Genomic DNA, 72,089 nt, shown 5'->3' on the forward strand with positions numbered 1-72,089 from the left:
ACCAGGCAATGTCGGGCGCAATCAGGCGGTTGTCGATAGGCTTCTCTCCGCTGTCACGTGGGCTCTGGGGCATCTGCGACGTCCAGGAGCAGGTCACGATCTGTCCCACGTAGGCTCTCGCCGTCAGCACCGTCGGCTTGAAGATTGTAGCAAACAGCACTTGGCAAAAGCAATCCACGCGGAACCGGGAGATTGCTTATCACTCGAACCAGGAGGGTCAGAGTCGGTGCTCCTTTTCACAGGAGCTGGTGCAGATCTGGAGCAACCAGAAAAGCAAGTCGGATTTCAAGTTTCGTCGGCACAGGGGCCACAAGCCAGCTGGCAAGTGACCGGGCCAACGCGTCGAGCACACACAGGCAGAAGGGCCCCACGCAGCACTCGTCGAGTGTGGAGGGGTGAGCTTTGGTGCAAGTGGAGCTCGGGGCTGGGGCTTCTCAAACCCCGGTGTACAGCTTCGAGGGTCACTCGTGGGCTGCACGGTCAGCGTCTCGTGGCCTTTTCAAGATGGCGTGCCCCACGCTTCCGGTCGCCTCCACGGGTCTCAGCTCTGCAGGGACTGTGGATCGGGCAGGTAGAAGGCAGGCAAGCTTGATCTCGTCGATCTCTGTCGCTCGAGTTCCGGCGGGAACTGCAACAAAGCAAGGGTCGAGGGCTGGATGGTGCCTGTTTGCACAGGGTGGTCACTCCTTGACCACAAGGGAGATTCTTCAGTCTTCTCACGTCGTGTAGAAAGTCGAAGGGTCCAGATTTCGTTTCTTATGTTTCTTCAGGATGATCTGAAGTCCGTTGGGACTGCTCCCCCTCTTATTCGAATCTAGGGGGTTGGGCATCCTGCTAGGTCCCCTCCTATGGGTGGGACCCAGGAAGGGGGTGGTTACACCCCTCTCCTTTGATCCTGGCCGCACTGGGACAGGGGCTGGGAGGCCCCAGAACCGGTTTGGCCGGATCCTGCAAGGGGCAGCCTTGTGCTCCCCAGGCAGTGTCTGGTTTCTTTGAAACCTCCCTACTCCAATCCACTATCTCCTGTCTGGGGTGGTTTGACACCGCCCTGTGACAGGAAACTCTTTGTCCAGGCCTCCTCTGCCGGGTTTCGGTCAGCAGCAGGAGGCCAGACCCGTGTCTGTGGCAGGGGCATCCATTTTGTGGATCTGAGGCTCATTTTAAATCAACCGCGTTTCAGTAAAGTAACATGTCTTCTCCCTCTAGAAGGGTGGAATGCTATCCCCGTCGCCAGAACTGGCGAGGGGATAGTATTCCAATTCGTATGACACCTTACACGACATGTTTTGATAAAGCCAAACCAAAGTTGCTATATAACCGCGAGGATTATAATGCGCTTAAGAGTATATGGTATGGCATTATCCCGGATCAGCTTAGGGAGTTGTTCCCGACAGCTGCAGACAGGCTCAGCTCATGCCAGAGCACCATCTCACATAAAACCACGCACTCTGCCTCCAGGATTGATGAGGCCTTCCATAGGAGTGGCTCACAGGTTATATATGTGTCCAGATATAGGTTTAGATATAGGTATACTATATCTAAGCAAGGGGTGATTACACCCACTTGCCCCAGCTGAGTGATCAGCCAGTTGTGTCAATTTAAGAACCAGCCAGGGGTGGCAAAAGCTATGCTTCAGCCCCTGGTAGGCCTTGGTGGCACCTATGCCCTGAGCACCTATAGTGCATGGTACAGGGGCTGACAAGGAGTCCATTTCCAATTGTGGTATGTACCTATAGCACATGTATCATAAATTTAGAGAGAGAACAGCAGGCTGGGGGTCTGATTAGCAGGCCCACAGCCTCAGTAAGTCGAAAACCAGTGAAGCAAAACGCAAAAATTGGGGTGACCATAGGATAGCAGACCCTACTCTCCTACACTTAATTAGACAACAAACAGAAACCCCTCTTTTCAGTGGAACATTCGATGTTAGTCCCAAATGATCAGATCCAATAGCCTTATTCTCATATATCTGAGTATGCCAATGTCCACGATTGGGGTATTTATGGAAACCACTCGGCTTTACTTGGAATCTACATGTAAAAATGCGTCAACGCGTTTCGGTGTATTGGGCCTTGGATGTGATCACACCTTCCTCAGGACAATAATGATTGGGGTCATCATCACAATATTTGGTCCAATCTATCTCTCTAGTGGCGCTTAGTTGGGCCCGGTCCTTGATCACGGGGACTATCCTATTGAGTCTCAGAGCAGGTTCAACACTCGTCCCTCTCTTCAGTCAACACAAAAAGGATTTTTTCTTTTTTATATCCTTATGGACGCTCTTGTCGTTTATTAAAGCGCTATAATAAGGCTTTTCCTAGCATCACATTACTTCCCTCAGAGGCTTGGATTATTAAAGTATGTTGTGCCCTCGGATTCAGTGATCACTAAGCATGGGCGAATTTTGCAAATCTGGCGTTCGCGAATTTGCAGATTTGCGAACTCGCAATCCGCAAAATCCGTGAATTCTCGCGATTTTTTTTTGTGTTCGCAAGGATTTCTGCCAGTTCGCAAGGGTTTTGTACCAGTTCGCAATTGCGAACTTACATGTCGGCTCGCAACGGTCGCGATTATGTTAATTCTACGTCTGGTTCATAATCACAGGTTCCCAGCACCCTCTGTTTCACCCATGCCACCCTCTGGTACATCAATGCGACCCTCTGGTTCATCATCACTGTAGATTATGGGGGGAAAAAGCAAGCACACCTGCCCTGCTTCAACTGACATGAATTAATTTGGGGTTGATTTATTAATGTGTCACTGTTTTAAAATTCCAGTCTGCACCTGCTTCCTTATCTGTAATTTGCTTTCTGTTGCAGTGCAATTTTTTTTTCCAGGACCTTTGTGGCCTACTTGTAGCTATTCTATTATCCGGCTGTGAGGGTCAGAGCAGGGTCATACAATTGTTGCAACTAGCAACTGAACTCTGGAGGGGCCCCAGTCAGGAAGCACTCCAGGGAATGGTTACTAATGATGAATTTGAACTTTTGCACCTGCTGCTGAGTGCTTTCAGTTTAGCAAAACTCGTTTTTCTGCAGAACAGCAAATGTAAAGCCAACAAACTTACTTGTGAATGTTTATTTCTAATCCAAAAGTGATCCAAAGAAAGTCAAAAGGCCTCAAATCCAAAAAAGGGCAGGCATATGTCAACCTGAGGAGTTATTCTGATAAAAATCATCATTTTCAGAAGGTCTATGCTGCTTGCTAGTGGATTTCTTGTGCAGAATTGCAAATTTTGTAATTTTGCGAGTGCGAGATTGTTGCTGCCCGCCGCACCTACATGTTCGCAATTGTGAACTTACACCGCACGCCGCAAAATTGTCTCGCCAAGAAAAAAAAAACTGCTGCGTGCGAATTTGCGGATGTTCGGTAAATTTGCGAGCGTTCGCAGATTGCGAATTTACCGAAAATCCGCAAAATCCACGAGCGGAACGGATTTTCCGCCCATGCTTAGTGATCACTGTATCCACTGTATTCACCACGGTGTCGCCTTGGGTATATGTTTTCAAATTGGATTACCACGGTTCCCTTGAACTGGATATGTTCTTCAGAAATGACACCTCTCACATCACCATGGGGTCATCAGAATTCTAACTATTCTTCATATAGTTAGTCCAGGGAAATTCCCTTTGACTTTGATAGATAGCTCAACTCTGACAGAAAAAAAAAATCCCACTCCGTGGCGACTGAGAGCCCGGGGCTATTAACACCTCTCAGTTTACGATTAGAGGCCAAATGGGCGCGGGAGGGGATGAGATGTACCATAGAACCAGGTGGATTTTAAAGTGGGCGCTGTGCTACAGCATAAAGTTTCATCAACTTTATGCTTCAGCACGGCTTCCTCTTCCGTATTATCAGTACAGATGCCGCCCTTGTTTGTAATACGAAAAGATGCGCCTTCATTGTAAGTGGCCTGACAATGCGTTTCCATATGCTACACCCGCCACATCAGAAAAGATAAACCCTGCATTAACATCTAAAATATCTTTGTTCATGTCCACGATGCCAAAGTTTTCATGGCAAAAATAAAATACCTCAAGACATAGATCAATGCTTTGTAGTGCTTGAATTGTGGACAGAGGGAGGAAAGAGTGTGGAAAGATGAGGCAAGCAGAGGGAGACGAAAAAGGGAGGAAGAGGAGGAAGCAATTTGAGGGGAATGGCAACAGAGAGAAGCACGGAGAGGGAGCTTAACACTGAAACAAGGGTGAGAAGCATGGAGAGGGAGACAGAGAGAGCAAAGACAGGGAGCCCAAAAGTGAAGCAAGGGTGAGAAGCACGGACAGGGAGCCCTAAAGTGCAGTAGGGGAGAAAAGCACAGAGAGGGAGACAGAGTGCAGCAAGGGAGAGAGGAACAGAGAAGGAGCCTGAGAGTGCAGCGGGGGAGAGAAGCACGGAGAGGGAACCCGAGAGTGCAATAGCCGAGAAAAGCACGGAGCGGGAGCCCAAGAGTGCATCAGGGGAGAGAAGCAATGGAGAGGGAGCCTGAGTATGCAGCAGGGGATAGAAGCACAGAGAGGAAGCATGAGAGTGCAGCACAGGAGAAAAGCACGGAGCGGGAGCAGAAGAGTGCAGCAGGGGAGAGAAGCATGGAGAGGGAGCCCGAGAGTACAGCAGGGGAGAGAAGCACAGAGAGGAAGCCTGAGAGCGCAGCAGGGGAGAGAAGCATGGAGAGGGAGACCGAGAGTGCAGCTGAGGAGGGAGCCAGAGAGAGCAGCAGTTGAGAGAAGCACAGAGAGGGAGAGAGAGACAAGCAAGGTAAGAGAAGCACAGAGAGGGAGCCCGAAAGTGGTGTTAGGAAAAGAGGGGCGGAGAGGGAGAGAGGTACGGAGTGGGAGCCTGAGAGTGCTGTTAGGGAGAGAGGGAGCCCAAGAGTGCTGTTGGAGAGAGAGGCACGGAGACGGAGCACGAGAGTTAACCAGGAGCAATGACGCGTGCCGCTTAATGTAAACCAGCTGAAAGACAAGCAGTTCAGAAGTAAACAGGCAGCAGCTGTTTTCAAGCACACTCGCGTTGACATTAAATAACTTCCATGCCAACAATCGTCGTAGAACACAAAAAGTGGAAGCATTAAACAAGGCAAATAAGGTATTACACTTATGCAGCTACGTTTCTGGGTGAAGGCAAGTGGCTCAGAATAGTGAAGCCAACTCTGCTTTGTTAACTGGAAAGTAGATGTCTGCTTTTGACAGTCTCCTGTTATTCAGAGCTAGTCTGCTGCATTCTTGTAAGGTCTGGTGTGAGAATGACAATATCCAGTTTTAAAAGAGAAGAGATATATATAAACATGGAACAAGCTGGTTATAGCATGTAATTATGTCTCTTCATTAGCAATATTAATATTGTATTTTTGTTTAAAATTGATATTTCTGTCTAAAATATATAAAGATCTGGTAGTGAAGATGTGGAAGTAAACATAATGTCTACCATTTTCTGGAATCTGTGTGTTTTAGGTTGCCTAAAATGTCCATTTCAGTGGGAAGTCATGTGTCTTGAGCTTTCCTTTACAAATCATTACCTTCCCATCGAGGATTCGGTCTAATGACACAAAGGATACAGATCCCAAAATGAAGTGATTTGTTGAATGAGAGTCCAGAACTTAACATATTGTGCCCTAGTGCTATCTGGCAAGCCTATGGTTTCTAATGTCACAAAAACGGGCGCAAACCACGTCTATACGTGCCATATCACATTTGTATCGACAAAGTATAAAAATGGTGGGAAATGATACTGGGTGAACATGTTTGTTGAGGTGTTTTGTGTCCAATTTTACCACCGGAATCTAAAGTGCTATCCAGCTTTCGAATAAAAATAAAACATCACATTACAAAGCAGAATTGAACACTGACTGTGTAGAGCGCTCTTTGTCTTCGTAATTAGTTCAGCCTTCACACTCTTTATAATGGTTGTTGGTAGAGAAGGCATGAAGGAGAGATCTTAAACAAGCTCTTGGCATTGCTGTGGGGAGGGGGGGGAGAAATGTGAGACACGGCCTGGCGTCCGTGAAAAGTGTGAAGCAGGGGGCGGCGGAGCGGATGCCTTTGAAGTGAAGCTCTCGGAGAGCAAATGGTAAGCTCGTGCACGAGCACATGCACTCGTCGTAATCCACCTGGTGGTTTCAGAGCTTTGTTTTCCCCTTAATACTCTCGTCCTATTATCGCTTGTGCGATTAATAGGACAAGACCTAAAAAGGGTAATCTGCTAACCGAACTCTACCTTTTTACCAAATTTGGTGTAATTCCGTTCAGCAGTTCGGGCTTTAGCCCTGGCTAAAGGTCCTATGTAAAATTGCATGGGGAAAACACGTTTTGGGACCCCCCTTTTTTTCTCAGCCCCCGCTTCACGAATCACCCCCAAACTTTCAGGGAAGGAGCAGAGCCGGCCATTTTCTTAAAGAATTTCGCGAAGATTTGTCAACCGGCGCCAAAGTTATTCAAATACAATGTTGCGGATTTCCTATGAAACTAGGTCCTAACTATATCTACCTACTGGCGACTGCCAGTAGGTAATATATATATATGTATATATATATATATATATATATATACAAGGGTCATCTTTCTATTTCAGGTAACGACCAGAACATTTAAGATAATCACCCTGATTTGGTGGATTATATTCTCTTGAGAGGAGTTGTGTATGACTTGTTGTTCTGCTTCAATCTTGAAGGCCCAATTCGGAATTCAGTAGCAGGCCCTGGTTGCTTGGTGTACATCCCTGTTGGACCTCCTGGTAGCTTTAAGTCTCCGTTTGGGCTGAATGGAACTTTGGTGACCATTACCCTGTTTCCCTTAAGGAATATTCAGCACTTATGGGCTTATCCAACACAGAAAGAGTACACAAAAGGTGACATTTATATTTATATGGGTGGCTCGTATATTGTTGGGGCATGTGATTTGTTAGGTATGTCCAGGGAAAGATGGGTAATGTAATTTTTTGTTTAGTTTATTGCGATTGGCTGCTGAAATGTTGGTAGTAAAGAAACGAGAAGCATAATCCTCGCCTCGGTATTAATAGAACAAGCACTGGCGTTGCCAATAGGTCTCGCAGTAGGAAAGTTGGAGCTATTGGTTTTGTAAATGTTATGTTAATGTTAATGTTATGTTAAAATGGGACTTTTATAGCGCAACGGCTACTCCAAAGGAGTGTCCCGGCGCTTTGTGCTCCAGACCAAAGAAAGAGCTGGAAAACATAACAGTAGAAGAGCAGAGGCCTAAGAGGGGACAGATTATCCAGCAAACAGCCAGGTTTTTAAGTCTTTTCTGAAGACAAGCAGGTTTGCGGTGTTTCGCAAGGACACCGGTAAGGAATTCCATAGCTGAGGAGCAAGGAATCTAAAGGACCGGCCGCCTAGCCGAGCCCTTTTGATGCGTGGCACCCGAGCCAAAGCCAAAGCTTCTGACCTGAGGGATCGTGCAGGTCGATAGAAGTCCAGCCTCTTCTGAAGATATTTGGCACCATTGCCATGCAAGGCCTTATGGGCGAGAGTCATGGCCTTGAACAGTATCCTCTTCCGCACCGGAAGCCAGTGAAGGGATACAAGGAGATTGGAGGCACTGGTGCGGCGGTGCAGGCCAAAAATTGCACGAGCAGCAGCGTTCTGGGTAACCTGCAAACGCTGGAGGAGGTATTCAGGCAGACCCAGATATAGGACATTTGCATAGTCCAATCTGGACCCTATGAGTGCCTGAACAGTGATCCTCCGATGTTCCTCCGAGAGAAGGGGAAAGAACTTGCGTAGCATTCTGAGGATCCCAAAGCATGTTCCCGTAAGAGTAGAAACCTGGGATTTGAGCGAGAGCTCGTTGTCAATTTTAACTCCCAGGTTCTTAGCCCACTTAGAGGACTGAGTGGGAGGGAACATGTCAGCAGGCCACCATCCCTGCCAATCGGGTTCCGATGGGCATCCGAAGAATAGTATTTCGGATTTGTCCGAGTTGCACTTGAGGCTGTTGTGTGAAAACCAGCTAAAGACAGCCCCAAGGCACTCGCGGATCCTTTCTCCATCGAACTCTTCGCTCTTACGACAGGTGAATAGGAGCTGGGTGTTGTCAGCATAAGAGACGATCCGGGCCCCTTGGGCTCCGCCAATGTCGCCAGAGGGGTCATAAGGATGTTAAATAGAGTGGGGCTCAATACAGAGCCCTGAGGCACTCCGACTCCCAATGGCGGCATCTCGGCGGACCCGGATGGGACCCAGACCGTCTGCCGGCGGTTGGCCAGAAAGGAACGAAACCAGTTGAGCACCGTCCCCCCTAGACCGATGTCATGAAGTCTAGTGAGGAGATCCTCATGGGGGACGGTGTCGAACGCCGCCGACAGGTCTAACATGACTAACATCACCCTGCCTCCCGTGTCCAGCACCTCCTTAATGATCTCCAAGACTTCCAGGAGCGCCGTCTCGGTGCTCAAGTTGGAACGAAAGCCCGATTGGGATTCATGTAAGCATGAGCGGATTTTGCGGATTGGCAATCCGCGAATTTTGCGGATTCGCAATCCGCAAAATCCGCGAATTCCCGCGAATTTGCGGATTTTTTTTTTTTTGTGTTCGCCCGTGTTTCTGCCAGTTCGCGAGGGTTTTTACAATTTCGCAATTTGCGAACTTACCTGTCGGGTCGCAAGTTTTGCGAACTTGTTTCTACGTGTCCAGCCTGTTTGGGACACTCTTCTTCATCACTGCCACTCTCTGTCAACACTGCCACTCTCTGACTACTCATGCCACCCTCTGGCCCACCCATGCCACCCTCTGTTTCATCACTACACCCTCTGGTTGTCCAGTGTACATTATTTTCGGCAAAGCAAAGCACACCTTCCCTGCCTCAAGTGACCTGAATTAATTTGGGGCTGATTAATGTGTCACAGAATATTTTTTTAGCTGGCACCTGCTTCCTTAGTGCGCCCTGATTAGTGATCTTTTGCACTTGCTAAGTGCTTTCATTGTTGCAAAATTAGTTACAACACCTGCCCTGCCCCAACTGACAATAATGAATTAGGGGCTGATTAATGGATTTTAACTTCCAGCCTGGCTCCTGCTTGTCTCCCTTAGCTGTAATTCAGGACCTTTGTGGCATATGTGTAACTATTCTGAGGTTCAGAGCAGGGTCACATAATAGTTTCAACTGGCAACTGAACTCTGGAGGGGCCCCTCAGGAAGCACTACAGGAAATGGCTACTAATGATGTGCCTGAACTTTTGAACCTGGTAAGTAGTTACTTTCAGTTTTGCCAAGATCGTATTTCTGCAATTTTGCACTTATTCGCGGGGCGCGAACTCACGCGAACAGTGCGAGCAGTGCGAGCAAAATCCGCTGCTCGCGGATTTGCGGATTTTGCGGGAAATTCGCAAATCTCGCGGATTGCGGATTTCCCGAAAATCCGCGAGCGGAACGGATTTTCCGCCCACGCCTAGATTCATGAAGTAACTCATTAGACTCCAGGAAGTTAGAAAGCACGCTGTGCACGTGTTTCTCCAGGATCTTGGTCAGTGCTGGAAGGAGCGAGATTGGCCTATAATTGGAAGGCGCCTCTGGGTCAAGATTGGGCTTCTTGATCAGGGGAATGACCATGGCTTGCTTCCAGGCCTGGGGCAGAAAACCCTGACTCAGGGATAGATTGAGGATAGGATTAGCTATGGGGTTGATGACGTCTGCCATTTTCGCTAAGAATTTTGCTGGGCACGGATCTAACGGTGAGCCCGATTTAAGGTTCCTCATCAAGGCTAAGGATGCGGCAACCGGAAGGGGAGGAAAGTCTAGCAAAGCTGGGCCAGGAGGAGACAGAGAGGCTGTCTCAGTCGGCATCGTAGATAGGTCATCTAAAGATCTCGACGGGAAAGAATCCTGAATTTGCCTGATTTTGGTGGTGAAGAAATTGGCAATAGTGTTAGCCCAGGTCTCCGCCGAAGCACCCTGAGTAGAGATTGACCGAGGGCTGGTAAATTCACGCACAATTGAAAAAATCTCCTTACAGGAGTTAGCTGCGTCTTCGATCCTTTTGGCGAAGTAACATTTCTTGCCCTGAAGAATTAGATCATGGTATGACTTCATCATGATTTTATAACGTTGTTTAGCCTCAGGCTCATACTGGACTCTCCAGGCTCGCTCAGCAACTTTACATTGCCTACGGGCGTGGGCTAATTCCTCCGTGAACCAGGGGGCAGAGACCCGTAGGGCAGCAGACCTGGGTGGCTGTAAGGGAGCGAGCTCATTTAGTCTGGCAAGAAGCCAGGATTGCAGGCTCTCCAGATCTTTCTCCAGGTCGCCCGTATACGACACAGGGTGATCTGCCAGCGCATGCGCTAGCATAACTGGGGTCACCCGGTGGAGTGCCCTATAGCTGCTGCCCTGCTGCCTCATGGCACTGGCCGGAGGGGTTGCAGTAGATGGTATTTCAAAATGGGCAAGATAATGATCAGACCAAACGACTGGCAGAAGTGTTACAGCCATGATAGGTGTGGTGGAAAAGACCTGATCAAGTGTGTGGCCTTTGTCGTGGGTCGGACCAGAAAGATAGGGGGACAGGCCTAAGGTGGATGCGATATCCAGCAATTTGATGGCGTTCTGGTCATTGTGGTCGTCCATATGGAAATTAAAATCTCCCGCCAGTAAGCACCGGTCCGATCTAAGGACAAGGACCGACATGGCCTGCTGGAGATCATCAAGAAAGGATCCCACTGGGCCCGGAGGTCTGTAAACAATCAGACCCTTCAACGCTTGTTGCGGCGATAGGGAGATGGTAAAGGCTAGAGAGTCAGCCCCTGCGATGGTGTGAGTATGCGTGACCGTGCACGGAAGAGATTTTTTCACAACCAAGGCAACTCCTCCTCCCCTGCCCTTGTCTCTGTCCTGTCGATGGATGGTATAGTCAGTGGGAATGGCTGCCACAATGTCCGGGTGGGAGGAATCATTAAGCCATGTCTCAGTGAGCATCAAACAGGTAGGACTGGTCGTCGAAAGGAGATCAAAAATCTCTTGAGTGTGTCGGTGCAACGACCTCGTATTGAGGAGTAAACAAAGATGTTTTATGCTACACTCCTTAGCAGGGATAGGGGAAGGGAGGGAGCGAACAGGGTGCCAATGGCAGGCAGGGCACTTATGTTTACCCCTATATCGGCCAGGAAAAACTGAGTGACACGACGCATTCCAGTTGCGCAACGAGTAGAGCTCCTGAGCGGAGTAGGAAAGCATAATGGCCAGAGGTACCTGCCACGCCGAACGCCTCCGGGACGCTGACGGGCGCAGACGGGCAGGACTCTGGCATGACTCCGGCGCGGATCCGGCGCGACCGCTGATCGCGTCCGCTGCGCGGAGGGAAAGGATAGCTTTTTATAGCGCTGCTAGAGCGCGAGGGTGAAGAGTCCTACCCCCAAGATGGCGGCCAAAGTGAGATCCCAGCCCTCGGCGTCAACACTCAGCCGAGGGCGGTCTCAGAGTCCCAGGCAAAGGAGGGGAGAAGGCGAAGCGCTTACAAGCGCTGGGAAGTCTAATGGCAAGCAGCGCTGTGCTCCTACACGCTTATAACACAAGCGCGAGCACGAGCTGCAAAAGGCACACAATTAAAATAACAGCATGAAAGTCTCACATGCTAAGTTTAAAAAGCCAAAGAAAAGTAAGGAGACCTCCCGGCTTCCGCCTCAGGAGGGAAAAGGTAGGTAGCAGTTGCTAATTGACAAAGCCCTTTATGTTTTTAAAATGAAAATAAAAATAAAAGGCATTGTTATTTGCAATTGTAATAGCTCCAACTTTCCTACTGCGAGACCTATTGGCAACGCCAGTGCTTGTTTTATCTGGCACCCCTCACTATGGAATTCACTCACCACGCCACTTCGGCATGAAACCATCTATAAGAACTTTCGCAAAGGTCTTAAAACGTGGTTATTTAACCAATAATGTTTTCTCTCTTTTTCTGCGTTGGTCCGAGGGCACCAGGAAATCTCCGGGTAGCTGTAATAATAATAATAAATAATAATAATAATAATAATAATATGTTGTTTCAGTCTATGAGTAATAATAATAATAATAATAATATGTTGTTTCAGTCTATGAGTACGACCACTGAAAGTAAAGAGAGGAAAGGAGAGAGAGAGAGAGAAAGAATGAGAGCGAAAGAATGAGAACGAGAGAAAGAGAGGGAGAGAGAGAGAAAGAGGGAGGGAGAGAAAGGGAGAGAGAAAGAGAGGGAGAAAGAAAGAAAGAGAGGGAGAAAGAAAGAAAGAGAGAGAGGGAGAAAGAGAGAGAAAAAGAGAGAGAGAAAGAGAGAGAGAGAAAGAAAGAGAAAGAGAGAGAGAGAGAGAGAAAGAAAGAAGCGAAAGAGAGAAAGTGAAAGAAAGAAGGAAACAAAGAGAAAGAGAGAAAGGAAAGAGAAAGAAAGAGAAAGAGAGAGACTAGCCCTCTGCAGGTACATAAACAGCCCAGGCCTGCAAAGAGCAGTAACAGGCAAATGGCCAGCCATCACCCATGGGTTATTAAGGCAGGCAGCAGCAATCTATCAGGACAACACTAGGGCATACATCTTGTGTCAAGCATGGAAACGATGCATTGCAAGGGCACAGGCTTAAGGTGCTGCAGAGACCTACATGGCTAACGTGTTGAGAAATGGTTATGCACGAGCTCACTAGAAAACATTTCTGGATGCTTCATTGAATTGTTACATTGAGGACGAGCATGAAATAAGGGAATAAAATGATAACTTGAAACAAATCGCAGGGACAGTTGCATCATGTTAAAAAAAAATGAACATTTCTCTGCAAAATATCTGTAATAGACTCCCATGCATCACCTACAAAAAAACATTCAAGGAAAACGGGATTTAAAACTATCTGTTTCAGAAATATTCAAGGTAATCAGGCCAAGAAGACCCTCTGCAGAACATAACTGGTTCTATCATGTGCCCTCCTGAAAGGATGGGACCCTGGGCCCATGCTTTAAACTGTCTCTGGGCCAGTGCCCACAATGACCAGTTTCTGGACCTCGCATCACCCTAGATTAGTATGACAAAAGAGCCAAAACAAATGTTAGGATGCCAGTTTCACGTGCAGTCCTGTCAGGCACTCGGGCAAGGGTATGCGTCTGTTTAACAAGCAGGGCACATTCATGTTCCAACAATTACGAAAAGACTAAAGAGCAGTTTTGGAGCAGGGCTGGTGCTCAGAGTCATTCCACGAATAATGCAGATTCCCATGACATTTATATGTCGCCTATTGTCGTGATAGGAATAGCGTGTGCCGTGTCCTACGATTAAAGGGTGGGTGGCTATGATTGTTTTAGGAGCAGTGGGCCTCACTGTGCCATGAGGACTGCTTAATGTCAGCTTATGATTAGTGCATTTTATCCTCACGAGGCTGGAGTATATCGTCGTGACAGATGGAACAGTGCATCATATTATGAAAAGACTGGAGCCTATTGTCGTGATAGTACTAGTGCATATTATTGTGACAGGGCTGCTGCCTATCGACAGGGTAGTAAGAATGCACCTTAATTTGACAGGACTGGTGCCCATCGTCCTAATGAGGAAGAGAGAATGTATAGAAACCCGAAATAGAGGATAACTACCGCACCTAGACGGGCGGGAGAAAGTGGAAGGTGAAACATTGAGAAAGACAAAAAGAGATAAACAGTTAAAGCAATAAAATAGAATATTCAGCGGCATGGATGTTAAAGAGTTAGTGGTAAGTAGGCAGGAAGAGAAAGAGGAAAATAAAAAAGAGAGATGAAATCGAGAGAAAGAAAAAATGAAATAGAGGTTACGGGGAGGCGACTAGGAGAAAGACATGCAAAACTCCAGAATTCGAAGGGGGGAAACGGAGATGTCGGAGAGTGACTAAGAAAGAGGAAGAGGAAGTGAGACAGGATGGAGAGAGGGTCAAGGCCGAGGAATAGGAAAGATAGGCACATGACGAAAGAGAAATTAGGGTAGACTGAAAGGAAAGAGGGGGGAGAGAAGGTCACAAAAGAAAGACTGGCAGTGAAACAGAGGCGGAGGAAACTGAGGAGGCAGAGTGCGAACACAGAGTAGAAAGGCTTGTGGGAAAAGGCAGATTGCGATAGGAAGAAATTAGGGTAGACTGAAAGGAAAGAGGGGGGGAGAGAAGGTCACAAAAGAAAGACTGGCAGTGAAACAGAGGCGGAGGAAACTGAGGAGGCAGAGTGCGAACAGAGTAGAAAGGCTTGTGGGAAAAGGCAGATTGCGATAGGAAGGAAAGGTAATTGAGAGCTTGAAAGCAAAAGGTTAGCGAGAGACTGCGAATGCAGGCAGAGGATACACAGGAAGGGGGGAGAATCCGGAAGAAAGAGTCGAGAGAAGAGAGACGGGGAATGGGGTAGACGTGGTATGGGGAAGAAAGAGGCTAAAGGAAAAAACGGCATTAGAGTGCAAAGAAAAAAAGTAGTGCCGGCCAGCCATGAATAATTAGGGGAGGAGAAGCCGCACAGCACACGCTGGGAGAAGCCCTTTGATGTGCTGTGCGGCCGTGAAAAAATGCAATTAGGAGGGAGGGAGGGAGGCTGATGCGCGTGCTTGTTTGGTCACGTGATTCACGTGAACTTAATGAAAACCGCAGGAACGAAACCCTTGGTTTCACGAGCATTTTGAGGACATGAATTCTCGCTCCGCTCAATGCGCTTGCGCGCATTGATAGGTCGCGAGACCTAAAAATCTTGACTAGCCAGCCAGAAAAAAAATATATTCCACCCCAGGACATTGAACGGTTATCAAACATAAACAAGGTGACCTCGTGCGCAGGAGTGGGCAAAGGCATACCACGCTGCGCCACACTAAGATGTTCCATATTATGTCTTGCATCAAATAAAAGTCTACTGATGGCCCTGTGCAAGTTAAGAGTCTCCATGTATCCTGTGCAAGTTAGGAGTGTCCATGTATCATATCCTTCCAGCATAACGAAAGCCTCACTGAAGCGTTTTTTCGTAAATTAACGCAACAGTTCATGCAACAACTGTGAGTTTCGCATTTCCAGTCAATAGCCACAACAAACTAATGTAAAGCGTATGTGTATATGAAGTACAAGGCAAGCGTGGTAAAGTGCTGTTTCGTTCCCGAATTGTTTCACATAAGATAAAACTTGGTTTTCGTCTGGCTACAACTGATGGACATTGACCAAATTACATGTCACCTTTTAATTTCCCCCTTTCAAACACTTGACTCTTGCAATACTCCTTCCACCACCAAAAGCAAAAAGCGGCGCAAAATCTACGTCACATACTCCTGGTGGATTGTACTCTCTTGTTTTTTTTTTAACAGTAGCTTTCGTTTATTATAAACATTGGTTGTTTCTCTCTTAATAATTTACCTTTTTAGAAACTCAACAAATATTATCGACACAAAATGTGCAAAAAACGGTATACGTTTCACACCTATTAAAATTACAATACAGAAGTAATGCAGGCATCAAAGATGAAACTGAAACTGCTTGTTAATGTTTATATGGCATATATACCAATACGAATATAAAGCCTGGCCAAAATGCTGAGAACGAGCGTACTGCAAAAAGTGAAATACCATGTCTACATTTTGCAAAGGAATTAGTCGTTCGTAACTTCAAATGACCAGAAACAGTACATTTAATCACCAAGGCTGTCAGTTTCCATTCACTGATAGCTGGCTTTCATAAAATCGTGTCTCTCCAATTCTAAATCTGCACAGATCCATACAGAGATAGAACAGGAGGCGCCAGGGTGCCATTTGTGTTGACCTGCGAGATGTTGTAAAATAAATCCGGCATGCCAGGTTTGTCACACAACTCCACTTTCTCTTCTCCCTTATCATCCTTACTGCCAAGTATGAACTTTGTTTTTATTTTTTTAAGTGCTACCAAAATGCGGAATCTAAACTCTTACCTCTTAAATGTACTACAATAATTACCAGAGCACCCGAACACCAACGCTGTACGCTACTGAATGCCTTTCAGAAATGTTTAAAAATGTAATCCGCCATCAAGTACGCCAAAGGCTCCGGCAATTTCGAATGTAAATCCAACAGCATTTGCTATGGAAGTACATATGTGGGGATAGTATCCGGTGTCGTTTCACTGGACCAGAAATTAATTAGGTTCTCTGAAACGAACAGTAGAATACGAGTTATGTCCTCAGCCACGCTCCAAGAGGGGGTTCTGGGATATATGTTGGGAAGGAGAAGTCGACCGTGGTGTGCTAGGGGCTCGTTCGCAGCAGTCTCCCTACCTACCTCGGTGAATACTTAAGTGTTTATCACTGGGAACGAGCACTGGATTCAAACCCATGAGTGCGCAGCACAATGAATTAGCATGTCAATCACTCCAGACCATTGGGTACAAATTCAGGGTTGGGAAGAATTAACAGATACTTCTTAAAATGTCCTTCCTTCGTACATAAAACTAATTCTAAAGGGTGTAGCATCAAATGCAATTACGAATAACTAAGCAAATAAGGATAATGCATCAGACATACATGTCACATAATGTGAACACTGCAGCACAAACTAAACTACGAAAAACCAGAAAACTTTAGAAACAAATTTCTTCAACATACTCAGTTATGTGCAGAGCTTAAATAACTGACAGTACAAACTTCCATTTCCTGAATTAATATGGGTACACATCTTTAAAATTATTTCCTCAGCACACAATTCATATTTCAATCTTACAGCTACCAAAAACATTGCACAGCTGCACTTATTCTGTTTGATTTAAATAGTAGCCAGATGAAATCCGTCATGTCTGACTAGCAATAACACATATTAAGACTTTTATTGCAGGGTCCAGCTTGCCTACATTCTTTTAAACAACGACAAATGTCATACCAGCATGCTATAAACAAAGTATACAATTCATATGGTTGTAAGACAGTTTACTTTGCCCAGTAAGAGATCAAGAAACTGATGTCTCGTGGCTGATCCCTGGTGAACGATGGAGTGTCAGTCATTCCTATAGTATTCTGTCTTTAGGGTTGCACAAGTGGTTGTAGTTTTCCTTCATTTTTACGTGACGATACTATATTTAGCTTCGTGTCATTAGTGTCATGAATTCAATAAACAGTCCATGTCACTTGCTTTATTTTATTTGGTCCAAGTCCAACCAAGAGTTCCAGGGCTTCACGTGAACGATCTGTTATCAGAGGACACCCATGAAAGAGGAGAATGTAGACCTGAGGGCAGCAAGTCAGAACCGCTTCGACAGCTTCATCCGTCAAGTTTACACAACGGCCCATGTGAATCTCCTTTATTTTCTGAGAACATCCTCCACTAACTAATGCGATCACACCATCATCGGTTACCTTAGTAGCAGAAAAGTCAATGCTGTGTAGAAATCTGCAGTTTTGACCCAGTGCATGCAGAGACACATCTGTGATGCTGAAACATCCGCTTAAATTGACAATCTGCAATAATTTGCAGTTCACTGCAAGAGCCAAGACTCCTTCATCTGTTAGATTGCAGCATCTTTTCAAAGAAGCTTCAAATAAATAAGGACATGACAACGCAACGGTTTTGACTCCTTCTGAAGTGATAGTTACTCGGTCCCCTTTCCAAGAATTTAAGTTGAGCTTCTTTAACTGTTTGCAGCAACCTAGCTGTTGCAGGGCTCTATCTGAAACATCACAGTCACGGAGATCCAACTTTTCCACATCCGGGTGTAGCACCTGGCTGATATTTGAATCATTAATATGTCCTTGAATGCTCATCAACTTTATCAGTTTGTCTTTTATATTTGGAGGTAAAGGCTTAATGTCTCTGTCATATCTCGAAATGTTCTTTGTCATGCAAACAAGACATATGTCTAACAAATGATCGACGACGCCGCCATTCATTTCAAGGTCCACAGGCAGCAGCTGATGCTGAAGGGACCGTCCGTCACCGAATTTCTTTTCTATTTGTTTCTAAAAAAATAAAGTTTTACTCTTCGCTTTTTTCCCCCACACCCAATATATTATTCTATAGTGTTTTCTTGTAAGTACGTGCGCAGAACATCGGTGCTAGTGCAGTTTGATTTGACAATTAACTCCTCCTACAAATAGGAACTCTAACATATACACACAGACGGTGTGCCCGAGAGGCGAGTTGTAGTTTTTATCTCACAGAATAAAATCATCTCCGGGAAGTGAGACACTTGCATTGACTCGTGACGCAGATAAGTAGAATGGTCAAAACCGTACTCTCTTGGTTTTAATGATGTAAAGCACGCGCAGCCAACATAAACAGACCTAAGCGCGTCACCTAAACCTTCACTAAACACTCTGACCTAACCACTCCGAGTCTCAAACCTACCATTTAAATGGCGTCAGGAGAAAGGGCTAAAAGAAATCTCGCGATAACTAAAGCAAAAAACAGAAACGCTACCGGGGTTAGCGCACTTGTCTCCGAGTACCGGAAATAGACAAGACGCACCCTTGTCTTCGAGCACTAGAAGTGTCCGAGCCTCAAAGTTCTACTCCTTGATCAGCAAAGTTAGCTGACCCGCTGACTATAAGCGACAAAGATGTATCTTAATCATCTGCCGCTTATACTGTTTTGTTTACGTATATATATATATATATTTAGTTTCTGGATATCGTACGTCAAATTAAACTTTTTTTCTAATATTTACTGTAGGCATCAAAATAAGTAATTGGCCTGCTTCTTAACATTAATGGAAACAATACCTAAATATTCTACCCTTTTATGGCGCCACTAATATGAACTTCCTTAAAAGATTCCTATTCAAAGATGCCCACCACGTTAGTCATGATTCTTGTCCGTTCTTTTTGTTAACAGCTTCGGCCTTACTCTCGAATAACGTTGCTGCTTGTTTGCTGGGCAGTCTTTTGATTGGTTGATGCCCCTCTCTAACTCCACCTCACTCCGTTATCTACCGGAGCAATAATTTACCGATAAAAATGGCTTATAAGAAACTAATTGGAACAAAATATTTGTTTCTTGAAGGCGAAAAAGCGACTTCTACACGTAATAGAGCCATCCGGCAAAACTAAGCCTAATATTATAAATTAATAAAAGCACGTGGCAACGGCCTTGATCACTGGGCGGGGATTGTAGCACTTCCTGTGCTCTTGCTATCGCGAGATTCAGACCGAAGTTTTCTCTTTTTCCTGCGGCTGCCGAGATGGTAGGTGTTGGTTTGCGGAGCGCTGTTCTTTTTAGCTTATTTAATCATTTTTGCGTGGGGTTTCTTGTTATGGAGAGCCGAATTGATCGTTTCTCAAGTTTCTTAACAATATTCGAACTTGCTGTTTGAGAAAGCTAGTCTTATTGTTCGAGTCGGGGAGGAATCGTGCACGTTTTGCAGTTTGGATTTTGAGAATGATTTATAGTCACGGGGAACTGAGGATGTTCGTATTTTGCTCAATTCTGCAGTAATTTTTCAAATTGTGGTGGGTTCATTATGGGATTTTTATTTACACATATATTTGTTAGTTTAATTGCGTGCTTTCAAATTGAATCGAAAGGCAAACGGGACGTAAAACGTAGAGCCCAGCTCGTTCATTGGGCAAAAAATTCAAGCTAAAAGACGCGTCTTGTTGAATTCTGTTTTGCTTTTCTGGCAACATTTTAGCATCGGAGTCGGGGGAGACTGCGAATGACCAGAGCAAGAATGGCTGTTGTCTTATGTATTTATTTTATATACAACGTTTTATATAGCGCTAGCTAGACCTTTGAGTATCGACGCCTTACATACACAAAGGCAAGAAATTGTAGGTAATAGGGGGTGAAGGGCCTTGTGTGTGTGATGTAGGCCAGTTTGTAAACACATCTACCTGTTGTGTTCATTAAGGAGTTAAGAACTTACATCTTGTCATTGTATTCTTAACACTACCTGCTATTGGAAGCCAGTTAAAAGCGTTGAGGGTTGGTGAGATGTGTTCAAATCTTTTTACATCAGGTATGAGTCCAGCTGCCATGTTGAGGACTGACCTTAGCCCCACTAAGTGAGCATTTGGTGACCCTGTTAGGATGGCATTTCCATAGGCCAGTTTAGAAAGGACTAGGGATTGTGCAACTTGAGATCATCTTGAGGAATAAAAGGTTTACTTTCCATGAGCCGTTTTAGAGAGTAAAGCACTCTTTTTGCAGAGTTCTTGATGTGGTCCTTCATGAAAGGTTCTTGTTAAGGGGAATGCCTAGTCTTTATCACTTGTGTTTTTTGCGCTATTTTGTTTTAAGAGCAAAATGCGCTTGGATCGAAAATTTATGCAAGGATGCGTTTGACTAACGCATAGCACCAAATGACATTTTTCGTATTTTTCCTCCATTCTGGATTTGTCTTTCTCTTTGTCTAGAGGCAGCATTGACATGCTGTTTACTTCTTAGTCTAAAGGTCTATTGTACTTTAATAGTATTTTGGAGCAAGCCGTATCTATGAATTCTAACTGCTGTATTATCCTGCAGATTCGATATTGAAAGATATTAGTGACTGGTTATTGGCTGCTTGTGTGTAACTGAAATGGCCAGGATCTTGGGCCTTAAAAAATAAGTTACTAGACCTGCAGGTGTATAGACTGCAATGATCTACTCTGCCAGAGTATAATGCTATTGACCCATTAATATATGCAGTCCATGGCAAATATTTTCGCTGAGCCGCCATTCTTCTTTATCACAATTGTTTTTTTCTAACAGATCTTTGATAGTGAGATCACTTGACAAAAACCTCTTTAACAATAATATAGAGAGAGAGAAGTGAACTCCAATTTTCCAAGAGAGGCATCAATTGGTGAATAGACAAACTGACATTCGACCTCTGTCCTTGAAAAAACTGCAAATATGTTATGTGGGGTGTTATAAAGCGCGCTAATTCCAAAAGGCACCTTGGTGCTAGCATCCTTACGTCACCAGATCAGCGCAGCTTATATTAGATATGGCCGAGCCGCTGACCTGATTAATCAGTGAATTGAGGTTGTTGAAATATACAATTAGAGAGTTAATTTAAACAGACACGTTTTTAGCTCTTTCCTGAATTTCAATAGGTTATCTTGGATTCTCAGGTGGTCTAGAAGAAGGTTCCACCATTTGGAGTGGGAGAACCTCCCTCCCCAGTTAACTTTTTTTATTCTGTGTACTTGCACCTGGAACGTGCAGCGGTGTACCATTTAGTGATGTCCAGAAGAAAGTGTGGACCCTCTTATGGTCCCAGATGAGTGCTTTAAGTTGAATGCATAATCTGATAGAACAACAACATAACTTTCTTATGACCTGGTGACTGAGCAGAATTTTGGAAGATTTAGAAGAACCCAGGATGCTAAATTTTGGAGCGTCAGAAGTTTGAGTACTCTTGTTGAGATCCTACGAATAATGCATTGCCGTAATCTATTTTAGTGATAAGTGTTGAGAACTGCTTTCTTCAGCTCAACATATGAAACGAAAAGGTGTTACTGGTTGGTGTTCATCAACCAACAACCATATTTCTAGACCACTCTACCGGTGGGGGTCCTAAGTTGGGTGGCCAGCGGGTTCTGTTCCAATAGGTGTCTTTGTTAACAAACAGCAAGACCTCTGTTTTATCAGTTAAGTTTTTAAAGAGTTTAGGTTAATCCATTCTTGCAATTCATTCATGCTTTGAAATGAGCTGTCACCAACTATCATTGGCGTGAGGGCTCACTGAGACCAGAAGGATCTAATCAGTTGAACCAGGGAAGTAATGTAAACATTTAAGTTAATTGGATTCGATGTAGACCCCTTAAGATGAGTTTTAAAGGTGTCTTTATTGGTCATTCATTTTCTGAATGAACATAACGTCTGTTCTTTCCTCTATAAGTACACTCCCTAGTACGGACGAGATGGTCCTATAAATGGCTCGACCTGGTAAAATCTTACTCGCCATACATAGTGAGTGGGCGAGAATATTTTTCTTGGCCCTCTTGGTTAGCGGTAGGTTGCCCAGCCCTGGAGTAAGTGATTTGTAGTAATGTTATTTGAAGGTTCTATTTAGTAGTTTACTGTGATGCAGAGTCTCTTAGGCTGTAGGACGTGAATACTCGCAAACATTTGCCAAGGGGCCACAAAATGCAGTCTGTGGCGGTAAGGGGTCTGGTTGGGTCGGAGATTGTGGAAGGTCTAAAAAAAAAAATTACAATAACAGGCAAGCAATTATTGGCAGGTTAATGAATGCTTGCCAGCTTAACATTTTTTCTGAATATTAATGCTCAACACTGTTGACGGGGACGCATGTGAAGTTCAGATTCGTATGTTAAAGCGAAGCTAGAGTCTCATCTTGACGCTGTCTATTGTCTTGGTGTGCTAGAGCATTCGTAGAATAACTACTGATCTTTATTCACTGGCTTTTGTTTCTTTAGACCAAGCCAGTCACCTGGTCAGTGACATTTGCTTAAGTTTGACTTTTGTCATGTGAAAGATCAGGAGTTTAATGTTACTTTTCTATAACCATGTTGCTTCTTTTTTTTTTCGCCAGCCAGCACGAACTAGTAAGACCAGAAAGCTCAGAGGCCACGTGAGCCATGGTCATGGCCGCATTGGTGAGTAATGTAATTATTTGGTCTGTGTGCACATTACGACATGACTACTGGCAGTAGCGACCCTACTTGTGACAAAGGATAATTGTTGAATATGGTGGTTTGGCACCTCACTTTGCCCTTCTTAGTACACAGGTGCTGTGGTAGTTATGTATAGACATGAAAAACTATTTGGGTTAAAAAGTAGTGTACCACAAGTAATAGTCACCAGTTTGTAAGGTCCAACACAAGGTTTCAATAATATGTATGAGCTCAACCCCTGGTAGCTATGTCAGAGAAGATGCATGCTTAACTTGAACAAAATGTTCAAAATAAGCATGTACCAAAATATGAGAACCTTCAACTATGCCAGTTCAGCATGTCTGCTGTACAAAAAACTCTTGTTTGATTTAAGACTAAACTTGTTTCCATATATGATACAAATCTAGCCATATATGGGATACACATGACCCCTGACTTTCCTCTTAATTCATTGCCAGCATTTTCATCCGGGCGGGGGCAGGATTTTTTTTTCAAATCTTGTTTAAAACGACAATTTTTAATAAATGCATGACTAAAGCATCAAGTGGTAGCATGCTGTCATTTGCAATCACCAGTTTTTACATTGAAATGGCCACAATCCTTCCCACTGACATACAGCTTTACTGATGAAACTATGTAGTGTTCAAACATCAATGTTTGGAAGTAGTTTCTGCAAATGTCATTTGCACCTCAAGTATAGTGTTCTGGTTTGCTCCTATTTATCTTGGTTTGCATCATACTTAATTGCAAAAAAGAGCTTCTGTAATTCCTGATATATTTGAAGAAAAATAACTGATATCTTCAGACAGCTCACTTAAAAACCTCTTACTGTAGTTAGAGAAAAAAATAAACCTAATGTTCCTCACTAGGAATAAGTTAAAAGGCAAACTGACATTTGACCTCTTCTTTTGAACAGTCATCAAATGTTTTTGCAAGCAAGAAAAGAGTGTTCTATGGTACACAGAACCACACTTGGAGCAAAGAAAAATGCCACTGGCCTCACTCAGGTCAGTTAAGAAAGCCCTCCCTCACCAACCTGGTTGATGACATGCTTCATCATCGGACCCCACTGAAGAGGCCACACTTTTCTTGTTTGCAAAAACTTAACCGGGGACTTAGAGTGGTTCCTTATTCTCCCTACCTCTCTTTTTGTTGTTGGGCAGTCAAGATAGAAGGAAGATTTAATGGCATCTTTATTGCTCATTTACTTTCTGAATAAACCGAACACCGGTTACTTTTCAGCCTAAATTTCTTTGCCAAGTGAGATTAGTAGGTGCTAAAAATAGCGCGACTGGATAACATGTTAATTAGCTGTGAGTAGATTTTTCGAGGCCTGTATAATAACACCATACAGTAAACCAGGATTTGTTTCGGGCCGCAGTTTACAAAACAGACCAACCCCACACAACCAACTTGCAAGGTGACTCATCTGATTTGCAACATTCACTGTCATCTTGGTCCCAGCCTCTCAAGTCACCTACATCAGAGGGCTGAAATCAAATTGATCTGCTCTTGCAACACCCATCAGTAGCCCTGTTCCAACCCTTGCATTGCCAGCTAGAGTTTTACAACTTGTGCAAGAGATTGCTTTAACTTTTTTCCTGCTGCATTGTGACCCTTCAGCATCATTGGTAAGTACCAAACAGCCAAGATTTTAGTTTGATATTGTGACACTGCCATATTTCTGTAGGTGAATGACATTTCAATCCATTGTAACAATTGAGTTAGTGTTTCAGGTAGCCCAAAACAGTTCAGTAAATGCAATGCATTAAACAAATAGCAATTTTCCCTCCGTGTAATGGCGTTGAAGTTGCCTTAAACACTCCTGAAGCCCTCCTGCAAGGTCACGAACCTAAAGCATTGCGAAATTTGTGTGGTCGCATGCGTGCCCTTGCATTGCATGCAGTGTCCATTTTTGACTCTTTAACCTTGCCTTTCTAAACAGGGTCGATGGCCATGTTGTACAGGTAAAATAAAAAGCACTGGCTTGTTCAGGCAAGACCTATTGGCTTTGCCAATACTTTTTATTTCAGCCACTTGAGTGTGCAATGCTGCTGAGCCTGGTTTTATTTATTTTGTTGAGCACACCCAAGAGACTTTTAAATAAAGCAGTTTTGTTTATAAGACTTGACAGTTTTCCAGTTACATTAACTTTCATAGATATTTTCATCCTCATGGTTCAAATAGCAGAGCATGTGTGGGTGCTTCCGGGATTGTGGTTGTTTGCCAGTGATTTAGAGTTGCCAGTGTTCTTCACAGCCTGGTTCTTACAAGCTTTATGCTAATAGTCTATACTACTGCTGAGCTTTTAGTGCCGAGACTAGAGTCACATCTGACATTTTTGTTGTTGTCCTGGTGTGCTAGAGTTCTCGAACAGAAATTACTGGTCTTTATTCACTGGCTACTGTTTCGTACCCTAGCCAGTCACCGGTTCAGTAACATGGTCACTGTATTTTTCATTATCTGTCTGAATGCTATGTGTTTTTGATGGTCAGTACTTTCAGTAGTGCTCTGCACTGCATACCATTGTTGTGGTGGCTTATCAAATCTGTGGCTGGGATTTTTTTTTTCAAGCTATTCACTTCACACAAGTGAATTTGATGTGCATTGTCCTCATTTCACTTTTACGGTGAACATATACATTCTGGATGAAATATCTTTGGGTGGTTAGTGGAACTCAAATCTGATTTCCTTATCCTTCCACCCTCCAAAAAATGGTGCGTATGTAAAGGAATGATTATCCATATGAAAACATGTTTTCCCACGGAGAAAAAAGAACGTGCCCACTTGTACAGCTGGGTACTTAACCTAAATGTGTTCTGTGTGCACAACTCCACATTGCGTAAATTGTGTCATTCAAGTTACATGTCATTATTTGCAGTACAACTAGAAACAATAGCAGAGACCAGATGAACGAGTTTTTAAATAGACCCCACAGACTTTCCTGATGTGACCCTCTATCATGGACTCAAAATTGCGCCATCCTCTGACGTAATGAGTCGAAAACTGTTAACTGTGCCATTAAACCTTAAAGCACAGGGCCAGCAGATCACAAAGGGCGAAACATGTGTGGCCTACGATGAGTTGTTGGAAAATTTAACATTAAGCATTGGTCCAGAAATTGTACACAATAATAAATACTATCTCAGTTCATAACTGGGAGCTTTATTAACATTTTTTCTAGCTAATGTATGTTACTTGCTTTCTGCACATTTGTCTACTTGTGTAACCTGCTATGCTACATATGCACGTCTGCAAAACCACATTTAAGAATCTTGTCTAAACCTTGATAAATGTAAATAGTTAAACCATAAGGGTTCAGCACATAGCAGGGAAATCGACTAATACTTTCCTACTGCAGCCATAGATTTAGGGCAGTTAAGGGTCGTACTATAGACTTACTGGAAACCTGCATCTGGTGTGTTTTGTCATCTTAGTTGCCCACATGTTGATGGTGTTGTGAAAGTGTCTACAAGATGAAAATGTGTCACTATAATGACTTCATCTGTGCTGTGTTCTGATGAGCCAGGGTGCGATTACTTTCCGCTAAGGCAGTTTGTGGTAATGGCTTGTAAGTTAATGTTTTCCTTTTCAGGTAAACACAGAAAGCACCCTGGAGGCAGAGGAAATGCTGGTGGCATGCATCATCATAGAATCAACTTTGACAAATAGTAAGTTTCTGATGTACTTACCGTAATAGTCTAATTATGGGAATGCCTGGTAGGGGTGGGTGGAAGTTGCGGCATCTCATTACGCAAAACGGTAAATCTCCAAACACTGAGAAATTCCGCGAACATTTGGAATTGCTTGTTCGCGATGCTTTTTTACTGTTCGCAATCTGTTTGCGTGCTCGGGGAGAAATATATCGCGAACACGCATTTGAGAACTCGGAACAAGCAAAACATTTCATTAAGTCGGTGAACGCACAATTTTGGGCAATTTCGCGTTCTCCCCAGAACGCGAAATTACCCAAATTCCGCGAACGAAACAGAATTTACTGCCCATGCCTAATGCCTGGTTCTGCTTACGGATAACTTGCAAATTCACAAAGGCCCAGACAGGTTGAGTAGGAACTCTGTAGGAAAGTCTGTGCTATTAATGTGCACCATATTTGCACAATATTTAAGGTATCTATTTTCATAGTTGTGTTTAAGGGGAATTGTTTTGAATATTCAAACCTTAATGTCAAATTGAGTACATTGAGATTTGTTTAGATAGTCTAGTTTCGTGGTGTGCTGCGAGGCCCCCCATGTATCAATGACCTGAGGAGCTGCATCTTGCAAAAGGTTCTTTTATTAATAATCGCTCGCTGCTTTTATTGAAAGTATGGCGTATAGATTGGATTAAAGTGACCTGATAAATCTTAAATTACTTGTTTATATTTTGACAGTTAGAGGGTACTGTAACAGTGATAGATTTCACACCACCCCAAAATAGACCCTACTTGTCTGGCCTACTTGGTGATGTGCTGGGTTATCCACTTAACTTGTTTAGCTGAAAATAACTCCTCGAAAAACTGGTATTTCATAGGACTTTAACCAATTGTGACACTAGTGCGTACTAAGCTTAAGTTATTTAGAGGTTTTTGGATATTTACGCACTAGTATTAGCTGCCATGAGTTTTATCGTCTGTGGGTCAGTTCTCTAAACCACTGTTTATCGTTTCTGCCACTTTAGAGTCTTGCCTTTGACCATGTTTATGTAATGATGTTAGAGAATTTATTAAATCTAGTGTAAATTTGTGTACTAAATTCAGTTGCTTGTGTCCGAAGGTGAAAAAGATCTTGCAGAATATCTTGGGCAATATATCGGCCATATTATGAAGGTAGCTAGAAGTAGGAGCTTATAGATTTACTATTATCTCCACTATGTATCTTGATGGGATATATTCTGTCATACAATCAACCTGTATGACTGTAGTGATCCAACAGCGTAACTATGCGAAGAATCCTGAAGGACCATTAATTTAGTACACTTGTTAAGTTTGAGTCATTCCGATGCAGTTTTTTCTGTATGGATTCTACCTGCAGTTAAGGTCTTCGGTTTGCATCTGTCTGTTATAATTAGCAATCGTTTTTTTCACACTAACACCGAGACTATAGAGTCGCATCTTGGCACTGTTCATTGTCTTGGTGTGCTAACGGTCTCGAAAATTAACTGCTGATCTTTATTCACTGGCTGCGCTTTATTGTAATCCAGCCAGTCACCGGTTCAGTCACAGGTATATTGTAATTGGATTTCAAAGGTGTTTTTTTTTGTTTTTGTTAATTGTACTTAACCTACGCAGTATTACAAATACGCATTTTAAGGAGAAAAGGCGTTTATTCATCTAGACTACACTAGGAGCAGTGGAGATGGTTTTTAATGTAATGTCCCCCGAGTTTAAACTCCAGTTGAAATTTCAAATGCCTCCTCTAACACCTTTTCATTACTGTTCTATTGGTGTAGTCCTGCAGAGTCATTGTAGGTGGTTTAATACCTCTTTGGATGAGGCAACTCCTAGGAGTACAAATGTGTGTGTATATGATATATCATTTTTGGAGAATTGTCAACTTGGCCACAATATTTTTAACTTTACAAGTTAGTATTCGGCTAGAATTGCGGCAAACTGAAGGAAAGACCATTCCAAAGTTGGTTCCATCTATCTGCACTGCAGGTTTAACAGTGGCTGAAAGTTGAGTCTAAACTGAAATGCCTAAGTATTAGAAATCCAGGAGGAATGACTGTCACCTCATCGAATTTGCAGGATTGGCTCGGTATTGGGTGCCTGCATGGAGTGTCCCTGCCAGATTTCGTTGATGACCCTTGTGGCGGGGGGGGGGGGGGGAGGAGGCGGCATCTCTTATCCTCTGTATTTCAATGTGGCAAGTACCCCTGTTTGTTCACAACCTTCCTATGAACGGGCTGACATGTTTGCAAGTGGTTAGCGCAATCTGAGTATTGATTAAAATATTCGTTTGCAAATTGTGTGAACGTAAGGAATATTAATTGTAGTTGGCAGCTTGAATGTATAGAATCAACCCTGCTGTTCATAACTTTCAAAGCTGAGAACTGCATTTTTGGTATGTATTCTTTTGCTTCTTCAAGTTTTGTTTTCAACGTAGTTTTTTTCTTTTAATTTCTAGTCATCCCGGGTATTTTGGCAAAGTCGGTATGAGATATTTCCATCTGAAGAAAAATCAGCAGTTCTGTCCCACAATCAACCTGGATAAACTCTGGACTCTAGTGAGTGAGCAGACGAGGCTTAACTATGCGAAGAATCCTGAAGGACCAGCTCCTATCATCGATGTAGTACACTCGGTACGTCTGAGGGTCATTCTAATGCAGTTTTTTGGTCTGTATGGATTCTACCTGCAATTGAAGTCCTAAGTTCGCATCTGTCTTTTTATAATTGGCAAATGTCTTTTTCACGCTAACACTGAGACTATAGAGTCGCATCTTGGCACTGTTCATTGTCTTGGTGTGCTAACGGTCTCGAAAATTAACTGCTGATCTTTATTCACTGGCTGCGCTTTATTGTAATCCAGCCAGTCACCGGTTCAGTCACAGGTATATTGTAATTGGATTTCAAAGGGGTTTTTCTTTTTTTCAGTAGTTTTGACTTTGTTAAATTCATGGAATACATTGTACTTCGTCTATGGGCTATTACAGAGGAGAATTTTATGAGAAGAGGATTGTATCCATCTAGACTACACTGAGCACCTCTTCCCGTATACCGTCTTATTGGTTTGGCCCTGTAGGTGGCTGTGGGTGGTTTGATGCTGCTTTGGATTAGGCAACTACTAGGAGTACATAAAATAGCAATGGCTTAATGTCTGTCTCGTGAAGCAAATTCTTTTGTACTTAAAACCCCACCTCTTGGTCGTATTTCCGTCAGTCTCCACGGTCCAGAGGAAAAGATTATAATCTTAAATTTAAGGCTGATACTATCCCTTCCCCTTTTCAAACAGACATTCAAATGCATTTGTGGTATCTACAGTTTCATTATCTTAATGTTTGTTCCTGGAAATTATTTGCATTAACCTATAATCTCCTTAGTGGTCATACAAACTTTATATTGCAACACAAAGTGTTGCACTTAACTCTCTCAATGAACTCCTGTTCTCCATCCCATTGCATTTGAAATATATTTTGAACCGCTCAGCATTTTTATAGAATATTGATACTCTAGTTCTAGAATGTTTTTGGTGAGACTAAAATACAGCTTTGTGAAATCAAAGGCTGAATAAGATATTTGTGAGATAACAGCGTGTACCTTTACTGTGACCTTCTTGGCACTGTTCATAATAGTTTTCAACATGGAAGTGGTTTCCTTAAAAGATGGGACATGAAATGCGTAGAGTAATTTTTGGCATGTTAAATATTTTTAAGTTCTCCCCCACTGTTTCGAAAAGCACTACCACATGCTTAAATTGACAAAGCAACAGTTCTGTACCCGCTGTTTCTTTGTAATGCTCATCAAAATATATCTAGTTATGTGATTGACTCCACAATAAATGTTCTGTTTGTTGCTGTAGTTGGTTGCTATCTTTTCGTGGTCTTGGCACTGGTCTATTGACAACTTGTGGAGCACCCACAGAAAATAATTTTTTCTTGGCACCTAATGGTACTACTTTGTTTTAAAGGAGGGACGGGGTCGTAGTTGTCTGAATTAAAACGTGTAATTCAGCTTACTTTGACCTGTTTAATCCTGTGAGTGCTGGCTATTGGGAAGGCTAAAATCAACTCTGTAATGCTGCATTGTAAAATGGTCAAGTCAGCGGTGTTCTAGAGTTTAGGGATTCCTAATTCACTGCATTAAAACTGTAGACATGACTGAACTGTTTCATGTGACTATCCTGCTACTGAAGTCTTTGTATTTTCAGCTAACTTGGTTTTATTTTTTTCTAGGGCTACTACAAAGTCTTGGGAAAAGGCAAGCTACCAAAACAGCCTGTAATTGTAAAAGCCAAGTTTTTCAGCCGAAGGGCAGAAGAGAAGATTAAGGGTGTTGGGGGAGCTTGTGTTCTCATGGCATAGGCGTTGACTACTTGAATTGCGTCTGAATAAAGAAAGGTTCTGTATAAATTGTTCGCCTTATGTTTGTTACACTTCGCTATACATGAAGAACAAAGCACACTAGTCCCGCAAAGAGAAGTATATTTGAAAGTATCCAAGCCATTTTGCGTTAATAATGTGTAAAGGTTAAGGACCTGATCAGTACTGGTCAGGTCCATGTTTGCCACCAAGGTGGTTAGTATATGATTTAAGTACATGAGTATTAATTTATGCGCAGCAAGCTGACTGTGAGGCTTCCAGTAGCTGTGATGCAGTATAGTTTAGGTTTGTCTGGGGCAACTAGTACCCCTCTGATCACACTCAAGGGTGGCATTTCTGTTTCAAGAAAGACTTTTCTTGTTGAGGGTGGGTCTCATTGAGGTTAGGAAAGGGGCAGGAATGGGGAGAGGACTTAAACAGGGGCAGCAAACTTATCTCGTGTGAGGAAAGTTCGGGGAAAGAAGTTCAGGACAACCACCCATCTGCACTTTAATTTCCCATGCCTTATACCAATGCCAAGTAGCGTATGCCTGATAACCCATCTGTCACCTACTCCTTCCCATAAGTTCTAGTGTTAGTGAATGCGTTGAGACTAAGTGCACAAGTAGTTGAAACCACAAATCAACTCCTCAATAAAGTTACCAATTGGTTGCACAGATACTTCCACAGTCCTACAGAGCTGTTTAATGGCATCCTTTTTATTCGTATGGTGAAATGGTTGGGACCCATGGCCAAGGAGTTTAAAAGGGGCCACATTATTGCGAATTTCAGGAAGCCACACCTTGCTGACTATCTAATACTCGCCAATTTCAGCCTGTACTGGTCAGAATTCATATGGGTGTTGCCAGTGTATTTCTTCAGGAAGGCACTAGGGGCTTTTGTACATAATGTGCGTCCATCTATATCCTCCCCCTGTGGACACCCCAGGCTCAACTCCTAATCTGCATTGGGCACTACAGAATTTGCAAGCGAGTGACTGGGAGGTGTTTTGGAGCCAAAGTGCCTAGCAGTGTATTTTGAACCCTAACTGCCGGCACCTAGGGACACCTAGCAAACCTATACATTTTTGAAAACTAGACACCCAAGGGAATCCAGCATGGGGTGACTTGTGTGTTCCTCTCACCAGGTTCTGTTGCACAGAATCCCTTATACACCACAAACTTTGTCACAACACATTTTCCTCACTTTTCTGTGATGGAAAGTTCTGGAATCTCTGTGGATCCTCAAAACCACCCACTCCCCAAGTTTTCCAATATTAATGGTACCTCACTTGTGTGGGTAGGCCTAGTGCCCGCAACAGGAAACGGCCCTAAACACAATGTGGATAAACCACATTTTTACAGTGAATACTTAACCTTTTTAGGTCTTGAGTACCGATGCAGCTCCATGCCCTGCTCGCGTAAGCCAGACTTATTGTTGCCCGGTAGCTTAGCGAAGTGGGACAGGAGAGGTGCACGAGCGTGGAAACACATTGAAGACAGGCGCTGTGAACGCGTGCTTTTTGAGACCTGAGCGTCTACTGCGGCGATAGCAGTGTCTGTCTCGCGCTCCCCCGCAATTTCACTCACGCCGATGTGCACACGGCTTGTTGTTACTGCCCTTGTTATGTCCACTGCCATCACGCTTTTCCCCTCCACTGTCCATATTTCCATGAAGTGGTGATGACATTGCGCCTGACTGAAATATTTTCCTTGGGCTCACTACGCGCATATGAGCATGCCCAGATTATTAGTTGAGCCGCTCTGCTGCTCGGGCTTTCAGAGCGTCTGTATTGGCATTATTCCCATGGGCCAGGTCTAACACACCCACCCCGTGGGCCAGGTCTATCCCGGATCTGATACTATGAGCTAGAACCGACAATCGGCAAGGGTTAACTTTGCCGTAGTGAAGCTGGCGACACACATCGTGACTTTAAAGGTAAGCACCCTTGCACCCCCACACCAAATGGTGGACTGCTTCCTATGCAGACCTTCAAACCTCACTTTCCACTTCAGCAATAACCATTGCACTTCTTAAAGAGGCCTCCTGCTGTAAAGCCTGCCTGTACCTGGGGACCCTTGTTTTCTAACATTATTCTAAACTACTGCAACAGATATGGGTGGTCCCCGCTAGGGATGCGTACTGCTATACAATCTATGCACATTGTGCAATCTACAGCTCACATGCCTCGACGGAAAATGCTACTTACCTTTTATGCATCTGTTCTTGTATGTAGAGCTGCAGAGTTGCACCCGCTTCCCCGGCTACCCTTGTCTGTTCCAGTATTATCTAAATTAGATGCATATTACATGGGCATCTTTCCTTTTCTTTGAAAGCTCCATTTCCCTATAGGCGAAAAACAATCTGGGGATGGAGCTGATGCCCATGCGCAATGTGGTCCAAAGGAGTTGCCCTTCTTGTGACTTCTAAAGAACTTTTCAGGACAGCAAAAATCTTCTAACATCCGGCCCAACACTAGGTGGCGATCTACGCACAGTGTGTAACTCTGCACCTCTACATGCCAAGAACAGATTCATACTGGTAAGTAGCATTTTCCTTATTGTGCATGACCCCGACTCCTTGCCACTCTTGGGGTCCTGTAGAGGTGGGATAGTTTTTCTTCCAAGATGTTGGTCGGGGCCCACACAACAGTTCTAAATAGGGGCTTTCTGCTCATTCAGACTTCCCATGTAGACCTAGTTGAAGATATTTAGTATTACATAATACTTCTAATTGCCAAGTATGTCTCACTGGTTCAGTGGTTTTGGAGAAGTGTAAGGTACAATTATTGTGTTTTCTCTCCTAAACCTACTTCTTGATTCAGTGAGGGTCTGGGGTGTATGAAGTCCCCACAGACTCTATCTCCCACACTAGTTTTCTTCATCTCTAAATGTGTTTGCAGCACAAATGCTGCAGACAGAAAACTACCATAAACAACTAGTTAATGTTTTAGTGGTACCCAAATCTCCTGCCATGAGGGCCGAGGGCCATTCCGTGACACTTTAGCTTCTTAAGTGGGGGTTCACCGCTCCTCAGGCACATACACACATTCGTTCTAATACATCAAGTTAGTTCTGTGGTGCCTTTGCTGTAATTAGAAGTACTGTGCTGCTCTTTCAAGATAAACAAGCATTTGCAATGCAATAGGTCTCGCATTTGCTAGAGTTTAATCTATTGGCATTGTAATTGACAATCCCTTTTATTTAGGTTTTAAAAACCAACACATAAATAAAAGGCAGTGCCATTTACAATCCCAATGGCTCAAACTTTTAACTGCGAAACCTATTGTATTGCAAATGCTTGTTTGCAATGTGCTTAGCTGTGTTTTGAACCCTAGCACTGCCGACACCTAGGGAAACCTATACATTTTTTTTGTAAAACCTTTCATTTGTATTCAAGGAAAGGGAACAAAAGAATATAAAGAAAGCAACAGTTTCGCACAACTTCCCACACAGGGGGCAATTCGGGAGGCATAAATCGGGGCATTATAGGCAATAGCTCAAAGTCCTTTCAGCTCGTTGAAACAGTCCAAAAAATAACAAGTATCATGGCATTACTTGAAATAAATCACAAGGCATCGAACAGAGCGGGGAAGAGCGCTCAGATTGGTAAGATGGCTGCCACAATGTCTTCATCTGATGCGTTAAGCCTGTGTCCGCCTCAGTCGTCAGTGTCAGCAAGGAACAAGAAAAAAAGAAGAGGAAAAAAAAAACACCCCCCTCCCCCCAAGTGGTGGTGACATACACTCTAGCAATCATCCCGATTATATCAATTAGACTTGGAACAGATGAAGGGACAAACGTGGCAGGACAAACTGCGGATGGTAGACCCTTGGAGAGAGAGCGCACCAAGGGACCCCAGCGAAACATGGAGTTCTTGAAGTGACCTAGGAAAATGTCCGCCATCCGTTCCATGCTTGGCAGCTTCCACAACCTCGCATGCCACAGGGAAATCGCCGGGGCCTTCGGCGTCTTCCAGTCCGCTGCCAAAGTGAGTTTTGCGTCCCCCAGGCACAACCATAGTATCTGTCTGGAGGTCAGGAAGATGCGGTGTAACTTGACTGGGTATAAATACCAAGCCATGAGAGTCTTTAGGTGGGCCTCTGAGTTCCACCGAGTGGTTCTGCATGGCGATGTCCTGTCGCAAGCGCGACCACTCCCCATCTGAGATGTCTCGTCCAAGGAGGTCCTCCCATGTACCGGGGCCGAGGTGAAACTGCAGAAGTAAGTTAGGCCATAGAGGAAGGAGATGACACCCTTCATAGAGGAAAAGCCTCAAATGGAGGGTGATCGCGTGGCCCCTGCGTGGACTGCCGAGGATGTGGCCCTAGAGAGTAGCTGAATATGGCGGAAGCGCTCGGATTCCGGCACTCCATAGTCCCTCATACAGTTGGCAAAGGTAAGTGGGGCATGGCCATGGAACAGGTGCGTGAGAGCGCGGCATCCCCCCTCTCCAAACATCGATGGGCCCCTCCTAAGGAGCCGGCGGAAAGACCAGGTTAAAGTACAGTGGTGTGAAGGGGGAAGGGAACGCAGTCCAGCGATCATCTCCAGTCACTGTGTCCCAGACCTTAAGAGTAGTGCCAGTGGCTGTACTAATGTATGCGTTCTTGGGGCTGTCCTTTTTGGGTTTCCATGCCAGATCCCAAATCGATATTCCTGCTACACTTCTGTCCATGTGCAGCCAGTGAATCTCCCGAGTTGTTGGGACCACTCCACTATGACCCGCAGTTGTGCGGCTTTGTAGTATAAATGCATGTCAGGAAGTCCCACTCCTCCCTCCCTCCGCGGCCGGCGGAGTGTAGAGAAGGAAAATCGCGCCCCCTAACCCCCCCCCCCCCCCTTCCCCCCTGCCAGACAAACCGTAGCATCTGGGTCTTGAGACGCCGGAAGAAGGCAGTCTCCAGCGGTATGGGGAGGGCCTGGAAGAGATAAGAATTTGGGGAGAATGACTGTTTTAAGTGCGTGGATTCTGCCCAGCCATGATATGTATTTCGGCTTCCAGAGCTCCAGGTCAGCCCGGGTTTGTGCCAACAACTGGGGAAAATTGCCGAGTACAACTGTCCAATCGAGGGAGTCAGCCGAACTCCCAAGTACAGGATGGAGTGGGGGGGCCCATGATAGGGGCGTGAGTGGCCGCAATCTATCCACCTCCGCTGATGGAAGGGTAAGACTAAGGATGAAGAACTTATCGTAATTAACCTTGAAGCCCGCCACCTCCTCACAGCGAAGAAGAACCCGTTGGACGTGCGGAAGAGAGTGGGCCGGGTCCTTGATAGAGGACATCATCGGCAAAAAGGGTAATCTTATGTTGCTCTCCCGAGAATGGGAGTCCACGTATCTCTTCATGCTCACGCACAGAAGTGCCAGAGGCTCACTGCTCAGAGTGGAGAGTGGACACCCCTGCCTGGTGCCACGCGAATGATTGAAGAACGCAGAGAGATGGCCGTTTACTGCTACTCTTGAGCGGGGAGTGCTGTAATTTGCTCTCACCATCGAAAGGAATTTCGTGGAAAAGCCGAAGGCGGCCAAAGTACCAAACAAGAAGCCCCAGTCCACCCGATCGAAGGCTTTTTCGGTGTCCAGGCTTACTAGAACCGCCGGAATCCTGAACCTATTGGCCTTCTCAATCAGATGATTGACTCTCCTCGTGTTGACGTGGGTTTGGCGACCCTTGATGAAACCAGATTGATCTGGATGAATGAGTGCTGGCATCAGGTCCTGGAGCCTTCCTGCAATGATGGAGGAATACAGCTTGGCGTCAATATTGAGGAGGGCTATTGGTTGGTATGAGGAGCATTTGGACGGGTCTATCCCCGGTTTGGTGATAATCGAGATTACGGCCTCGGCCATGGAGCCCGATGTCTACCCAGTTTCCGCCATGATATTAGAAAGCAAAACCAGAAAGTCGCTCACCTCTGACGCAAAGGTCTGATAGAATAGAGCAGTATACCCATCCGGCCCAGGTGCCTTATGGGGTTTCAGATTTTTAATAGCATCCATGACCACCTCTCTAGTAAACGGGGCCTCGAGTAGTCCATTCCATTCCCTGGAAACCTGAGTAAGCAGAAGGCCGCTCAGGTAGGCCCGTTGGCCATCCGGGTCAGAGGCTTCCCCTCTATAGAGCGCTGCGTAAAAGTGCCCGAATAAGTTTGCCATGTCCTCATCTCGATGGTGCAGGATCCCCGCAGCATCCTGAACACCTCCTATGTATTCCCTTTCCCGTTTATCTCGAAGCTGGCGAGCTAGGTGTCTCCCTACTTTGTTCCCCTGGGAATAGGAGAGGCGCCGGAGTTTAAGTAGAGTGAGCTCTGCTCTGTTGTTGTGAGCTCGGAGTTTCCCCCCCCCCAGCCCCCCCCGAGTCGCCGTCAGTGGGCGAAGAGTCAACCTGGAGGGGTTCCGTTTATGCTCTTGTTCAAGGACCTAGAGTTCCTTCAACTCCTCACGCTCCTTACGTCTCAGCTTATTAAGGTTGGCATTGAGGCCCAAGCAGGTGCCCCTTATTGACGCCTTAAAGGCGTCCCATGTGGTGAAGGTGGAGGTATCGGCCACAGGGTTAAGATCAAAAAACTCACGTATGGCCTTGCGCAATGCCTCTCCTCTCGAATAAGCGAGGCTGGGAAGTACCATTTGCGTTGCACACCCCCCCCCTCGCCGACCAGTGCAAACAGAGCACGTGTAAGCTATGATCAGAGAGTGGGAACATTCTGGCATCTCGAAGATCCCCCTCTAAGGGATTGGCTCAAAAAAAGTGATCCAGGCGGGAATAGGTATGGTAGACATGAGAAAAGGTGTAGTCCCAAGTCCGGGGGTGGAGAGACCGCTGTCCGTCCGCCAGCCAGCCAGCCCCAAATCTCCTATCAGGTGCTGCGTTTCAGCTGAGAACGCTGGCTATGAGAGCTATCCATTCCCTTATGCCATACTAAATTAAAGTCCCCCATCAAAAACAAGGCGCCTTCCAGTCATCCACCCTTCGCAGCAGGTCCTGGAGAAAGCCATTCTGGCCTGCATTCGGAGCTTACACTACCACAAAGGTGCACATTTTATCATACAACAACCCTTTGACCATCAGCCATCGACCTTCCCTATTCGCTGCACACCCCTATGGGCTGAAAGTGAAGGACAGACCGGAAGAGAAGGGCCACCCCTCTATGCTTCGTGATAGCCGAGGAACTGTAAATAAGGGGAAAGTTTTTATGCTTGAGGCGCAATTCTTCCTTGCGCGCCAGGTGTGTCTCCTGGAGACCCACCACGTCTAGTTGGTGATCAAGCACATACTTGTAAACCTTTTGGCGCTTCTGTGGGGAATTCAAGCCCTTCACATTCCATGTACCTATAGATAGTGGCATTACACAATGCTATCCTCACCCCCTGCTATCTGCAAACTGCAAAGACCTCTCACATACCTCACTAACCAGAGCAGCCAAACGGCTCGTTCTATTAGCATCTCCAACCATAAATAACTGCGAAGAGTCCAGTCCGGTTAGGTGTATATCCCTCCCGACAATCCCCAGGCTCCCCCTTCTGCCCTCAGCCACCACACTCTCCACGAATCCAGAACCACGGGGTCTAAAGGCATAACCCAAGTATACCACCATTTGACATCCATCAACCTGGACACGTATTGGTCACCACCACCGTCTCCCTGCTTCCCAACTACCCTGCTTCCCACCCACACAACTTACCCCCCAAAACCCCGTAAGCCCTGCAAGAGGACAACAAAAACAGAAGAAAGCCATGGGAGGGAACAAGGAAAGGTCTCACCAAACAGATCAGAAGGACCGTGAGTTCCAAAATGCAGACATGTACTGAAACCCTCAGGGAACGAAGGTCGGAGGTACAGTCAGTGGTTCCCCCCCCCCCCCCCCCCCCCTCCTCCTCCCCCCTCCCCCCAGGGACTGGTCCAGGGTGTCTTCCCAGAAAGTACATATGGTCCCACGGTACCCGGATCGGAGGTATCTCCATCCATTCAGCCAACCAGAACTCTGGCTGCCCCAGAGCGGTCTCTTGATGTGGCCTCCGTCGCTGTGGTCACAGAGGCAACCACTGCCCCTCTCTCCTGCAGGCTAGTTGTGGGATCCGGTCTCCCCCTTGCCGCTGCGCTTCCTACTCTCTGCCAGGATGAAGAGCGCCGTCTCCGTCTAGCAGGGGATCTCCCTACCTTTGGGGAGGGAGCCTCGTCGTCCAGACCCAGTAGACCTTTGGCAGCTTGCAAAGAGTGGACCTGCACCAACCTATTTTGCCATCTGAAGATGAGACGAAAAGGGTGACCCCAAGAGTAGGCCACATTCTTGTCTCGCAGAAAGGCGGTAACAGGTCGGAACTCGCGCCTTTTCTTAAGTGTCGAGGCTGCCAAATCCTGAAAGAGCTGAGGATGATGATCCCAAAATTGCAGTGAGATCTGACGTGCTTTCCTGAGTAAGCGTTCCTTCAGTTGGAAATCGTGGACGCAAACCAAGATATCCGGGGGGGGGGGAGCTCTACCGCCCCTCGGTAAGCCAACTCTATGGACCCTGTCCATACAAATTTCATGAAGATCCTCCTCTCCCAGGATCTGCAGAAAGAGGGCCTCTACATAACCCCGCAGATCTCCAGCCTCTCCATCCCAAGGCACCGCCCGAATGTTATTTCGGCTGGACCTATTTTCCAGGTCTTCCGCATGGGTCTGGAGATCAAAATTCTGTTCCGGGAGGCGGAGCACGTCTTGCTGGAGCTGATGCACTTAGCCGGTCACCCCCAGATCGTGGTCCTCCAGCGTGGCCACTCGCTCTCCAATGTCGTCCACATCCCTCCTCATCTCGCGGAGATCCGAAGTGAGTTGAGAGCGGAGCTCCGAGATGTCCTCCTTAATCGTGGAAAAAGCTCTAGCATGAAGGCCTTAGTGGCAGGTGCCTCGTCATCTCTCGGGTGGCACGCCGGAGGCCCCCCCTGAGGCTCAGTAATCGTCGTAGCCCCCGGCAAACCCCAATCGTGGGCAGCGACAGGCACCCCAATCGGCGTGGGCCCGCAGGGCACATTGGGGTTTAAAGTTCCCCAAGTCTGTCACCGGAGTTGCAGGACTTCGACAGATTCACCAACGATGTGCAGCCAGGGAAAGTATTCCTGATGGAGTCAGAAAGCGATAACTCCCTTCCAGGGGGCCAGCCACAACAGCCCACGATCCCCCCACGACCCGTCGGGCTCAGGGGTCCGAGGAGCGCCACTCTTCCGCGCCAGCCAACCGCTAGACCAGCTAGGCGCCCCATCGGGCACCAAGCTGGCTCCTCAGGCCTTCTCCGGTGCAAGCCCAGTCGCCTCGTCGCTAGACCTCCCAACACCTCGTGGCGCACCTTTCTTCACCGCAAGTGCACCCCAGACTGAGCACGAACGCGGCTCCCACTTCGGGTGCTCTCGAGTATTGCTCTCCACTCTATGCTAGGGGTTTGAGGAGCGTCCACAGTCCCAAGTCCTTTGCTGTTCAAGGAACATCCCCATTGATCCTCGAGTCCGCGGTAGGCTGAATCCACTTCCTTGTGGTTCAGGGAGAGGCAGGCCTGCAGTCCTCGGACTCGCGTGCTTTATACTGCTGTACCGGAGCGTCTGCTTGTCCTACTGCTTCTGGCTGCCCTGCGGCCGGGATCATGCGACTAGCCCGGATCTGCCCCCTCCGTTAATCCAAGACTGCGAGTTTCCGCTCAGTCAGGCCTATCGCAATGCAGCTTTAGCTGTCCTACCGCCAGCTTCTGGTTTGCGTCGGGGCTCCACAGCCCCGTCCGCGGTCCTCACCACAGCTCCCGGCGGGTTGGCGGTATTGCCATACCCATCTCTGGTAGCCCCACCACAAAATGTTCTACAAAATATAATCCCTGGTGCTTAGTACGCTTTCTGCCCCCGGGGGCGGGGGGGTGAGGGGAGCAGATGCCACTGGAGGGGCAGGCAGACTGATTATGCCAATAAATAATTGGGGGAAGCAAAGGCACTTGCCCAAGGGGCTGCTCCCCCCCTCCCGGGTGGATCCCTGCTTGGTGATCGCCCTCCTCGGGCAATCTCCAAGCAGGGATCCACTAGGGAGGGATACCATTGTAAAAGTGAGATTTTCCCCTTTTCAATGATACCTCTCCTGTCTTTCTATGTGCTGGGGGGGCTGAGTTAACCCACAAGCACATTAAAAGTGAAATGAGCTGATCAGCTCATTTTATTTTCTATGAAATGACGTCCGTGTGACGTGCACTCTGATCATCATTTCACAGAAACCAAAGATACAGCCTCGAGAGATGAGGAAGCTTTTCCCCAGCTCTCGAGGTTGTTTGGGTGATGGAAGGGTCTGTGGGGGTGGGATTAGAGAAAAGGCATGATCAGTGAGGTAGCTCTACCTATTTACTCCTAAGAATGGGACATCAGAATGGTGTACTTGTGTACTACGAAGTAGGCTGAGTTGTATGGCTTTCACTTGACAACGCTGTAGGAAGCGGAGTCTTTATATAGGGTACCACAATGAGGTTTATTATGTAGAGTCCAGGTATCCCTTACTAGTGTTAAGGGTCCTGCTTTAACCCTTACATGCTGCTCTGTTTGTGGCAGAGTGGTGAAGCAGCCTTAGGCTTATAAGAAGGGAGAGTTAGGCATTTGTTGCACACTGTCAATAAATGAGATACACTCAAATAGAAAATCCAACTAATTTAGAAAAATTACATAATTGGTATTTATTCATTATAATTATTAATTTAGACCCAAAGATCTTCCAGATTAGGTAAATACTTTTCAAGTTAGCATTTTTCGAAAACACAGGAAATACAGCTGTTGGGCGCGAATATCCTATTTGAGAAACATACACTGCATCAGGGTACTTGCAGTTGAGTTAACAGGGTTGTTCTTCTGGACTTAGGGTAAGTGGGGGCCAAGGTCCTTAGAACCACCAGCAGTTTTGGTTTACCTGCCCTGTTGTATCTAGGTGCAGATTTGAGGGTCACATGGGTAACCTTGAATGCTACAGCTGAAGTCAATGAGAACTTGTAACAAGAGACAGGCTGCAAGTGGGGACAGGTACCAGTATGGTAGAACCCAAAGGAGACGGGTGGGGGGGGTATCTGGTGGAATGGTACTGTCGGTAGGCTCTGAGACAACAGCACCGGACGTCGCCTTCCTCACGGAAACTTGGATGAACGCCTCCTCAGCCCCTGACATCGCCATAGCCATCCCGGACGGCTACAAGATCACCCGGAAGGACCGCACCAACCAAACCGGAGTAGGCATCGCCATCGCCCACAAACACCATCTGCATCACGACCAACACTGAAGACACCTGCACTTCCAGATACACACTGACCCCAGGACCATCCTCAGAGGCACCCTAATCTACAGACCCCTGGGACCACACACTCAAAACAGCGAATCCATCGCAGACTTCGTAAGTCCTCACCTCCCCCGACTACATCCTCCTAGGAGACCTCAACTTCCACTTGGAGAACGACCGCAACACCCCCACCCTGCTGGACAACCTCGCCAACCTCGGACTCAAGCAACTGGTGAACACCCCCACCCACTACTCCTGCCACACGCTTTACTCGGTCTTCTCCAGCAAGCACGTCTCCTTCAGCCACTCCACCGGACTCCACTGGACAGATGACAGCTGTGTCCACTTCTCCTTCGAGAAAACCACGACCCACCACCTCCCGCAACAGGCCCCCTGCAGAAGCTGGAGCAAGATCACCGCCGACCAACTCACCACCTCCCTCAGCCGGAGCCCCCCCACACGACGGACCCCAACGAAGCAGCCTGCAACTTCGCACAATGGCTCACCAACTGCGCCAACGAACTCGCACCACTGAAGAAACCACCCAGCGGACCCCACAGCAAGAAAGCCTCATGGTTCACGGACGACCTCATAAACTCAAAGAGAACCTGCTGCTCCCTGGAGAAAACCTAGCGCCAGAACCAAACCGAGAACATGACAGCCTTCAAGAACGCCACCCGCAAGCACCACCAACTGATCCGCACCACCAAGAGAACTACCTACAAACAGCGCCTGGACGACAACTCCCACAACAGCAAGAAACTCTTCAGCATCGTTAGAGAGCTCTCCAACCCCAGCGCCTGCAACGACGACATCACACCCTCGCAAGACCTCTGCGACTCACTCGCCCCGTTCTTTCACCGCAAGATCACCGACATACACGACAGCTTCGGCGCACAGACCAGCCACTGAACCAGCGCACCCAACCGCCATCCTCTGCACCTAGAACCCGGTCAGCACCAAAGACACCGCCCGCATGATGAGCACCATCCACGCCGGCTCCCCCACCGACCCATGCCCACACCACATCTTCAACAAAGCAGACTCCATCATCCCACCCCAACTCCGCGACGTCATCAACAGCTCTTTCGCATCAGCCACCTTCCTGGAGAGCTGGAAGCATGCCGAACTCGGGGCTATCCTGAAAAAACCCACCGCAGACCCCCACGGACCTCTAGAACTTTCGACCCATCTCGCTTCTCCCGTTTCCCGCCAAAGTTATCGAAGACTGTCAACCAACATCTCTCCGCCTTCCTCGAGACAAACGGATCACTCGACCCATCGCAGTCCTGTTTCTGAGCAAACCACAGCACCGAGACCGCTCTCATCGCAGCAACAGACAACATCAGATCCATGCTCGACAATGGGGAAACCACCGCACTCATCCTCCTGGATCTCTCAGCAGCCTTCGACACGGTATGTCACCGCACCCTGATACAACATGCATGCATGGTATGGTTCCGTGCATTTTTGACGGATAGATCCTTCTGGGTCTCGGCACCACCTTTTGGTCTCAAGCCCATCCATCTGCCAAGGGGTTCCGCAGGGCTCTGCGTTGAGACTGACGTTGTTCAACCTCTCGCGGCTGTGGCTAGAGAGTGGGGCCTAACGTTAGTTTTGTATGCTGACGATACTCAGCTGATTGTCACCTTGGCTGAAGGTCCCTCTGCCACAGCCTTGAGGTTCAGAGATGGGATGACTGCTGTTGCTCAATGGATGGCTGAAAATTGCCTTCAACTAAATGCCACTAAGACCGAGGTGATGCTGGTAGGGAAAAACACCTCCCTTTGGAACGAACATTGGTGGCCAGCCTCCTTAGGCATTATGCCTGCTACCAAGCCAGTGGTCAAGAACTTGGGAGTGTGGCTGGATGCAGATCTTAATTTTCAGTGCCATACGAAGAAGGTGGCAGCGACATGTGTGGGCTTGTTGAGGAGCCTCCGCCCTATTCTGAAGTTTTTCACAGCGCCTGTTCGGCAGCTTATTATCCAGGCTACAATTCTATCACGCTTGGATTACGCTAGCGCGCTATTTTTGGGTGCACATAAAGCTGAGATTCTGTGTCTTCAGTGAGTTCAGAACTCAGCAGCCCGAGCTCTTGTCGGACTGCCTCGCAGATGTTCTGCTAGAGCCACTATCAGAGCCTTACACTGGTTACCGATTCAAGCCAGAATCCAGCTCAAGACACTCTGTTTAGCGTTTAAAATCTTGAAAGGTACCTGCCCTGAGTTACTCCGCCCACTCTTAACTCCGTACACTCCTCAGCGTAACTTGCGTTCCTTAGGTCAACATCTGGTAAACATACCCAAGTTTAGACTCTGCCGTGTTGGAGGTCGTTCCTTCCGACTGTTGGCGGCCAAACTGTGGAACTCCTTGCCTGTATCTATTCATAGCATCGATGAGCTTCTCCCTTTTCGGAAAGCCATTAAGACCTTTCTTTTTCCTTTGACTTAGGTCTTTCTCTCTTGCAGTTTCCTTTTCCGGTACTATGTTACGGTCAGCGCCGGGACGCCCCTTAGCTGGGGCAGCTGTGCGCTCAAACCATTAACATAACGCCTCAACGACACCGGAATCCAAGGTGTGCCTTAGAATGGATCATCTCGTTCCTTGCCGGCAGAACCCAGAGGGTCCGCCTCCCCCCCCCCCCCCGTTCCAGTCCGCGGCTACTGAAGTAATCTGTGGCGTCCCACAAGGTTCCTTGCTCAGCCCTACCCTCTTTGTCTACATGAGCCCCCTCGCAGCCATCGCACGCAATCACAACCTCAACATCTCCTATGCCGACGACACACAGCTGATCCTCTCCCTCACCACCGACCCAAACACCGCCAGAGCCAGTCTCCAGGAAGGAAAGAAGGACGTCGCGGAATGGATGAAGCTCAGCCCCCTAAACTGAACTCAGACAAGACAGAAGTCCTCATCCTGGGACCATCCCCCTCGGATTGGAACGACTCCTGGTGGCCACCGCCCCCTAAACCCACAGAACACACTTGCAACCTGGGCTTCATCCTGGACTCCTCCCTCACGATGACCAAGCAAGTCAACGCCGTTTCATCGTCCTGCTTCAACACCCTGTGCATGCTCCGAAAGATCTTCCGATGGATCCCCACTGCAACCAGGAAGACTGTCACCCATGCCCTCGTCACCAGCCGCCTAGACTACGGAAACACCCTCCACGCCGGATCCACAGCCAAGCTCCAGAAAAGACTGCAGTGCATACAGAGCGCCTCGGCAAGACTCATCCTGGCCATCCCCCGCCACTGCCACATCACCGCCCATCTGAAGAATCTGCACTGGCTTCCCATCCGCAAGAGAATCACATTCAGACTCCTCACCCATGCACACAAGGCTCTCCATGACGCGGGCCCCACGTACCTCAACAACTGCCTCGCATTCTACACACCAACCCGCCAGCTCTGCTCCGCCAGCTCACCTTGCCACTGTCCCACGCATCCACAAAGCCCCTGCTGGAGGAAGATCCTTCTCCTACCTGGCAGCCAAGACATGGAACTCCCTCCCCACCCACCTCCGGCTGACACAGGACCATCTCTCCTTCAGGAACCAACTCAAGACCTGGCTGTTCGAGCAGTAACAACCACCCCCCAGCGCCTTGAGACCCTTACGGGTGAGTAGCGTGCTCTAGAAATTCCCTGATTGATTGACTTGTGTTGTGGGCCTCGGGTGCAGAGGTGTTTTGTCCAGTGGGTTGCTTGTGTTGGAGGCTCTCACTTTTTAGGTCGACCTTGAGATTGGAACAAAATAGGACAACAGGACCTCACTTGGTGATTGCCTCTAGTGGGGACGTCCCGTGTCAGTTGGTCTGTCTTGGCGGTGTTGGTGTCTGGGCTGGACACTAACCAGGCCGTGGGCTGCTGCATGGGTTCAGGTAACAGGTTGGTGCAGGGTGGCTCCTGGGGGTCCTGGCATCTCCAAACCTGGTAAAGAGACTGATCTCGTGATCATGGAGACCTTATCCTGAAATGTTGCTACCTCGGTGGACCTACAGGTCAGCAGAACAGTATCAGGTTGATGAGGTTGGTGGCTGCAGGTAAGTGGATCCTCCACTTCACGTGTGATGCTGGCTTATTGGTGAGGTGCTGGCAGGTGTCAGAGGCTTTTGGAGAATGCACACCTGCAGGACTAGTCATGTCTTTGCATTTGTTAGGGTTAGGGCGGAGCTGGACGCTGGGGTCGCGTATCAAAGGCTTTGAAGACCCCTGCCTTGATATGCTAATCACTAGCCATCCTGCTGGAGGAGGTGTGAACTCCTTCTACCAGCGCAGCATTGTTTCTGGCCTCAGTGTGGGCATCTGCAGGGGATCAGAAATTTGTCTGTGGTGGCTGAATGGATGATACCAGCCAGTACCCTAGACAATGGTAGGTTCATGTTATAATACAACTTTTACTGGCAACTGTACAGATTTATTAAGACAAGGCGTTTGATTCCAAACACCATAGGTTTCAGGAAAGTAATCATGTACTTGGATAACTCATAATGACCAGTGCCCAGTACATATGCTTAACCACATCGCTGCGGCGGTTATTTTTCCGCTGTGCTGCTTTTTTCAAAAAGCCGCGTTAGATGACGAGTTCAGCTCGTCATCCGCACACGACCACCGTGGCTGATGACGAGCTGAGCTCGTCATCAGCAGCGAAGGGGTTAAGATGGCTTCCCTGTTCACTTGTACCATCTAGTAATTCAACTAGACAGCACAGTAGCTTATCTGCTCATGTTGATATACCTGTCATGTAATATATTGCACTCTGCCTTAGGGATACAAGGCCTGCTGTAGGGGCGACTTAAATATATTGCATGCAGGGACTTTGGCATGGCACATGTGTGCCATGTTGTGTCTTCACTCATGTTTTGCAATGACATGCAGTCTGCATGCAATTTGTATGGGGTGGTCCCTTAAAGTGGCATAAAACATGCTGCAGCCCTTAGAATCATCAAATCTTTATTTTGGGGATATGCCATAAAAGATACATCACATATAAAAACAATAATTCATGGTTGACTATTTCATTCAATATAGCAAAAAAAGAACAAACAATCTCAATAGTATCAAAGGGATACAGTGTGGCAAGCAAAGATTGTTACACATATAAAAGAACCCAACTTCTCCATGAAGCGGTAGCTACATATCACATTCATGTATGGGTTGCATTAATTAAAAACCTTTGCTTGTGCCACATTGCTACCAAGTATTGCGAGACGGTAAAAACAATTGGTTTGTTTAAAAAAACTCTAAAAGCATACATACAGTGATTAAAACCCAAATTCTTACATAGGGGTACAAGCCAGTACTTCCTGGGCTTACTGTAAGCTGGCCAGAAGAAGAGAACATGCAGATCATTTTCCCTGTCAGTTACACTCAGGGCATTTTTTGTTTGTTACTGGGGACCACCTATTGATCAAAGCTTGCAGGTGTAAAACCCTGTATCGCCACTTTGTATATAATTTCCTACCTAAAATAGGGTAAATTTCATCCATGAATTCTTCAAAGTAATAGAAATCTTTAACGGTTAAAAAGGAAGCAGTTATGGTGCCGATTTCAAAGTTAGACGAAGCAGCAGTATGTTTGTTTTCATAGTAGTTCTGCTAGTTCCTGTCTATAGTTTGCAAGCTCCGGAGTCACCCAGAACCTGCGCCAGAACCTTAGCGGTTTGAGTGCTAACACCTCATCAATAGGCCTGAGTCCTAAATCAAGCCTTAAAGGCAGGAGAGGAGTGCTAGAAGGTAGGACCAACAGCTGTCTTATAACTTTATTTTCTGTCCTGCATGAATATCACCATAGTTCCCCGCCATAGACAACTGCAGCCCTCGCTTGCGTCTTATATACTGCCAAAGGTGGGGCAACCGGTTTATTAGAGGAAGTATTAGATAGTTTCAGGGAGGCGCTAGGGGGCGCACAGCTAGATGGCTGCCTAATTAGACAGCTCCGTCGGGCGGACCTCAGCAAAGCATGTTTTCATGGCGAAAATGGACAGAAAACAGCGCTGAAAGGCATCTGATGGTTGCGGGAATGTACAGAGAGCTGACGGAGGAACTTGTATGGCCAGAACGACGGTGTAGTAAAAGTAGCTGGCTCCCGTCTGCTCCAGAGACTCGTACCCAACATGGTGGTTAACGGCAAGGCGGACAGCTGAGAAGGAGAGGTAACCAGCGGGCACTGGAGCAACTGCAAAGGTAACGCTGTGCTCTGAGAGTGTGGATCTTGCAGTGGAGAACTAAATAATAGACTGGAATTAAATATTGCCTTAAGACTCTGTTAATTGAGCAGCAGTGTGGACTGTGTCATACTGCAGAGCAGAACGCAAAATGGCGGCGCCCATCGAGCGTTGGTGACCGGAGGATTGACAGAGGTGGGATCGATATGGCGACCCCCATAGCTGATGAAAACCTGTATAACACATGGCAACTGCGGGGCACAGACAACGCACATTACTGATGAGCATTGTGAGATCGGTGCTACGGATTAGGCGCACAGAGTGAGGAAAGCATTTCAACAGCTAAGATGGCGCTCGGGTGCAATGAGGTTCGGCAAGCATAGCAGGGAGAGCAGAACGGCGGAGCAAGGTACCTGAGACGGGGGCGAAGACCCAAATGCCAGCAAGACGTTCCCTGAACTGGAGCTGCTGCATACAAAATGATGGGAGTGAGGGCCTTTGGCTGATATGTTTGGAGGTAACACGCTAATGACTTGCCACATAAACACAGCCCCTGAATCCAGTAGCACACACCTAAAAATTATGAGAGCTCTGTGTGATGTGCTCGATGTGCTGATAATGCGCCTGTGATATATTGTGGAGATCACTACTTGTTGGGAGGCTGGTTGCCTAGGACAGGCCCATTTGAATTCTCTGGTAGCGTCTATAAGAGTGTGCCCCAACAGGAACGCAGAGCGTTGCGGGACTGGCCATACACTATTAACCTTAAACGAATTGCGACAACGAGCTGCCATGTGTTGAGGGCTTATCTAAGAAGTGCGGGACTGTGCTGCTTGGTGCTGCGGGCCTAAGGCGGCTGCCGACACACCAGATACTGTTCTTGGACCTGTCATCCGCTAACGGTTACAGTAGACAGTGCACAACGGTGGTAGCTGATTAACTACAAACGCTCACAGACTGCCGAGCAGTGAACAGTTAGAAGTAAGATATCAGAAGTCACTTAGGAGTGCGGCAGGGGTGACTTGAGCAGCGGAGATGGGTAAGCCAGACAAACAGCAGCCCAAGCTGAACTTTCAATCCCGGAGAATGACTAAAGGTCCGACTACTTCATCTGACACGGAGAAGGAGGTGGATATGGCGGCAGAACCAAATATGGCAACCATACTCCAAGCAATACAAACCAATCTCCAGGATATAATTGGCAAGTTGGATCCTCTAACATGTCGAGTTGACAACATGGCGGCCAAGCTAGATAAGCAGGGGGAAATACTCGACACTGCAGAAACACGGCTGACGGCGGTAGAAGATGAGGCGCACGTTACAGCGGGGAAATGTGGAGGTATGGAAAAAGTGCTCGATGTGATGAAAGCCAGATCGCGCCGAAATAATATACGAATAGCGGGAGTGCCAATAACGACGAACACGAGGCGGATGGAAGCATATGTGGAGGAGATGTGCAAGGATGTCTTCGGAGCGGATAAACTGTCATCGGTCTTCATTGTGGAGCGAGCACACCGCTCGTTAGCACCCAAACCGCCTCCAGGAGCTCACCCGAGGCCGATTGTAGCTCGTGTCTTGAATTATAGAGACCGTGATAACATCTTACAAGGGAAGGGAAAAGGAGCAAGTAAGCTATCAAGGGATTCAACTGGAGTTCTTCTCTGACTTTACAGTTGCGGTGCAACAAGTGAGAAAGGAGTTTATGGCTGCCAAAGCGAAGCTCAGAGATCTAAAAGTGGAGTATGCAATGTTATACCCGGCGAGGCTAAAAGTCACTTGGGAAGGTAGTTTGACAATCTTTACCGCCCCTGCAGCGGCTCAGGATTTCATCAAGAAAATTATAAAGAAGCGAAAGGAGCAGAAACAAGCGGATTGACAACAGGAGGAGGAATGATTGCCACAACATACGCACAACACGGTCATGGAGAGTGTATAAAGAGTGTGACTGAGCTGCATACGGACCCAGCCCTTGGTGAGAAGATGGGACAGAGGCGCAGCTGGAACTGGCAGTTTACGTCCCGTAAAATGGTAGATCACTAGGCCGGATACACTGTAAATGGGTCTGAGATTTGATATGAGATGTTACCTATGGAGCAGCTATCGAGGAAGACAGACTGCACTCAAGGCCGTATACTAAGTTAGTAACGAGGGGGTTAAGGCGTAAATGTAAGTACTGGACCTGATAGCTTGCACTGACTGACTGTATTCTAGCTGCTGCCCGGGCTTGGCTCCTACAGTCCCGAACTATGCCCCTACAGTTCCGAACTATGCCATTTGTGAGCTCTCACCTAACTGCAATCGATATGAGGACTGATTGTATAGTTGCTGTTCTTGGAGGGAGCGGGGGGCATGTCGTAGAGGGCGTGAGGTGTTAATTGATCTGGGGTACTATCGGATGCGAATAATACAAACTGTTGCTCACAGGTTGGATGATGTATTGTACTAAGCATTGTTGAATTAGAGAAGTGGTAGCTCCTGGTCGGGGCTCATGCGGATATGATCTTCTGGGCTCCGAACTGCTGGACAATGTGATACTCATAGTGACTACGCTGTACTAATGACAGGTATGTGAGGGCCTCAATGCTAAGCCCTATCATCTGTTTCGTTGCCTTGGGTAGGAAACACATGTAGTGATCCCTTCGGAGATATGGTGTATGCCTAAATGGTGAAGAAGGTTATTCAGAATTCTGTCTGTATGGTTATAACTGTCTGCCCCCATCCATTTGGTTGGGTGGAGCAGTGTGCCCTAGGCGGACGTCACAATGGGCGTTCCCCATAAAGTTTTATGGGACGCAGGGAAGTGGAACCAAGGGTATGGCTTCGGCAGAGTTGGGGTGCTGGAGTGGGTGGGGGGTGGGGGGTGGAGGGTAGGGTTGCTTGTTTATGTTCACAGACCAGGACACACAATATGGATTGCTGACGCTTATGATATGTGAAAGAAAAGCACATGCTAAGGAATCGTAGACATGGCAATGGGTATGAACACGTGGTAGACTTCACATATAGTTTATTGGTGTACTCACACAAATGAGCGAGCCGGAGGTTAAAAAGGATCGAATGCGCTTACACTTTGTTACATGGAATATCCGGGGGCTCTCGAGCCCCAAAAAAATCAGGCAGGTCTTTGCGTGTTTAGACAGATTGTTGTATCGGGTTCCCAAGGCCTACATGTTCCGAAGATAACCCACATACATTAGAAGAACTGTTGGCACGGAAACTGTAAAAGTCAAAGAACAAGTTTATTAAGACCCCATGGGGTGGTGGTACACTCATACAGCACCCTTCGGTAATGCAAGAGGTATCACACCGAACACCGATGTGACCCCCTCTTTTATACAATTCTACAGGTAATAAAACGAACACACGGCACAAAGTTACAGAACATTATATACATATAAGGGCATGTTTTGGAATACTGCCAGCTCATTGGAGGGTTTCAAACCCACTGGTCAGTTTGTGGCACATTCCTAAGGAGTGACTGGTCAGTGTAAACTGCGCATGTGTGAGCTTGACCAACACTAAAAATAGCCTGTTGCTGGGCAGACTCGAGTGGTCAGTGGAACGGACAAAGGACTAAAGGGCATGCTGGCCACGAGGCCGCTCATGATCTAAGATGGCCGCCACCACATACAAAATGGCGTTTCTACGTATAGCTAATTTAAGCGGGAAACGTGTAGCAAAGCTAAGCGCTAACCCAGCCATCGTCAAAATACGACAGACGACCCTTTTAGCGTTTAGCTGAAGCTACTTCATAGTGGACATAGTCAGGGTGTTCATCTTCTATATCAATTAGCATTATTTGTGTTACTTCTTTATGAAGCATCATTTTGTCATGAGCAAGAGCTCGTCTCGATGGTACACAAACTGATAAGCACATAGAACATAAAGCTGGGCCACATTGGATAGATAAGCATACAAAGAACAGAATCCCCACAATGATACATAGAATCGTTAAGTTTCCATCCCCAGGTGGTGAGTATTGACCAGAACCATCCTGACAGAGTCCAAGTACCATTATCCGGATGTATTTCAGCGGCTATCTTATGTAACTTAGTGATAGCATCACATACAGATGGTGAATTGTCAGGTATATAGACACAACAGCTACTTCCGATAATTCTACATGCCCCCCCACGGTCAGCTAACACTACATCTAGAACCATCCGGTTCTGAAGCGCAACAATTCTAGGAATCTGTACTTCTTCAGTGATATTTTCAAGTGCTATTGCAGTATCATTAGCCACAGCCTCAACAACACGGGTTAGTCGTCGGATCTTTCGACTGTTCAAAGCTGCCCCAACGAAGGAGAACAGACCCAAATTAAAGTCCACATACTGCTGCAAAGTAGTGTCCGTTTGATCTATCTCATCCAAAACAACAGAGCGTTTGTCACGGTTTAAAACAAAGTTATGATATAAAATGTAGTTATTGTGATACATTGGTGGGGCAATGAATACAGGAGGTAATACAAAAGACACGTAGCAAGTGCCTGACCATCCTAACGGAAGCTGATGATAACCCTTCGTTCCACAGATGAAGTAGGTATTGCGGGATGTCACAAACGATATACCATTAGGACTGTCAAATGTGAGTGTGGTGTTGCATTCACTTTTCCCAACAGAAATTACACCTTTATTGCGTATACATAGGTCCGCTTTAGTAGCAATAACATTAATGACATGTGCATTCGAAACATTGATACTTCGTTGATTGCTGTAAATTCGTGAAGCAGACACATTATCAGGGCGGTATTCCTCACATTCGAATCGAGTACCCTCAGCTTGTGGATACCCATCCCGATCATGGTGACACAATTTATTCAAACGGAAAAGCACTCCCCCTTTTGTGGGCCATCTCAAAGTAAAGAGGAGAGTATACAATGCATTGCAGGATCCATTATGCGAAAACGGGAGAGGAATGAGTGGAGTACCCCCTTTCTTCTGGTGCCCAGGCAACATCCCACACACCCAGCAATTTGAGGTATTTGTCATATTGTGTGTATGATGTAGGATCTGAATAAAGCTATTGTTCAGATAAGTCTGTCGGTGCCGTTCTTCGTGATAAGGCAGGGTGAAATGAAAATGTTCAGATGGAGCCGGGGTAGTCGGCAGCAAATGTTCGCGTGCAGGAACCACAAGTTCAACTACCCAGGCTATTACAGCAATCACCACAATAGTCAAGACAAAGAGAATGGCACCCAAGAGTCGCTTATCTCGTGATGCTGATGATGCCATAGTTCAGAAAAGTTTTTTTCAGAGTCTTAAATAGTTCGAATTGGTCACAAAGTCTTACATACACATGCGTGTATACCTAAAAAAGAAAAATATGGTGCTGAACTCCGAGGTAGCCGTTGTTTTCTTCTCCGGGCCAAGACGGGTGTCGCTACACTGGCAGAACTGATCCCCCCCCCCCCTTGGAATTCCCGGTTTCCGTTTCACAAACCTGGAGCGGTAACCAACCAGTCATATAAAAAAAACACAAAAAGAAACTCTTCTTTATCGTGGCCGTAGATTATAACGCTCTCGTCCAGAAGCAGTGTGGTCCGGGAAGGCTCCCTCAACTTCGGCCGACGTCACAGCTGGGCTCTTCTCTTTTTCCAAAATCTCTTTATAATCGGTCAACACAACAGGATTTGCCAGATCAGGAGAAACACGACGGCAGTGGGTTGAGTGTATCCACCGCTTCCTGTTGGTCACTCGTACAGCTGTCCGAGTGGCGAGAAGGACTTGCTCAGGGCCACACCACCTCGGTTCCAAGCTATTCATCCTCTCAAACGACCGAATCATCACAAAATCCCCAGGACGAAGATCATGGCCCTCTCCAGTAGAGTTGTCAGGGAGCGCTTCTCGAACCTGTTGATGAATAGAAAGCAAATCATTTGTTAATCGTGCCAAATAGTCATTCATCATTACACAAGGCACATCATGTATCAATCGCGGCTTAGGCACCCCCCAGATATTCATCGGCCTTCCGAACACCACTTCATATGGTGTGAGGCCCGTTCGAGAATGGGGTATTGATCTGAGGGAGAGCAATGCTAGCGGTAAAGCATCCGGCCATTTCAATGACGTGGACGCCACGATCTTGGCCAGTTTTAATTTCAACGTGGCATTGTACCGCTCAACAAGACCTGCCGACTGAGGGTGGAACACAGCATGGAACTTCTGCTGAATCCCTAACCCCTTCAACACATATTCCACTATTTTCCCGACAAAATGAGGCCCATTGTCGCTCCACAGATATTTGCAAATTCCAAATCGAGGGAAGTACTCCTTGAGCAGAACCTTAGCTGTTGTCAAAGCAGTATTGTCTTTCGTGGGGAAGGCCTCAACCCATTTGCTAAAAGCACGTACCACCACTAAAACATACTTCAGGTTATTACAACGCTCAAGCTGGATATAATCCATTTGGAGTACCTCGAATGGTGCAGAAGGTGGAACGAACCCTCCTTTCGGAGTATGGGTCCCCTTTCCAGGGTTGTGCTGCAAGCATATCAGACAGGTCTGCACTACTCTCTTAGCAGTATTGGCAATCTCGGGATGCTCCCAAACTCGTGTCAACAGTCGAGTGATTGCAAGGGCCCCCACATGTGCCAACCCATGTGCCATTTGGACCATCACCTGCAAGTAAGCTGCAGGCAATTTCCATTTCTCCATGTCTTTGCTTCTCCAACACCCTTCATCATCTAGCACCCCATCTACTGTCCATGCCGCAAGTTCAGCTTCAGTAGCTGATTTTTGAATATCTAATATCTCAGCTCTAGCATCATTCCATCGTTCAGCTTGAGACTTTGTCACGTACATGGGGGAGTCAGTTCGAAACATAGCCGTTTGTCTTGCTATACTATCCGCAAAGGCATTTCCCTGACCCACTTTATCAGTGATCTTCTTGTGGGCGCTACATTTTATGATCGCTACCTTCTTTGGACAAAGCAACGCATTTAGGAGATCACGCACCAGTTCTCCGTGCATAATGTGTTCTCCATGAGAAGTCAGAAACCCACGTTCTCTCCAGAGTAGCCCAAAGTCATGCGCTACTCCGAAGGCATACCGGCTGTCTGTGTATATGTTCACACATAAACCAGCGCTCAATTCGCAAGCTCTTGTTAAGGCTATCAGCTCTGCTGCCTGAGCCGATTTCTGTGGTATTCTAGCTGTTTCCACCACTGTCTTAAGTGTCGCGATCGCATAAGCTGCGGAAGTCGTGCCATCTGGCAGCCTTAAACACGATCCATCGACCCACAGTTCCCCATCCACATCTGGAAGTGGCATATCCTGTAAGTCGATACGACCCTTTGTCTGTTCCTCGGTCAGGAAAACACAGTCGTGATGTTTTTCTTCCTGACCCTCCTCGACCGGATAGGGCAATAAAGTAGCAGGGTTCAAAGTAGCACATCTTTTCAGTGTAATATGTGGCGCCAACAGTGTAAGCTCATATCCTGTTAACCGTGCACTCGTGAGATATTGGGTTTTCGTTTGGTTTAGCAGGGCATCTACTGCGTGAGGAACTAACACCAACAGTTTGTGATAACACTATTCCCTCACTCTGCCGTATGGCTACTGCTGTGGCTGCTACCGCTCGGAAACACCCAGGCAATCCTCGCGCTACAGGATCAAGAATGGCAGAGAAATACGCACATGGTCTCTGCTTGTCCCCGTGTACTTGCACTAACACTGACAACGCGCACCCATCATTCTCGTGCACGTACAATGTAAAAAGTTTCATATAGTCTGGTGTGCCTAACACGGGTGCAAAACAAAGGGCCTGTCTCAGCTGTTCAAAAGCATTCTGACATTCATCTGTCCATTCAAGGGGCATTGGTGTAGTTTTGGACAGTAAGGCTAGCAAGGGCTTTATAATGTGTGAAAAACCCATGATCCATTGTCTACAAAAGGACGTTAATCCTATGAAGGCACGTACATCTCTCTGTGTACGGGGGACTGGTGTGTCTAAAATTGCTTGAATTCGATCTGATGTCAGTGCGCGCCCCTCCTTAGACAAAAGATGACCGAGGTAGGTCACCTTGGGTCTACAATATTGAAGCTTTTTCTTGGAAACTTTATGATTATTCTGTGCCAGAAAAGAAAGCAGCGCAATCGTACTTTCTTCACATTGTGCATAAGAATCAGCGGCAAGCAGGAGGTCATCCACATATTGGATAAGGACAACCCCCGACTGCACCACAAAAGAATCAAGCTGTCTTTTCAAAGCCTGGCTGTAGATACTCGGGCTCTCAGTGTACCCTTGAGGAACACGACAAAATCTATACGATTTATTATTTAACGTAAAGCCAAATAGGTATCTACTATCGGGATGAACAGGAATAGAAAAGAAAGCATTCTTTAAATCAATTACGCTAAAGGTCGTAGCCGTTGGTGGTACCATCGTAAGCAAGGTTGTAATATCAGACACCACCGGGTATTGGGGAACGACAATTTTGTTGATCTCTCTCAAGTCAATAATAAACCGATAAATTTTGTCGTCAGTATCTCTCTTCAGAATCGGCAGAATAGGACTATTACAAACATTGTAAGAAACCTCTTCTACCACCCCAGCCGCAATCAGATCTTGGACAATGTGTGTCAGGGCAATTTCTCCTTCCTTCGAAATCTTGTACTGTGGCACACGTGGCAGAGAAGCCCCTTCCTTAACAGTAATGTGAATAGGTGGAATACGCATCTCTCCCACATCCGTGTCTGAGGTCGCCCATAACGTGTGCGGGAGAGAGGCCAAAGCTGAGATATCCTGTATAGTATAAAACCTATTTGGGTCAGGATAGTTGTCATTGAGAATGACACGCACTCCCTCCGGAGCGCACCGTATCGTTGCTCGAAAATATTTAAGCAAATCAATGCCCAGGATATTATCTGGGGTGTAGGGCGATAACAAAAATTGGCCAAAACTAAAAAATTTGTCGAGACAAAGCGCTAGGGGTTTTGACAATGGGCTAGGGGAGGGTGTACCATCAAACCCTACACATGTAATCATTTCGCCAGACAGGGGAGCCCTCGGAACCAACCTTTTAGACAAAGCGCTACGGGTAGCTCCGGTGTCAACTAGGAATTGATCAGTAGAACCCAAAATACCCGCTGTTACATATGGACCCTCCTGATCTACAGGCACTTCAATTGGTTCCGCACCCCATCCTACGCAGTCCTATGCATGTACATAATCCTGGTGTTCCACGTTCTCGCTTTCCGATATCTGATATTGGTTTCGTCTATCGAAAGTATTTCGTTCTTCCTGGCCACGGCCCCTGCCCTCAACCCTTCCACGATCACTTCTGCCACCTCTTGCTCCCGTATAACCTCCTCTCGACCTACCACCTCCTCGACCACGCTGACTACGCTGATCACGAAGTACCGGACAATCATCAGCCCAATGCCCAAACTCCTTACAGTAGGCACACTGATCCTCCGCTATGTCCGTACGACCATACGACGTAGTACCTCAGCCCCGTCTTCCTCTATCACTCCCTCTATACTGAGTCCCACGGACCTGTGCCAACATCACCTTCGTCTTCAATTCTTTCGCTTTCTTATCAACACTTTCTTTAGCCTCTATCTCAGGGGTCTCCAACCTTTTGTGTAGTAAGAGCTACTTCTGAGCAGTGAAAATCGCCGTGAGCTACTGAAGGTCGGGCAACTCGCGCATTTTTTCGAGAGACCCTTCCACGCCCAGTTTCATTGACTTTAAGCCTAATTTCTTCAGAGCCCATACTGTGCTTTGAATAAAAGGGGCCACTCTCCCTCTTCTGAAGCTAGAGACAGCTGAAGGTTGTGCTACCAGCTACCTGAAGCAAAAGCGTGTCTTGCTTAGAAGCATTTCTGGAAAGTGTAACAAATTACTGAAGGATAGAAGCATGTGACCTGCTTTTATCACTAAATTATTCACACACTGCAAAAGTTAAACCTCAACATATATTCCTTACTAAATGTGAATTATTGAAGTCTAGCTTCAATGTGCACACTAGTTTTCCGCTTCACAAACTGAGGATTTAACTAGAATACTCCAGATTTGTCCATGATCCCTAACTCTGCTACCCACAGAAACTGCTGTAGTGTTGGTGTTAATTGCCACAAGCAATGGGATCAAAGAGGTATTAGGAATGGACAAAATGGGCTCTGGCCCAGAGCCCCACTCATTCAGGCACCCCGATAGAACCAGCTCTGTTCAGCAGAGAGCCTTGCCCGAATGATCTTTAAGCTTTTTGAAACAGTTTGATTTAAATACCATTTTCCTTACATTTATTTCGAATGTGGCTGATGTGCGAGTCTATTACAGAGCATTTGCATAGAAATGTTGTGTTATATTTCATGGAACATCAATAAAAATGTTTCTTTTAATAGATTGAAAAAGGACATCACATGTTAGAAATGGGATGGTTGCACAGAGATTATTTGCAGCAATGTTAGTGACCTACTGCTGTGCTAAATATTGAAAACACACATAACTATCTGTGAATATTAAACACATTTGGAATTTGGACGAACGTGCATATGCTGTCAATGAAGAAAGAGTTAAAACCGGTTCAGAAATTCAAAGCTGCGCTGAAGAGTGAAATAATTTACATTCTTATTAGGAGTGCAGATGGGGAAAGTTCTTTTTATGGTGTACCTTCCGTAAAGGAAACAAACTTGGCAACACCCTGCTTCTGCTGATATACAGCCCAGAGCTGGAAAGTGGGAAAAAACATTTTTGATTTTGACTGTTAGTCATTATTTTGGATGTTTCCAAACTGTCAGGCATTGTTGCTAAATTAAAGGCATCTTTTGGGCCCCTTTCACTCATAAACAACAATATATTTAGCATTCATAGTTCGGGAGCAGATGGGACATGGGGGGCTCAGACTTGGCTATAAACAACAAGGCCCAGTCCATCAAGTGCCCGTGGCATACCAGCGACTGCAGCACGTTTACAGTACAGAAGACTTCAACAAATGTATAATAAAGAATGAAGCCTAACTTCATTATAGGTAATCTGGAGGATGATGCCAGTACTTTTGGGTGTGTTCTGTACGATTAAAATACCAGGTAGTCTGAGCCTGTGTCTCCTACAATGAGACCTAGAACCAAAAATGAACTGTGTGGCCACATTCCCACTCAAATCAATGTTCAGGAATGGCCCTGATGCACCTACGACCCTAAAATTGGTGAAGACAAGCGAGGGTATGTCACAGTAGTGTCCATGTGCAAAATGGTGAGGAACTGCTTAAAAGTAGCACTGTAAAGAAACGACGACCCAGGCACTATAAAGCAGTATATTGCTAGCACCTCTTATTGATTTACGAAAGGCCAAGCGAGATGGGCGGGGGGAGGGAAGAAATCCAGAGCTTGCGAGTTATTTGTTGCCGGACCGGGAGCAATAGTACTATAATAAAAGCCTCATTTACAAGTTAATGGCCTTAACAGACGTGTGAAGTACTCGGGGGCGGCTGCAATTAGACGTCGCCAGCCGGGAAGCTGTGCCAGCCCGGGCAGACACACACAACGTTTTCAGAACAAGTACCTTAAAAATATTGAAGTTAACCAACTGTACATCCCACATAACAAACAAGGAATAAAATCAACGCTCAATAATATTTCAACACAGACCGTCTGGAGAACAGAGCATACTTGGGGCCAGGCCAGTGCTTACCGATATAATGTGCGATTGGGTGGCGTGGGTTCAATACTGCTTGCACCACCTGCATGCTAGCAGGCTTTCCAAGGACCCGCCGCTCCACTCCGGCCCACCTGCTGCTCTGCTCAGGATCACCCGCTGCTTCACTCTGGCTCACGTCCTGCATGTTCAAAAGCGCGGTGCCAGGCAGTGAAAGGCAGGTGGCGTGGAGTTCAGGAAGCGCGTCATCATCTTTGGCCTGCTCCTCCCCAGCTAAGCTCAGTGAGGCCAATCTGAGCAGTTGGGTTTAGTGAGGGCAGACACCGGCTGTGAAAAAAGGCCTAATAATAATAAAGGACGATAAAAGGCTACATAATTTAGATGCAATGCGCGAGCTACTCACGGTGGTTATGCGAGCTACCGGTAGCTCGCGATCGACCGGTTGGAGACCCCTGCTCTATCTCCTGCCGCTCATAATACTGAGCCATCGTTAACAAAGAAGCAGGGGTCACCGTGGCCCAGGAACTTTCACTCGATTTCAATCGTTTTGCAATCTCCGGTAGGAGATTAGCCACATACTTATCTACGAACAAATGCCGGCCCGTATCGTCTGTTAAAGATTGACCACTGTAATCATGGAATGCCTCCTCAAAGCGTGTAAAGAAATCTGAAACCGTTTCATCGGGCTTTTGCTTGCACAAAGTTAACATAGTCCAATCGATCTTTTTAGAAGGAACAAGCTTTTTTAATTTAACCAAGATAGCCGCCGGGAGGTCTAGAATCAACTGACAAGGTTTACATGCCGGTTCTCTATCTAAATCGGCAGCATTTATTTCGAATGTGGCTGATGTGCGAGTCTATTACAGAGCATTTGCATAGAAATGTTGTGTTATATTTCATGGAACATCAATAAAAATGTTTCTTTTAATAGATTGAAAAAGGACATCACATGTTAGAAATGGGATGGTTGCACAGAGATTATTTGCAGCAATGTTAGTGACCTACTGCTGTGCTAAATATTGAAAACACACATAACTATCTGTGAATATTAAACACATTTGGAATTTGGACGAACGTGCATATGCTGTCAATGAAGAAAGAGTTAAAACCGGTTCAGAAATTCAAAGCTGCGCTGAAGAGTGAAATAATTTACATTCTTATTAGGAGTGCAGATGGGGAAAGTTCTTTTTATGGTGTACCTTCCGTAAAGGAAACAAACTTGGCAACACCCTGCTTCTGCTGATATACAGCCCAGAGCTGGAAAGTGGGAAAAAACATTTTTGATTTTGACTGTTAGTCATTATTTTGGATGTTTCCAAACTGTCAGGCATTGTTGCTAAATTAAAGGCATCTTTTGGGCCCCTTTCACTCATAAACAACAATATATTTAGCATTCATAGTTCGGGAGCAGATGGGACATGGGGGGCTCAGACTTGGCTATAAACAACAAGGCCCAGTCCATCAAGTGCCCGTGGCATACCAGCGACTGCAGCACGTTTACAGTACAGAAGACTTCAACAAATGTATAATAAAGAATGAAGCCTAACTTCATTATAGGTAATCTGGAGGATGATGCCAGTACTTTTGGGTGTGTTCTGTACGATTAAAATACCAGGTAGTCTGAGCCTGTGTCTCCTACAATGAGACCTAGAACCAAAAATGAACTGTGTGGCCACATTCCCACTCAAATCAATGTTCAGGAATGGCCCTGATGCACCTACGACCCTAAAATTGGTGAAGACAAGCGAGGGTATGTCACAGTAGTGTCCATGTGCAAAATGGTGAGGAACTGCTTAAAAGTAGCACTGTAAAGAAACGACGACCCAGGCACTATAAAGCAGTATATTGCTAGCACCTCTTATTGATTTACGAAAGGCCAAGCGAGATGGGCGGGGGGAGGGAAGAAATCCAGAGCTTGCGAGTTATTTGTTGCCGGACCGGGAGCAATAGTACTATAATAAAAGCCTCATTTACAAGTTAATGGCCTTAACAGACGTGTGAAGTACTCGGGGGCGGCTGCAATTAGACGTCGCCAGCCGGGAAGCTGTGCCAGCCCGGGCAGACACACACAACGTTTTCAGAACAAGTACCTTAAAAATATTGAAGTTAACCAACTGTACATCCCACATAACAAACAAGGAATAAAATCAACGCTCAATAATATTTCAACACAGACCGTCTGGAGAACAGAGCATACTTGGGGCCAGGCCAGTGCTTACCGATATAATGTGCGATTGGGTGGCGTGGGTTCAATACTGCTTGCACCACCTGCATGCTAGCAGGCTTTCCAAGGACCCGCCGCTCCACTCCGGCCCACCTGCTGCTCTGCTCAGGATCACCCGCTGCTTCACTCTGGCTCACGTCCTGCATGTTCAAAAGCGCGGTGCCAGGCAGTGAAAGGCAGGTGGCGTGGAGTTCAGGAAGCGCGTCATCATCTTTGGCCTGCTCCTCCCCAGCTAAGCTCAGTGAGGCCAATCTGAGCAGTTGGGTTTAGTGAGGGCAGACACCGGCTGTGAAAAAAGGCCTAATAATAATAAAGGACGATAAAAGGCTACATAATTTAGATGCAATGCGCGAGCTACTCACGGTGGTTATGCGAGCTACCGGTAGCTCGCGATCGACCGGTTGGAGACCCCTGCTCTATCTCCTGCCGCTCATAATACTGAGCCATCGTTAACAAAGAAGCAGGGGTCACCGTGGCCCAGGAACTTTCACTCGATTTCAATCGTTTTGCAATCTCCGGTAGGAGATTAGCCACATACTTATCTACGAACAAATGCCGGCCCGTATCGTCTGTTAAAGATTGACCACTGTAATCATGGAATGCCTCCTCAAAGCGTGTAAAGAAATCTGAAACCGTTTCATCGGGCTTTTGCTTGCACAAAGTTAACATAGTCCAATCGATCTTTTTAGAAGGAACAAGCTTTTTTAATTTAACCAAGATAGCCGCCGGGAGGTCTAGAATCAACTGACAAGGTTTACATGCCGGTTCTCTATCTAAATCGGCAGCATTTATTTCTTTCCATGTTCCCCCCAATATTGTTTCATCATTATTTTTACGAATTTGCCTCCACATATCAGGTGGAAGAATTAACCCAAAAAACAAATCTATATCAACAAGAGTCATCACACAAGACGAGATAGCCCCTTCCACCCCCTCATAAAATGCCGCTGGATTTTTCCGAAGATCAGGTAGAGAATTTTTCAATGCCATAACATCTGCTCTATTCCAGGGCGTGTACACCCAATTGTATACAAAATACCCCTTCGCATCCTTAGACAATTTATCCTCATCTGTACCTTGCCCTTTAGGAGGGACATACAAAGGTGCGGCTTCACACATAGGCATAACATGCAATGCAGAACTCTTATCTGAACCCCGGAGAGAACACTCCTTAATCTGCTCGCTATTCTTCGACTCGGACTCCTTTTGCCTCCTTTTTCGCTCCTCCCGCAATTTGGTTGTTTCATCCCGCAGCTGGATCAGTTGCTTGAAAAGGTCGTCAACATCTGAAAGAGCAAATAAACCTTTATCCAAATTCTCACGATGTACTGACACAGATTTAGGTTCTAACGTGTCTGAAAGGTCACGATACGCGGCAACAACTTCATCCGCCAAAGTAGACAAGAAATACATTAATTCAAGATCCGACCACTTACTCCTCTCCGCAATCACCTCATCCTGAGAAACACATTTCTTATTCACTTTACGAGCCCAACTACGTAAATGTGCGGACCTCTCCGTAGTAAACCTGAGAGCAGATATACCCTTCTTTTCCGACTTATCCTGCCCATCATCGCCCAAATCTTCAGCTGGAGCCGTCGGCAAAACATACGGAGGCGGTGACCGATCTAGCAATGAAAAATCATCCATTTCATTATTAAGGACAGGATAAAGCGGTCGACGAATAGGGAATTGACCCGTCGGTTGCAATTTACGTTCCCGTTCCTCCCTCTCTCTTTTCTCCTGAGCCTCTTTTTCCTCAAGCTGTAAAGCCTTATCCCGAGCAGCCTTGCGCTGCTCTTTGTCCGCCAAGGCAACTTCACGTTTCATTCGCTCACGCACCGCTTTCTCCCACATTCGCACACAATCAAACATGTTTTGTCTAGACCTGCGTTGAAACAGACATTGCTCCACAAACTGTACTTTTTGCAAATCGAACGACCCATGTAGTGGCCATTGCAATTCAGGATCCGACTTGGTATACTTGTGCCAGAGTTTACTGTACATTATAGGGGGAAGGCCATGTTTAATGTACATTTCGCGATTTGGTGTTCCCTCTGGGGGAGCCGGCTGTGATTCCGCTAACCTAATTGTGGTACCATTTCCAAGACAACACATCCCTCGAAGCGTGCTAAAAACAGGCATGTTCAAAGAGTGTCACGAAAGCGTGACACCGTATAAAAAGGCACTTACAGTACTTCACACAAATGTGCCGCTCAGAGGAAAAAAACAAAGTTAGAGAAACATCTCTACATGCCTGCCTATGTGAAGTGCACTACACATATAGATTCAAAGGTCACAAATTCTCAAATTCACAAGTTCACAAATGTTAGCTAACTCAAATCAAAGTCATAGGTCACAAAATTTCGGCAAGCGTCCGAGGACTACCTCACCGATCACAAATCATAGAACTCCAGTAAGCGTCCGCAGACTACCTTACCGATCACAAATCTTACCCAAAATCTCAAAGGTCCAGATTCCAACTGCCAAGGTCTTTTAATCGAATCAGCCAAACGGCACTTTATCCAGCAACACAGACGATCGAAACTCAGTCGGAGACCGGCGCCACCTGGAAGGTCAGATCGGAAGGAAAGGAAAAAACACCGTGGGAGCCAAGACTCGGGTCACTTAGTGGCAGCGCGCGTCCATGGCGAGTGTCCAAACCTTCGTCACGACCTCTCCTTCGGGCATCCGAGTCACCGATGAGTCCCTTCGTGGTCGCCAATTTGTTGTATCGGGTTCCCAAGGCCTACATGTTCCGAAGATAACCCACATACATTAGAGGAACTGTTGGCACGGAAACTGTAAAAGTCAAAGAACAAGTTTATTAAGACCCCATGGGGTGGTGGTACACTCATACAGCACCCTTCGGTAATGCAAGAGGTATCACACCGAACACCGATGTGACCCCCTCTTTTATACAATTCTACAGGTAATAAAACGAACACACGGCACAAAGTTACAGAACATTATATACATATAAGGGCATGTTTTGGAATACTACCAGCTCATTGGAGGGTTTCAAACCCACTGGTCAGTTTGTGGCACATTCCTAAGGAGTGACTGGTCAGTGTAAACTGCGCATGTGTGAGCTTGACCAACACTAAAAATAGCCTGTTGCTGGGCAGACTCGAGTGGTCAGTGGAACGGACAAAGGACTAAAGGGCACGCTGGCCACGAGGCCGCTCATGATCTAAGATGGCCGCCACTACATACAAAATGGCGTTTCTACGTATAGCTAATTTAAGCGGGAAACGTGTAGCAAAGCTAAGCGCTAACCCAGCCATCGTCAAACTACGACAAGATGGCACATAGATATTGCTCTCCTGCAGGAGACTCACACTGCTCCTCACACACATGGGCAGAATCCACATATGTAGCTGCGTACTTGTCTTATTCAAGAGGGGTGATGATTCTTGTACGAAAGGGCACAAATTTCAAGGTCGAACGCACAGTGGAGGATATACAGGGTAGATATTTAATTCTGGAGGGAGTGTTGCGGGGGCAATGGGTGACAATTATTAACACATACGGGCCTAATGTCGATGCTCCAGAGCACTACCAGGAAATCTGGCAGCATTTACATGGTAGGGACGATACCACTCTGATCTGGGGAGGGGACCTAAATCTGGCACTGGATGAGGACTTGGATCGTTCGGTGAACAGTAGTGAACCGCACAGAAAAGCTAGGGCCAAAGTACTAGATATTATGGCTGCCTTCAAGCTGATGATGTATGGCGACAGCTTAAACAAAAGGTTAGGAAGGCGACCCATACAAACATGGCATTCGGTAGCTGGTCTTGTATCGACTACTTGCTGGGGTCGGAGGCAGTCGCGCACTGGACTGCAGATGTTAGGCACATACCGAGAACACTCTCTGATCACAATACTGTCATATTGTCCCTTGATATACCTCACTATTCTCCACCACCGTTTAGCTGGAGGTTTAACGCCCGAGCGCTAACAGACTCTATTTATGCTGATACCATAACGAAGGCCATTAAGAACTAATTCCAAAATAATGAACCAACTATGGAAGATCCTTTTGTATTATGGGAGGCATTTAAGGCTACCTTGAGAGTGGTGTGTATTAGCACCACAGTTGGCATTTTGTGAGATATTGGAGGGCATCTGAAGCGATCTGAAGGACGACTAAGAGAGCTGGAGACTCAATATGAGCAAGTACGAGATCTGTCTATATTGGGAGAATTACGGCAGGTACTGACTGAACATCAGTCATTTGCAGAGGACGAAATTAAGTATATGCATAAGCGCTCTGCAGCGAGATGGTTTGGAGAAGGGAGCCGGGCAGGTCGAGTATTGGCGGCTAAAATTAATGAACGACTTGGCCCTCACTCGGTGATACAAGTACGAGGGGAAGACGTCTCCTTGACTACGGCTAATAAGGACATTTTGGAGGGGTTTAGGCAAACCTATGGGAAGCTCTACACGTCACATAACACAGCACCACCTAGGGAGATACAGGAATATTTAGAGGATGTGGCCATCGCATGGCTGTCCAACACACAGCGACAGTATTTAGCTTTACCGATTATGGTAGAAGAAGTAACAGACATTATTAAGTCTTTGCCCAATGGGAAGTCCCCTGGTCCGGACGGATATACATGCGAATTTTATAAAAAATATCTCATACTACTTACCTGGTGGCGATGTATGGCACAGCCTTTGAACAGAATATATTGCCTCAAATATTACGGGAAGCTGTAATAATAGCCTTATTGAAGCCTGAGAAAGATCCGTAGCTATGTGATTCATACAGGCCACTCTCATTAATTAACGTTGATTCGAAAATACTGGCCAAATTACTAGCACTAAGATTGCAACCTCTTATGACCAACCTGATCTTGCCAGACCAATCGGGATTCATCCCAACTAGAGCTACTACACATAATATGAGGACATTGTTCGTGGTATCGCACTATTTAACACCTAGCACCAAAGCTGTGGCGGCTATGTTGGATGCCGCTAAGGCGGTTGATTCTATTGAGTGGTCATATCTTATTACGATATTCGGAAGGATGGGATTCCCACCGATATACATACATTGGGTGAAATTATTGTATACAAGGCCGGTGGCTAGGGTTCGGATCAATGACTATATATCGGAACCGATTAATATTACTCGTGGGATACGGCAGGGCTGTCCTCTGTCCCTTTTATTATTTGCGCTAGCCCTCGAACCGCTCGCATGTAAAATACGGCAGCTACATCAATACTCGGCATTACAGTTCCCATGGCGTCCACTCCACATATCATTCTATGCGGACGACATGCTTCTTTATGTCCGCGACCCTGAGCAGAATCTAGCTCCGCTCCTGAGGGAGTATGTTAAATTTGGTAGGCAATCTGGGCTACAGATCAATTGGGAGAAGTCCTCCATAATTCCAATGACAGACACTACTGCACCACACGTCACTGACTTTCCTTTAAAGTGGCTACTTGAACCCATTATATATCTAGGAATATGGTTGCAAAGAGACCCGGAGCTTGTTATTCGCACAAATTATGGAAGAGTCATTGCCACACTGGAGGATAAGGTTAAGCGGTGGATACAGCGCCCACTATCATTAGCAGACAGAATAGCGATCGTTAAAATGAATATTCTACCTACATTTCTCTACTTATTCAACAACATCCCTATCCACCCGCCTAGGGAAGTATTTAATCTCATAAACTCACTAGTGCTGAAACTAATATGGGCAGGTAAACAAAGAATAGAGATGCGCACACTAACATTACCATACTCGAAAGGAGGATTCTGTGTGCTCGATTTTTATTTATATTACTTATGCGCGCAGGCGCAATACGCTACATATTGGTATCACACAGTCCCATACTTGACGCACTCGGCGGTAGAAGAGGGAGATGCACTACCCACATCACTGACGGCAGTCATAACACATACACGTCCACCGCTGCATGATAGAGATATTAATACTATAGACACAACCAACAAAGCCTGGCGACAACAAGTTACCTCTGTATGCTCCTGCTCTCCCACTGCATGATCATCCGGAATTATCGGTTACCAGGGAGAAAGTGGGAATGGACTTGCTAAAGCAGGTGGGAATACCTAATTTTGGGGATTTGTACAATAACGGACTGTTCAAGACCCAGCAAGACCTGTCGTACATTACAAATCAGACACTATTGTTTAAGTTCACGTATTTTAGACTACAGGAAGCAATCAAAACACTATACCCGGGGTTTCCTTATGAGCCGCCAACACTGGACAAGCTACAATACATGTTAACCTCATCAGACACCACACATTTAGTTTCCAGGCTATATACCATAGCGCAGACTGAGTTACCATATAGTACGGACAGGGCTAGGGAGAGGTGGGACGCGACACTGGCGATACCACTGGCAGAGGCGGAATGGCGCACTACTTGTGCACTGACTCAAATGTTAACTCCCAATGACAACAGGCGGAAAATACATCCACCAAACGTACTATACACATGCTAGACTCTTTAGGTTCGGCCTCAGACAGGACTCCAGTTGTAAAAGCTGTGCTGCTGAGCACGCTGACTTTATACACCTAGGGTGGAGTTGCATGAGAGTACAGAGAGACTGGAGAGAGGCGATTATGTTAATATCGAAAATGACGGGTGCTGTGCTGGAATGTACTGTCCGTACCGGTATACTGGGGCTGAATATAGATGCTCATGCTGGAAAGAGGAAGTTTTGCACTGTAGCCACCTAGATCTAGGCCCAAAGATTTCTGGGTATATTTCACTGATTATGTAAAAGGAAGCTAGAAGTCATAAGAATATTTCGAATGTATATGTTGTTTCATGTATATATTTAACAAAGAAGGGAGGTAGAGTATCAAGTAGGATTCCTACTCCACGGGCACTGATACATAAACAAGGAGAATCCTACCATTAGTTGGAAAGAAAAGTGAAGAGAAAGGGGGAACACTCAGTGTTGTGTAAAATACCCCTCACACACCAACAGGCCCCTTGGTGTCATGCTTCATCATCGGGGTCTTCGCACCCCGCTAAGGGGATGCGGCACGCTACGACCTGCGACTACGCGGGAGCGTTGACAAATCAGACTATGTGTGGTGTGTGTTGAGTGCAAGTGAAAGGAATAAGATGTGAGTGGGAAGTGTAGTGAAAAAATTAAAAAGTACCTGGCCAGTGGGTAAAAAGAAAAAACTTTATTCTGTACCTCTGGCTGGTGCTGTTAAAAAAAGTGCTAGATGGCGAGGTTTTGTGTCTTATTAAGGGACAGAACCTCTGGTGTGCGTCGACATGTTTCGGTACATGCGTACCTTCTTCAGGACGGGGCACAACTCCCAACCCTACTCACGTTTCTCTACAAAACAAGATTTTTGTTCTAATTTTTCTAAAAAGTGATTACACTCACTAGAGACAAATACAATGTGCCTACAGCGGATTTTTTTGGAACATGTAGTTACATGTCCTGAAAAAGAAAGAAAAACATTAGGTTTGGTTACCATATAGGTTGGCTCAGACAGGTGCAGTCACCTGGAGCCCCAAACGGTTGATTTAACCTGTAAAGGAAAAAACAGACATATAGAACACACAACACACAAACACATACACACTTATGACAGACTTAGGATTTAGTGTTTTTAGACATACTTATTGTATGAGCTGATTAAAGCATCATGAGCAATTCCTGAACATCAGGGTAGGTAGGTGGATCCACAATCTATAGGAATAGAAGAGTGGGATCAGTGTTGTTATTCCTACTCACTTGTTTGACTCTGTGATGTACCTACAGAGCTTGAACTCTGTTTAGTGAATACTCACGAAATCCGCCTTAGTCGGCCTCCTTCCACCACCCTGTGCTGCTCCGCCGTAAGTGATGTACGGGTGAGCTTGGTGGTATTTAAAGGTGGATGAAGTGAGTTCTCATTGGTTAATTAGCGGAAAGGCTAATGACCATATAAGGGTGATGACCTTGTTGCCGCCTCCTCCATGCGTGTGGTTTTGTCACATGTAACATGAAAACCACCGTCATTTGTTAATTACCGGGTTTTGCCTGTCCATATAAGGACTTTCCGCTTGCTAGCCACTCACACTCCGATGTTTTCGCTCGCGCTGGGGGAGCGCCTGTGTGATGCAGCCGTCGCTGTCTCTCGTTCGCGCATGCGCGCTGCTCGGTCTCCAGTGTTCCATTGCGCATGCGTGCTGCCGGGTCTCCGGGTTTCCATTGCGCATGCGTCTAGGTCGAATGTGATCCGCGCATGCGCGTTGTTAATTGTGCAGCTATTTCGCCCGGTTATTTCCTCATTGTTGTTTATGGTAGTACATTAGGATAGTAACCAGGTAAATCATTAAAGTTGATCTGCTCATTGTGTCACAACCACGGAGTTATTCTGATGTGGTCGACCATACATTTACATGCCATATATGCAGAAGGTGGTACTGACTGTCGGACTGGTTCACATATCAAACAATTATTATTCCTTATGTTATCTGGGGGTATTTAGGTGACTTGGCTCCATGGTATGTCATCATTGAGTCCGGTGACATGAGTTGTCAGGCGGAACACCCAACGTTGTTCCTTTTGGAACAGACCTGTTTCAGAGGGTAATCGCTCTATGACGGTCCAGCGTAGGTCGTTGACGCAGTGTTGGTGTGACAAAAAGTGTGATGCCATCTTGGTTGTTGTTTTCTTACAGCGTATATTACTTTTGTGTTCCCCTATCCTTATTTTGACGGGGCGGGTGGTCATGCCTACATATTCTAGTCCGCATGGGCAGTTAATTAGGTAAATCACATTCCTTGTGTTGCAGTTGGTAAAATGGCGTTGCTCCCATGTTGTTCCATTTCTGAAGGTTAGGTTTTTACTTTTCTGAGTTTGATGACAACAACTGCAATCCCCACAAGGGAAATGACCTTGTACACCAGTTACATTGGGTCTCTCCATCTGGTTTGTCCGTGGTCTGGTATGGACCACAATGTCCTTTATGTTTTTGCCCCTTCGGTGCGCGTGCATTGGCTTCTCAAAAGTCAAACCTCCACAATTCAATATGCCCCAGTGTTTATCAATGACCTTCGACACCTGATTTGATATGGTGGAATAAGTTGTTACACAGATCGGCCTCTTGTTTGCTTCTTTTGCATGGGGATTTTCTTCTATGAGTGCCTCCCTGTGATTGTTTTTAGCGCGCTTCATCGCTTTCTCGATGGTTTTTGTGGGATACTTCCTTTGCACAAGTTTAGTTTTTAGATCTTTCGCTTGTCGGTTAAATTCACTCAACTCTGTGCAGTTTCTCCGGAGTCTAAGAAATTGCCCATAGGGTAGATTTTCCCTTAGGTGTCTGGGGTGGAAACTGTCGTAACGTAGCAGACAGTTTCTGGAGGTCGGCTTGAAATGCGTAGTACTTTTTAGCCTTCCGTCCTCGCTGTAGATATTCAAATCTAGAAAAACCATCGATGTATTTGAAACGGTGCTGGTGAATTTTAGATAATCATTCTGGGTATTCAACCAGGTTACAAAATTCATTGCGCTGTTGACATCACCGTTCCAGATAATGAAAATGTCATCGATGTATCGTTTCCAGATGACAATCTGGGGACGGTAGGGGTTACTTTCATGTAGGATCTTGTGTTCCTCTAGATGGTAGACGTATAGTCCCGCTAAGCTCGGAGCAAAAGTACTACCCATGCTCGTTCCATGGGTTTGTAGGTATAGTGTCTCCTTGTACTGAAAGAAATTGTCTTTGAGAGCCATGGTGATGCACTCTAGGACCAGGTTTCTCGGTGTTTGGTATTTCCAAGTGTGGCTGAAGAGTACTTCTTCGATGATCTCCAGTGTCTCTTCATGGGGCAGGCTTGTGTATAAGCTTTCCACGTCTAAGCTTATCAAAAGTTGCGTGGTTGGGTCAAAGGTGGTGTCTTCCAGCAGTTGTAGTACCGATTTGGTGTCCTTTAGGTACGTATCTGTTGCCTGTACCATCGGTCTTAGAAAGGCATCTGAGAATTTCGATAGGGGTTCCAGGATGGATCCAATTCCGGAGACTATTGGTCTTCCAGGTGGGTTATCAATGTTCTTATGTATTTTGGGGATGCAGTAAAAGTATGGTATCCTTGGGGTCGGTTGTTGCAGGAATTCAGCTTCCTTCTTGCTGATCCAGTCGTGGGCAAGTCCTTCCTCCACCATGCCCCCAATCCGTGTTCTTAGTCGTTCTGTTGGATCACTCTCCAATATTTTATAGTTCCGTTCGTCGGACAGTAGACGTTGGCATTCTCCATCATATTTCTCAAGGGATTGCAGTACTATTGCTCCCCCCTTGTCAGCTGGTTTGATGACTAGCTCGCTGTTGGCCGTTAATTCCCG

The 72,089-nt window shown here is 46.2% G+C and overlaps 1 protein-coding gene, 4 non-coding genes and 1 pseudogene across 6 annotated transcripts; 5 read left to right on the forward strand and 1 right to left on the reverse strand.

Moving 5' to 3' along the window:
* Positions 1–15,245: 15,245 nt before the first annotated feature.
* On the reverse strand, positions 15,246–18,254 carry LOC147731042 (protein AMN1 homolog pseudogene; annotated as a pseudogene). The gene has a single exon (XR_015308412.1). The product of XR_015308412.1 is annotated as a protein AMN1 homolog pseudogene (transcript).
* A 524-nt stretch (positions 18,255–18,778) lies between these two features.
* On the forward strand, positions 18,779–30,532 carry RPL27A (ribosomal protein L27a). Its single transcript, XM_086956001.1, has 5 exons — positions 18,779–19,086; positions 22,384–22,447; positions 26,061–26,136; positions 28,591–28,765; positions 30,356–30,532. The coding sequence occupies exons 1-5, from the start codon at positions 19,084–19,086 to the stop codon at positions 30,482–30,484; spliced, it is 447 nt and encodes a 148-aa protein (XP_086812127.1). The 5' UTR covers positions 18,779–19,083; the 3' UTR covers positions 30,485–30,532.
* Positions 22,166–22,297, forward strand: LOC147731044 (small nucleolar RNA SNORA3/SNORA45 family). Its single transcript, XR_015308899.1, has one exon. It is a non-coding gene; the product is annotated as a small nucleolar RNA SNORA3/SNORA45 family (small nucleolar RNA).
* On the forward strand, positions 24,779–24,909 carry LOC147731045 (small nucleolar RNA SNORA3/SNORA45 family). The gene has a single exon (XR_015308901.1). It is a non-coding gene; the product is annotated as a small nucleolar RNA SNORA3/SNORA45 family (small nucleolar RNA).
* LOC147731046 (small nucleolar RNA SNORA3/SNORA45 family) lies at positions 27,555–27,688 on the forward strand. Its single transcript, XR_015308902.1, has one exon. It is a non-coding gene; the product is annotated as a small nucleolar RNA SNORA3/SNORA45 family (small nucleolar RNA).
* Positions 28,883–29,016, forward strand: LOC147731047 (small nucleolar RNA SNORA3/SNORA45 family). Its single transcript, XR_015308903.1, has one exon. It is a non-coding gene; the product is annotated as a small nucleolar RNA SNORA3/SNORA45 family (small nucleolar RNA).
* Positions 30,533–72,089: the final 41,557 nt, after the last annotated feature.

The sequence above is a fragment of the Lissotriton vulgaris genome, chromosome 2_1, assembly GCF_964263255.1.
Source record: "Lissotriton vulgaris chromosome 2_1, aLisVul1.2, whole genome shotgun sequence".
Classification (NCBI taxonomy): Eukaryota; Metazoa; Chordata; class Amphibia; order Caudata; family Salamandridae; genus Lissotriton; species Lissotriton vulgaris.

Bases quoted from the DNA above. Each gene is read 5' to 3' on its own strand.
- RPL27A (XM_086956001.1), top strand. The intron at 22,448-26,060 runs GTGAGTAATGTA...TTTCCTTTTCAG, and splicing joins CCATGGTCATGGCCGCATTG to GTAAACACAGAAAGCACCCT. The intron at 26,137-28,590 runs GTAAGTTTCTGA...TTTAATTTCTAG, and splicing joins AGAATCAACTTTGACAAATA to TCATCCCGGGTATTTTGGCA.